The 72,089-nt window shown below is 36.4% G+C and overlaps 2 long non-coding RNA genes across 2 annotated transcripts; both read left to right on the top strand.

Annotated features, from left to right (window-relative positions):
- Nucleotides 1-23,225: 23,225 nt before the first annotated feature.
- LOC140005317 (uncharacterized) lies at nucleotides 23,226-29,570 on the top strand. The gene is made up of 2 exons (XR_011813129.1): nucleotides 23,226-25,221; nucleotides 27,208-29,570. It is a non-coding gene; the product is annotated as an uncharacterized lncRNA (long non-coding RNA).
- Nucleotides 29,571-43,687: 14,117 nt separating this feature from the next.
- On the top strand, nucleotides 43,688-49,124 carry LOC140005318 (uncharacterized). Its single transcript, XR_011813130.1, has 2 exons — nucleotides 43,688-44,775; nucleotides 46,762-49,124. It is a non-coding gene; the product is annotated as an uncharacterized lncRNA (long non-coding RNA).
- The last annotated feature ends 22,965 nt before the right edge of the window (nucleotides 49,125-72,089 follow it).

Consider the following 72,089-nt stretch of genomic DNA (forward strand, 5'->3'; position numbering starts at 1 on the left):
GACCCAAACTATCGCATTTTCTAAATCTCATTTTATATCATTTTTCTTTATTTACCAAAAAACTCATTTTTTAAAATCACCTTCAACTCCCATTTTTCTAAACGCCACATTTTCACTAATCTTTTAATAAAAATTTGTTTTTGACATATTATTTTATTTTCTAAAATGAGGCGCGACAGTTGGCAACTCCACTAGAGATTTTTAGAGAGTCCAAGTACTTGGTTTAGTCAATCATTTTTTTCTAACCTTTTTTACATATCACATTGGGATGTTTAGATTGCATTTTTCTTTTTCTTTTTTCTTATTTTTAGGATTTTTTGCATTTCACACGCGTAATCGTCTCTTGCTCTCCATGTACGTGATGAATGATTTATTTACTTTTATTTATGTTATAGCGCTTTTGTATTTGGGGTGGGGGGAATATCACCCTAGATCCTTCATGCGTTCTTAATGCCGTTAATCCCTCTCCTCAAAGGATTATTTCATACGTGCATACGCTTTTTTTTTAACCCTTCATTTTATTTTCTTTTAGTGGTTGTCACACCACTCCTCCCTATTAGAATTAGGATTGATCCACTTGGACATGTGATTGTGGCATGGCGTGCGCATAACAATATTTGAGGGATCACTCGAACCATCGACTAAGGGATTTGGGATTGATGACCCTTGACCCTTTGATCTGAAGGTTTGGGAGTCTGAAACCTTATCGAGTTTAGATGTATTAGTGAGGTCAACGTCATGCATCCATAGTAGAAATTATCTAGGATAGAATCAACATTACCCAATTAGGAACACTAGCCACGAGAGGAGGGATTCTATCCCTCTTTCATTACTTTACATTTTTATATCATTTTATTGATCCAACGTGTTATGTGTTATTTATTGAACTAACCTCTCTTTGTTTCTCTTATTTTGCATTCACAAACTTTAGAAAATAAGAGTTTTGGTATGGTACTCTTTTAAGAGCCCACTTTTGTAGATAGATTCTTATACATTTGAATTACAAGTTATTGCATTTTAGTACCTTAATGTTGCACTTTAGTTTTAGATCTACCCTAGCATATAAAAAGGGTCCCTTTAGATCATATTTAAATCCTATTATCGTATATTTATTCTCTTTAATAAACTGACATCATACATCAACTTTAGAGGGAATGCTATTTAAAGAATTCCACTTCAGGAATATGCCAACCTTTTCTCCCCTAGGTATTTAACCCGTTATGAAATTTGCATATTTAAATTTTTGTTAAAATTGGAGGAATGGGTTCGTAAGTAAGATATTTGACCTAAATTTTATACTCCAGATGGATAGTCCCCGACAAATCAAACAGTTGCTGGTAGTTCCGATTGAGGTTTATAGATGGTCCACAATCCTTTCACCTAATGAAATATATCAAGTAGCATTTCATTTCGGACCAATTGGAGATCTCAAAGACATTCTCTCACATGGTTACTTGGTAGAGGCCTGGGTACAATTATGGGACTATAATTGCTCGGCATTTAAGATAGGAAATCGGGAAATGATAGTAACAATTGAAGAGGTAGTCAGTCTTCTTAGCCTGTCGGTGTATGGCACCGTAGTGATATTTCCGTTTGTGTTTGGCAAAGTTGAGTTTTGTTATTTCACTGGATTAAAGGAATCTGTAGTACAAGGGTCTGATCAAAGTATAGATGTGAAATTCCTATTTGACCAGTTTGCACTAAGAAATGGGTTTGAAAGACATTTCGAAAATTTTTCATTTATGTCTAAGACAATATGGGAGCAAAAGAGACCGTGGGTATATGGACTTGTCATGATGGAAATTTACCTTTTTTCACGAAGGGACAAGAAGATCGCTTTCAAGATCACTAAACTTATATTTGATCTTTTCCTTGAGATTGAGAACCGATCATGCTCTATAGTATCGACCATTTAAGCTGACATATTTTTCTCTTGTACCAGTTGTCAGAGGGGAGTGAAATTCTTCCATGGTCCAAATTTGATTTTGCATATGTGGGCTATGGAGCATGTTAGAAGAAAACTATCTATTTCGGATAGCTTGTCATTGATTGGGTACAATTGGATAACAACCTATCATAAGAGGATTGATAGGAATAATTTGCCGAGAAGTGCGTCAGAATACATGAATTTCTTGAAAATGTTGTCGGATCAAGAGATTAGATGGGTTTTGGATTGGACCGATTATTTTAATACATGCCAAGTCATCAGAATTTATCCCATTTCTAGGAACTCAAAACATCATGGCTTACACGTCAAAAAAGATTTCTTAGGTAATTAGGATGAATTCAAGGGTTGCCACCTACACCGGATCTGGCCAAATTCACTATTAGCTTCGACAAGGGAATCTATCCTAGTGAAATTCCAATGAAGGTATTGATTATTAAAACTTGGGATTATTGTTTGACGATGAGCATATTGCCTACATTCCAGAATTCAAGGAAAAAGCTTTGGTCACCCCCTAATACGAGGATTGGTTTAGAAACTCTGGTACAAAAGAACTACAAGAAAGGCAATCCATTGAGGTCAAGAGGTTGATAGCTATTATCGAGGCAAAAGATAAAGAGAATCTACAACTGAAAAAGTCCATCAAAACTAATAAGGAGTTGGCAGAAAAAAGTAGAAGGTCATACGAAGAAATGCGAGAAAATCATCAAGAGCTGAAGAGAAAATGTGGAGAATTGTATGATCAAGCGGAATGCATGAGCAATCCTTATTCTAGAGAATCCAAAGACGCTGTAATAGATAGGTTCAATAGAACTAATGAATTTGAACAAAATCGCTTTCAAAAAATGATATAAATATTCTGAAAATTCGGCAATAAAATGACTTTTCTCTTTGATGCAATATCGTTACTAAAAAACAGGTTTGACGAACAGACCTCACTTCAAAGGGGTTACATCATATTACGCTAACCCTTGGCGTAAAAAGGGCACCCCCATAAGACATGTATCCAAAATTTACTCAAATATCTACTAACTCATGTCTTTTTTTTTCTTTTGAATAAATTACAGCAATTTGATAGAAAACGCACTCCTAAATAAATTTCTTTTTCTCATTCTCAGGTACTTTCAAACATAACTAGCCATAGAAATCCCATCATTACGCGATCCCGCAGCCGAGTCTTGAGAAACCATGAAAACATGAGTTTCCATTCGGAACCATAGGAGAGATTTGCAATAATTTCATCATCAGACGCTATAAATCTGGGGGTCCAATTGAGTAAGAAGCTGAATAGATTCAATGAGTTTAGTGCAGAAATGGTGGCACAAAGGCGCATGATCAACCAATTGGTCTCAAACAATACCGGCGGTATCCAAAACGACCAAGTACCTATTGACGATAACCAATATGAGTTAGAAAACCCGCCACCTTGTATGTCACATAATTAAATCGCTTTTATCCCGTCTTTTACAAGTCTACCCAGAGGCGCTTTTACTTATTCCATCCATAGTTTACCACATATATATCCTAACAATATTTTTGTCAATCCAACTAGCAATCAAATTCTCCAAAATTACCCACAAATCAACTTAAACATTCCATCTAACCCCCAAGGACCCCATCACCCCACCACAGAATCATTCATGTTAGACACTGTCTTTCAAGTAAAGGGAGAAATAGACTAGCCCTCTTCTCCAATTGACAAGAACCTGCTAAAGAGGTTAGACCAATTTGATGAGTTCATGAAGAAAAGTCAGAGATTAAACAAGTAGGGAGGATTAGATTATGATGAGTTGTGTCTTTTTTTGAATATGCAGTTGCCTTTGAGTTTCAAAACTCCTAAATTAAGCAAGTATGATAAAATCGAAAATCCCAAAACACATCTCTGAATGTTCTCAAACAAGTTAGGGAAGCCAGTGGATGACGAGAATCTACCAGTGCGATTATTCTCTGAAAGTTTGGAGGATGACACTCTTGACTGATATTCTAATCTGAAACTGAAAGAGGTGATAATTTGGTTGGATCTATCTTCGACTTTTGTAAGGCAATATGAATACAACTGCGAGTTTGCACGAACATGAACTACACTTGAAAGGACTAAGAGGAAACTATCAGAAGATCATAAGACATATGCCAAACGTTGGAAGAATTTGGCCATTAAGGTGGAATCCCCTATGACCGAGGAAGAAATTATCCGCACGTTCATCAAAACTCATAACCCACCATACTTTGAGAAGATTTTTCGTATGATTGGGTGTTCATTCACGGCTATTGTTAATAAGTTAAAAGAATTTGATGAGTTTGTAAAGGCAGGAAAAATAGTTAATGTATCAATGTTGAAAATGCAATTAAAAACCCTGCAAAGTCAAAATAATAGTGGAAAGAAACTCCAATTCAAAAAGAAGGAAGGAGAAGCTGCCTTTGTAAGGGATCAAGACCCCTCAACTAGATCCAAATTTCAAAACCGCCCTACCTACTCATCTCCCTACCTATACTATCTAAACTCTCGGCCTATTTATCACACTACTGTCAACCATTCTCGCCCCATATCCAACTATACAAGTATACCCACACCACCTTTTCAGATTTTTCAACCAAACTTACGAACTCAACCCCAAACCCCTTATAACACATGACCTGTTTCACCAAGTAACCAAACTTACAACCATACTCAAACCAATGAAATCCAAAATCAAAACCAATATCGAACTTTCACCAATTTGTGTCGACCTCTCAACTAATTATATAAGCAACTTAAGACTGCTAGTAAGATTGGCGTTGTGCCTCCCAAGACCTCCCTAGGAGTGTTCCTACTTGTTATGATCCCCAAACCACTTGCGTCTAACATTCTAGGAGCCCTGATCACTCTACTGTCAATTGTTGGGTATTAAAACATAATATTCAAAATATGATTGACACCGAAGATATAGTTTTAAGAAAAAAAGGTGAGCTAGGATCAAATATCAGCAAGAACCCTTTTTCCGAGTACAAGAACACTGTAGGGATTATTACTACTGATGAGGAGTTTGAAGAGCCTGCCCAATACATTGTGGATGAGAATGAAGTGATTGGAATAGTCGAGAAATCATTTATACTGGAAGAAGAACTCTTGAAAACTAATGAAAATCCTTTCGTCTTGGATTTACTTGAACCCGTGGTGCTCGAATTTCCTAATCAATAACCTATGCACAACTTGTAAGAAGTACCATGAAATTATGGTGAAATCGCCCTACTGATTGGGGATGTGGAGATGCTGAAGAAGGAGATGGCTGCTATTACCAGATTTGGAAAGGTTGTGGGTGAGTATGAAGTTTTTGCCCGACTAAAGGCAAAGGAGAATACTCTGCCATTTAAACCATCGGTAACTGAAAAGGAGGCGCTAAATTTTCTCAAATTGCTGAAAAGGAGCGAGTTCAAGGTCATGAAATAGTTGGACAAAATGCCTGCCCAAATCTCTATTCTATACTTACTTTTAACCTCCGAATTTCATAGAGAGGCACTGTTCAGGGTTTTAAACGAGACTCGAATACCAAGGAATATTCTAATTGAAAAATTCACTCATGTTGTGGAAAATGTTCTGGCTTCCAATCACATAACCTTTTCTGACGAGAATTTGATTTCTGAAAGAATCGAACATAATAAGGTATTGTACATCTCAGTAAGGTATAACGAAAAGTTGCTGCCAAGAGTTTTGATAGATAATGAATCTGATCTAAACATCTGTCCATGAAATACTTCTACGAAATTTGGACTTCCTGATGCCAAACTGCGACTATCTGCAACGATAATAAGAGAATTTTGACAGTGCAAGATGAAAATCAATAGGTGAAGTTGATTTGGTACTGGAAATAGAACCCGCCCAATTTCAAGTGGTTTGCCAAGTTATGAATTTTTCAAGTGTTTACAACATTCTACTTGGATAACCTTGGATCCATACTTCTAATGCCGTTCCATCGTCTCTCCATCAAAAGGTGAAATTCATTGTGAATAACCAACTTATCACTACGTTCATCGAGATTGACTGTACCATGATTGTCTGGAGAAAGTAGTAGAAAATGTTTCAATTCTCCTCACTGTGTGGCCGATATCGTGTCAATTGGATGAATTTCCAAAGAAATAATAGATGCACCTAAATCCAGTGTCATGATAGTCAAGAAATTGATTCGAGGAGGGTATGAAATAGACAAGAATTTGGGATGAAATCTGCAAGGCATTTTGGAGCCTATAGAGCTTTTGAGGAAGAAAGAAACATTTGGATTGGGATTTCAATCGACCGCTAAGGACAAAAAGGATATGCAAGCACATAAGAAAGTGAAAAAGAAAGGAAAGTAAATTGTCATGAGTATTCCACCATTGCGCTACACCTTTCTCCATCCATCTAAGATAATCTTGTCTGAATTAGATGAGGAGAACACTGATGTGATTCCACGATCTAGACAACCGATTCACCAATGGTTTAGGCAGCGGAAAACTTGACCCTAATTAACCCTAGAAGTTACGAACAATATTGATACTATCTCAACCCATAACCATTCGAATTAATGAACCAAATTGTAAGGTAGAAGAACGCCACAATCAAGGTGGGCACTTGATTGATAAGTTCAATTGAATGACTTAAGAAAACTCTCAAGTATTCAAGGAGGACTCTCTTGGAGAGAGGAAGTGAATAAACTCTCAAGTTTATGAATGTAAAAATCTCCCCTCAAACGTATAAGGCATAGGCTTATTTATAGCCTTACAATGACTCCAAAACCTAATCTAACTTGGACTAAACTAACTTCCCTAATTAATTAGTAATAATTCGGCCATTACAAGACAACTCTCGGCCGACCTTTGGACTGAAATAAATGACTTAAACCACTAATCAACTATACTTTCGGTCCAATTAGAAAGTAAGCTGACCAAAATAAGGACACTAACAAACGACCAACAAACAGCAAGGAACTTTCTAATTTATAGCCTAGCCATCAATACTAATTAAACGACAAAACTTGGGACTTGAATCTTGTATATTGGCATGCCTTGATTCACATCATTCCCCTCCTCTTGGAAGCGATTTGTCCCCAAATCAATGGCTTGCTTGGACAGCATCAACATTGGACGCCGCTTTATGATGACTAGCCGTTCTACATGTCATTTATGCAACTGTAAGATGCATGTGAACTTGACACACAATGCGGTATGATTCAGCATGTGAGGAACATCTCTTGGATTATGCGTGACACAGGCGTTGATGTCGCTCAACTTATAAGAATGTAAATGCTTGAAATCCACTTCATTTGATGCAATACGAACTAGGAAGATATGAAGTAGACAAAAGGAACAATGTGGAACCAGATTCCAGAGGCTGAAACAAGCATGAAAATTCGTGGTCAACTGCTGGTAAATAGCCTTCAAAATCGGCAGCAACTAGCACTACAAAGTGCACGAAATCTGATTGGATCTTGCTAGGCAATTCTGGAAAATTCGGGACAGCTTCATTACCTGCATGCAAAGGATAAAATTCAGTTCTTAAAAGACTAGAGTTTTGCTCAAGGATGAAGGATTTCATGTAGGAGTGGATAGGGAAATGTAGAGGAAGATTCAAGTGGAACCACTCCCTTTGAGTCGTGAGTAAGCTTTGTGGCAAGCAAGATAGATCTAGGAGAATAAGGGGGTATAGTGTATTGAAGAGCAGATTTGATGAGCGAACTACGAATTCCGTAGAAGCACATGAGCTCTCCAAAGGATTTAGGAACTGAACAAAGTAAGGTAAGTGTAATTGCACCATGCTCCAGCTGCACCAAAGATACGGTGTTAAACAAAATAAAGGTTAGTGTGCTAGGAAGGGAACAATCTCCCTCACAAATGGCTCGGGCAATCATGCTTAATTTCCCCCCATTGCGACCTACTATGGCCAACTGATTTTTGCCCCTTTCCTTTATATCTTGCTCGACACTTTGTTCACTTCGTATGCTCCTTTGTTTGCTTTCATCTTTATCCAACTCCCACTCTCTTTGAAGCATTGCTTGATCTTCTTGCACTTGCTTAGGGGGAAGCGGAGCAAGAGTAACCTTCCTATCCCTGTGAAGAAAGGAATATTTGTTAGTACGACCGTCATAAGTAACCTTCTTATCGTATTGCCATGGCCGTCCCAAGATGATGTGAGTGGCTTGCATCGGCACTACGTCACACAATAGCTCATCTTCATATCTACCAATGCTAAATTTCACAGGTGCTTGTTTGGAGACACGTACTTCACCACAATCACTAAACCATTGCAATTTGTAAGGTCTAGGGTGATCTCGTGTAGGTAGTTGTAGCTTCTTCACCATTAGAGAACTTACTACATTAGTACAACTCTCACCATCGACAATCAAACTACACACTTTGCCATTAACAAGACAACGTGTATAGAAGATGTTCTCTCGTTGCACTTCCTCCTCAATGCGCTGTGCATTCAACGCCATCCTTGTAACCAATCCTAACCCAATAGGTTGATCGATAGGAACCTCCTCACTTGATTCGTCACCATTATCCTCCTGTAATGGTGGCATCCCTTCATACTCCCTTTCATCATCGGTGGTGACATCTCCATTAGGAAGCATGATCATTATTCGCTGATTTGGGCATTGGTTCGCAATGTGACCAAAGCCTTGACATTTCCAGCACTTAATTTCTCAGTTTCTAGGCCTTGAGGTCTTATTTACTAGTTTGGAAGCTCCTCTAGAATCAAATTTAGAAACATTTGGTCGAGGGTTGCTGGATACCTCTTGCTTTGGCCATGCCAGCGGCTGTATCATCTCCCCTAGGCTGGAAATTTCGCTGATTTGAAGTGTAAATAGAGGCATAATTTCTGGTTGTACCCCTCCTCTTGAGCCGTCGCTCAATGTTGATTGCCTTCTCCACCATGTCCTCTAGTTCAATATAGTATTGTAGCTCGAGTTGGTCAGCAATTTCTGGTCTCAAACCACTAAGAAAACGCGCCATTGTCGCTTCCCTATCCTCATGAATGTCGGCTCTGAGCATGGAAATTTCCATGTCCTTGTAGTAGTCCTCAACCGAACGATTTCCTTGGGACAAGGTTTGAAGCTTTTGGTACAAGTCTCTATGGTAGTGACTTGGTACAAATCGCTTCTTCATGAGGCGTTTAACCTTAGTCCAAGTGGTTACAGATGGGTCACCACACCTTCTTCGGCTTGTAACCACTTGATCCCACCACACTATAGCATAGTCGGTGAATTCTACCACGGCCAATCTCAACTTTTGCTCATCCGTGTAATTGTTGCAATCAAAGACTAACTCCACTCGCCTCTCCCATTCAAGGTATGTATCTGGATCTGATTTACCTTGGATTGGTGGAATTCTCATTTTAATTCCCTTGATTACATCACCAACTTGTTTGGTGTTCCTCCTCAGTCGCCTTTGCCCACGGTCAAAGTCGTCATCTGGGTTAGAGTTACTAAACTCGGGCATAGGCCTTTCGCGACTTCTCCCACTGTGTTGACACCCTTTTGAGCCGTTTTGGGACTCTTCCAACCTGTCAAGGCGTATATTCATGGGTTCAAGCTTTTGATCCAAAAGGCGTCCCATCTCCTCCTTCAAACTTTTTGTCAAACGGGAAAAATCGAAAGCTGGTGTGCTTTCTCCTTCGTTAGGCATGGCCTTTGATTTTAAACTTGCAAGAAAGGGTTAGTATAAAATATAAAATTTTATCTCACGACTTCCTCACGTGTATCACTCACTCTCGTGTATCCTCAAGTGTTTAGAACACTCTAATGATCTCACCATTCACTTCCAAAACCCTTGATTGCCCCCTTTGAAGAAATCAGAAATTTTCTCAAAGTGGTTCAATCAACTTTAATCAAGTTTTTCCCCAAAAGTGGAGTTTGAGTAGCTGGAACTTAAGACTGAATGAAGTCTCTAAAGGCAGCAATTACACAGGCAAGAATACGCTGGAAGTTTAGTGACGTAGTCCGCAAAAGAATGATTCAAGGGTGTAAGAGTTTAATTTGGACAAGGACTCAATGGAACCTAACGGCTAAGCAACCTCTAATCTGTTTAGAATTCTGATTGTGTGTATCTAGCCACGAAGTAATCTAAAAGGACTCCAAAAACACCATTGCACCGGTTGGACAGAATGCTAATTCAGAGAGCAAGATGGCAGAACTTGTTTGGATCTTAGAATGATTTTACCCGACTTTGCACGCGGCTGATTTCCTTCGGAAGCTATAGACAATGTTTCTCGGGTAATTTTGGATTATGTGGAGGATTGTTTTGGCGGCTGGCTTCCCAAGTCAAGCAACAAGTCTGAAGTGGACAGATTGGTGGGGCTAGGGGTTGTCCTAGCAAGCCAAGTCGGTTGGGGTTTCCCTCGTCAAGGAGGTTTCTTATTTCAAGAGGGTTTCTTATTTCTTGTGATCCGATTCTGGTTTCCTCTTTCTTTTCTTTCTTTCTTTGCCTTTTTTTTTTGTTCAACCAGAATTCTTTTCTTTCTCTTGAATTTCGGATCAAGGTTTCAAGAATAAGAATGATTGGGCAGCCTTGTGATCAGCGGTGGTCAGCCTTGTCAATTCGGATCAAGGTTTCAAGCGGTGGTCAGCCTTGGTTTCAAGATTCCAAGAGCAAGAGCCGATTGGTACTTGTGCCAATCAAGACCTCCACTAAGTGTACCAAGATTCCGTGACACAATCCAACAATTTGTATGAAGACTTCCGAGATTCACCAAGAGAATAGATCAAGAAATCAAGATTTTCAAGAAATAAAGGTAAGCCTTTCAAGGTTTCCAAGGAAGATAATTGCAAAACAGTTTCAGCCTTTTTGTGTAGAATAACAATTTTCCCAGCCCTCTTGTTCAAAGAAAACACTTCGGTTTCGAGAATTAACCAACGACCAGAATTTTGGTTGCCTCTTGCATGTGTTTTCCTCTTTTTCTCTTTTTTTTCCTTTTTTTTTTGGTGGTTGCTTTGCACGACCAGAACGACTCAACAACATAATGAAAGGACTATGATCTGATCTAAACAGTAGCAAGAGACGGCAAACAGATTGCTTGCGAGAAACAAGACACAAGAACACAACGACGGCACAAAATCTTAGCGCCTGTTTCGTTTCGCTTTTTTTTTTTGACTCGATGACTTCAAGACTCAAACACACAACACTGAGATGCAATTAAGGACAAGAAAACACAGCAGCAATAGACGACACAAAGTGGACAGCAAAGGGATAATTTGCGGACAGTCAGGACAAACGGAAAAAAAAAACAAGGAAACTAGCGACTGATGATTTTTTTTTTGACACACGAAATCAGATTTGATAACAAACGAATATGACTCGAAACAAAGCAAAAAGGAAGGATATAACCTGGTGGTTGTCGACTAGCTCTGATTACCAACTGATGTGATTCCACGATCTAGACAACCGATTCACCAATGGTTTAGGCAGCGGAAAACTTGACCCTAATTAACCCTAGAAGTTACGAACAATATTGATACTATCTCAACCCGTAACCAATCAAATTAATGAACCAAATTGTAAGGTAGAGGAACGCCACAATCAAGGTGGGCACTTGATTGATAAGTTCAATTGAATGACTTAAGAAAACTCTCAAGTATTCAAGGAGGACTCTCTTGGAGAGAGGAAGTGAATAAACTCTCAAGTTTACGAATGTAAAAATCTCCCCTCAAACGTATAAGGCATAGGCTTATTTATAGCCTTACAATGACTCCAAAACCTAATCTAACTTGGACTAAACTAACTTCCCTAATTAATTAGTAATAATTCAGCCATTACAAGACAACTCTCGGCCGACCTTTGGACTGAAATAAATGACTTAAACCACTAATCAACTATACTTTCGGTCCAATTAGAAAGTAAGCTGACCAAAATAAGGACACTAACAAACGACCAACAAACAGCAAGGAACTTTCTAATTTATAGCCTAGCCATCAATACTAATTAAACGACAAAACTTGGGACTTGAATCTTGTATATTGGCATGCCTTGATTCACATCAAACACGATTGAGGAGATTAAGGTGGGACTGTCTCAATTGTTTGTTGGAGACACTTGCGAGGAAAAGCCACTAGAAGATGTGGAGTTCTCAACAATCCCTGAAGGAGCCATGCAGAATTAGACCATTGACTATGTTCCCTCTCAAAGGAAATTTCGGTAAATTTAGGGGATTGTTCTTGGTCAAAATCCATGACAAAGGCTACTTTGTTTCTAGTTATTTGTTTCTTTTTAGTATTATGTTAATATGCGTTTTGTTTAAAAGACGTCCCGTTCCCACTACACAGTTTTGGTAGGGTTGCATTTTTTTTAAACTAACGTTGTTTTGTTAAGTACCTGTCCTTGTTTCAATATTTATCTGCTCTCTTAAATTCAATGAAATTGAAAATCATTGTTCATCTTTTATTATTTTCTACTTATTTTTTGTGCACATTTACTTTATTTTCAGATGACAAAAAAATCATTTGACCTTTTGGAATTCAATTAGTACAAAGTCGATATCTCTTACGAATTTGAAATTATGGAATTCGAAATTTAAATTGAGAGCAATAACGAAGAGGAACTTGAGTCTATTTCAAAGATTTTTGAACAATATGAAGAGAAATCTAAATCGAACTTAGAAAAAAAAAGAAATCATTAACATTGACATTAATACGGAGGTTAAAAAAAGTAAAATCAATGTACACTTGAATAAGGAGTAGAAAAAAGAGATAATTGAATTCTTAATCATATTCCAAGATGTATTTGCATGGTCATATGATGATATGCCTAAAATTTTAACAGATATAGTGGTTTACAGACTGCCAACTGATCTAAATTTTCTACCAGTAAAGCAAAAATCACGTAAATTTAAGTCAGATACAAGTCTCAAAATCAAGGAGCAAATCGAGAAGCAGCTCAATGCCAGAATTATCATGGCGTCTCATTAGCCTATTTGGTTTTCAAATCCTATACCTGTTCCAAAAAAGAGTGGGAAAGTACGAGTCTGTGTTGACTATAGGGATTTCAATAAAGTCAGTCTAAAGGACGATTTTCCTCTGCCAAATATTTACATTCTTCTGGACAACACGGCTGGACATGAAATCGAATCTTTTGGTGATTATTTCGCTGGGAATTATCAGATTCTGATACGGAAGAAGACAGGGAAAAAATCGCTTTCATCACTCCGTGGGAAATATTCTACTACCAGGTAATGTCTTTTGGATTGAAAAATGCCAAAATTATCTATCAACAGACTATGACCACCCTATTCCACGACATGATTTACAAGGAAATGGAGGTTTCTGTGGACAACAATATCATTAAATCCAAAAAAGTTGAAAACTATCTATTTGACTTAAACAAATTGTTTGAAAGGTTGAGAAGGTATAATTTAAAGTTAATAAAGTTAAACGCTGCAAAATATGCTTTTGGGGTTCCCGTTGATAAATTGTTGGGATTTATCATCAGTAAAAAGAAAATAGAGATTGATCCAACAAAAATCAAAACGATTTGAGAAATGCCCGTACGGAAGATTCAGAAGGACGTGAAAAGTTTTTTGAAAAAAATTAATTTTATCAGCAAATTTATTGCTCAGTTGACGTCTACATGTGAACCTTTATTCAAATTGCTAAAGAAGAATGCATCGATGCACTAAAATGAAGAATGTCAGTAGGCCTTCGATAAGATTAAGAAATATGTGACAGCCTCACCTCACCCTAAGGCGAACCAAATGGTTCGGCGGACCACCTGCCCAACTTTCACCAGGACTACGGAGTTGAATCACACAAACCCGATATCGCACACAACGAATCCCCAAGAGAACAATCAATCGAAGACTACTAAGTTGAGAAACAGGAGTTCTACACTGTAAGGTACCATGGTACTTCGATAAAACACCCCAACGGAAAAGAAAATGAAGACGAAAGTGCAAATGAAAATCAGACACATCACAATCCGGCCAAGGAATGGCCGGATTTCTGGCCGGATCGCTGGCCGGATATGAGGCAGTGAGTAACCTAAAAAATTTTTCAAAAACCCCTGCTAATCCAGCCAGATATCCAGCCAAGAACTGGCCGGATACACGGCCGAATTTGGTAAATGGTTCCCGCCCGAATGTCTTTCCTTACTCAAATGCCGCGCTCATTAAATTGTCCAATAGTTACAAGTAGCATCTCAACAAATGCAAAGGTACTATCGCAAATGAATACACTTACTGTACGTGATAAAACACTTACATAGATACATTGAAAACTTTACAATTAAAAGCGTGATACTTAATTAAAAGCCAATTAGGGTTTTGATTACACAAGAGCCAACAAAAAAAACATTTACACTAGCTCAACCCTTTTCTCAAAATCACGTTTCAAAGTGTGGTTCCCTGTAAGGAAAATAAAGATAACGGAAACGGGGTAAGCTTACGCTCAATGAGGTACCAAAATAATAGCAAGTAAGAATCATGGAACTTCATATTCAATTAGTCACATATGCCAATCAAATAAAGAAATGAACGAACACCATAGATAAAAAGGATACGGGTGGCTCTCAAGAGCCAAATTCCCATTTGCTTCACCGAAACTTGATCAAATAATAGTTGGCACTCCGTCAACTTTTCAAATAAAGTAACCAATCCAGTCCAGTAGAGCACCACTTTACACCAAATCCCGTTCACCAAACATACCTCTTACCGGACCCGAACACCTCAACAGAAACAAAAGTGGTAATACTCGAGTATATCGGAATCAAGGTTCTCAATACCCAAAGATTCCTAGAACAGACTACTGTGGTTCGTTATCTAATCGACCAGGCCCTTGCCGGCTCGACTCGAGTAACTTAACCACAGGATTTGAGCTCAGAGGTCACAGAAAGGTCGTTGGATATAAGCTTCCAAATGATGTTAGAACAGATACAGATACAGATAACAGATTCAAATTTGCATAGTAAATAGGCATATAGACAAACAAAAGAACGAGTGTGATGAAGTACACCCTCGTCTCAAATAGAATAAACAGATAATACAGTCATTCATATCACAGATTGCATGTACAGAAACCATGTTAAGCAACAATAAAGGGAGTGGTACACTCACCAGTTCAAGTAAAACAATTTAAAAGGTTCCTCCCCGAAGTACTTCCTGGATCACCAGTACGTCCTAACATGATCAAAATAAAACAATTATGGTTCCTATGGAAACGACATTCACAAATGAAACTCAACTATGAGCCGTATGCCTAACCAAACGAACTACGAATGCAAGGGTGCAAAAGCGTGATTTTGGAACGAAAAGGTAACGAGAGGACCTAGGGCTTGAACTACCCAAAAGCCCTTCATTTCTACCAAAAGGCAACTCAAACTTAAAGGAACCAAACGGCCTAGTTGGACAGCATCTCCCCTAAATTTGCTTATTTTTCCAGCCATCATGGCTTCATTTTTTCTCAAATCAGCCCCAATGTCACACACAAGATAATCTCATTTCAATAGCCGTTCAATAGACTCAATATCGTACAAGTACAAAATCAAGCTAGGAAAGTGTCCGGAAATGAAGTTTAAGCCATAAAACAAAAGACAGATTTGACGTCGCTTAGTGTATCGAACACAACCGAAGCTACGCTTATCGAATTGGTGTGAAATTTATACCTTTTTGAAGCTAAATAAAGGGCTACAACTTTGATGAAGACCACTCAGTCCAGTTCGTAGTGTAACCAGATCAAAATTTCAAATTACAGAACCATAGTCTCACAATCAGGCTAGTTAACTGCACGATGCTTGAACGACAATAACTCAGGTTACCGAAGTCCAATTGTGGAGTTTTTAGGGCCGTTGGAAAGTAAGATATAGCACTACAGCTTCCATGTTTTGGCCAAATGCTATTTCAGTACGGATCAGGGTGAACAGATGCGGTCGATTGGTGAAATGTCAACACTGTCCATAGAGTTCTACCTATGGCAGTCAGGGATATTTTTATTTTTTTACATGTCACAATGCTCGGATTGAGCTGAAATTTTATAGGCAGCTATAAAACATCATTTCCTACAATTTTCATGTTTTAACCTAAGGCTGATTCGGCCTCCATTATGGCCGAACAGAACCAGGCAGAACAGGGTAAGATGAAACCCTAAACTGGAATTTCAGCACCAAACCAGAAATTTTCCTCAACCAATCATATCCAACATATACAAGCTCCATTTTACACTATAACAAGCCATCAATCCATGATTAAACAATAATTATCATATACTAATCAGAAAAATCACCAATAAATAAAAAATCTATCAAAACTCCACTTTCAACAATAAAACCTACCACAAATCAACATATTTAGCCACTAAAGCCACTAATTTAACATTATCAAGAACAAAGGAAGAATTTCTGAGCAACTCACCTCGTAAACTCAAGAAAACTAGCAACTTAGGTCTTCGCTTTCCAAAACAACTCCACCAACCTCTTTAATCCTTCCTAGCAATGAGTTTTTATGGGGTGATTTGAGATGTTAATGGTTGGAACTCAAGATTTGGGTTTGGATTTGAAGAAACAAGATGAAGTTTTCCTCTCTTTTCTCTCCTCAAAGGTTCGGCCAAGCTTCATGAAGAATGAAGATGATTTTGGTCAAAATTGAAGGTTTAGTAAAGGTAAGAAAGTTAGGCAAGTCCAACTTCCAATAGTTTTGTGACAAGTGGTCCTTTAGGATTTCAATCCTATCCTTTTGTCTACCAATGGTAATATATCTAAATAACCTCTAATTGTATCCTAGCATCTTGTAAACTAATATCACTTGATACAAAACTCCAACAAGTTGTCAAAAATATATCACATTTACCGCACTAGCGGGTCCCACGTCAATAACACATTTCAAACTTATCATGAACTAATTTAAACTAGGAAAATGATTTTAAAAAGCTACTCACTTAAAAAATCTCTGAAAAAATCGAAATAGTAGAGTATAATGAAGAAAAATACAGGCAAGGAAATAAAATAAATAATATAAAATTAGAGAAATTTACGGGTTCTCACACTCTCTTCCCCTTAAAGAAATTTTGTCCTTGAAATTTCCTTCTCACGGAATCAATCAAAATTTGTGTTAGATGGCGGATCATACCCTCTACGTTCTCAGACAAGTTAGAGACCTGAAGTTGCCCTAGGAAATTCACCCGAGCCGATACTTTCGATCCAGTCCCTTTCCCCTTTGTCTGTCCAGGGTTAGTCTTGATTGGTTGCTGGGTTCTTTTCCCTTCGCATAGTACAACTGGGCAATTAGCAACCCGATGATTGGCGCCCCCACAGTGCAGGCATTTTTCCCTTCTTTTCCAACAATTCACCTCAGTATGATTGATTTTTCCATAATACCCACAAGATAGGTGTGGAATTGAAATTTGATCTCCTGGTGAGGCCCCTCTCGAAGTATCTTCTTTAGGTGACTCCAAAATTCTCACACCACTAGTTTCTCTACCTACCTTAGCGAGTGGCCTACCTGGATCACCTTGTTCTTGCCTTTGAATTTCACTAAATGCACTCCTTTTCTTTGCATGGAGGGCCTTCACCTGTGCACCTGAAATTTCTATCCTTTGGATTTTCTCTGGAACTTTCGTAAAAGTATTAATTTGTGCCCTTGCTAAAGTCCCTGCTGAAATCCTTTCGCATTGCCTTTTCAGTGCCATGTTCTCATGTAATAGCTCAATTTTCTCCAAGTATTCATGTTTCCATCGCTCTTCCCAATACTCGACTAATCTCTTTTGAACCTCTACTTCGTTTCAAAAAATTTCGATTTCCATATACATGCCAACCAAGTGTACTATTTTACGGATTCGGTAGAACTCAAGTGATAGTCTGCCAGGCAAGTTAATGAATCATAATAAGTAACTAGGTATAAGTGACATTCTAACCATATAACTGTTAAGTTTCTTTACTCCTAATTCAACCACGAAAGATTAAACTTAGATACGCTCAAATGAAATAGGCGGGAAAGTAGAACATAGTTAGGACAATATCTTATGATACTATACCACGTATCACGTATATCCATATTGAAACCTTAAAGCATATTTCGTATATCAAGAGTTTCACACCTTATGCCACATCTTTGTTTTCAAAATCTCTCTACCTACTTCCAAAACTCTTAATCTTGGTACGCTAATAATCAAGCCAAGTTCATACAGGAACATTAGTGGATAGGTATCAAGGAAATATAGACAAGGATAGTTCGTCGAGGACCAAGTTACGGTATCAGATATCCAAAGTGAGGTAGAGACCTAGATCATTGTAGTCAGGCCATCTTAAATCACATAAACACTTATCAAGTCCTCACAATCATAGCAAAAGAAAACAGGTCTTAGGTGTGAATTCCTCAATGTACCCTATAATCTAGTCACCCTCTAGAAAATCCTAGCCAGACTAGTATGAGATGAGTCTATGATAACACTTTTAGATCCAACCCCCTCGATCAATCTCATTACTAGGTCCAATGTAAAGATCTTCCGTGCCTTGTTCTTGGCCATCAAGACTTACCTTAAATTCAATCAAGATACAGACCCTTATTCTAGCACTCTCCACCTTTTGGTACTCAGGTCCAAGAATCTAAAATAAGATAATTCACAAGTCGAGTTGGTCGGTCCCAAGAGTAAATCATCCATATTAAAGATTCCTTCCCACCATACATATCTATCTTCCTCAAGTACCATGATAAAGATTTTTACACTTATAACGTGCACGGTTCATAGCTTATGCTCGAAAGAGTACTTATACCTTTAGACACATTCACGAAATCAGGACCATAACACCATTTGGCCCAAGCTCACTCCGCGCAGAGACCACGTGAAGCAGCTCTGATACCACCTATGACAGCCCTACTTCACCCAAAGGCGAACCAAAGGGTTTGGCGGACTGCCTGCCCAACTTTCACCAGGACTACGGAGTTGAATCACACAAACCCGATATAACGCATAACGAATCCCCAAGAGAACAAGCAATCGAAGACTACTAAGTTGAGAAACAGGAGTTCTACACCGTAAGGTACCATGGTACTTTGATTAAACGCCCCAACGGAAACGAAAATGAAAACGAAAATGCAAATGAAAAGCGGGCACATCACAATCCGGCCAAGGTATGGCCGGATTTCCGGCTGGATCGCTGGCCGGATATGAGGCAGTGAGTAACCCAAAAATTTTTTCAAAAACCCCTGCTAATCCAACCAGATATCCAGCCAAGAACTAGCCGAATACACGGCCGAATTTGGTGAATAGTTCCCACCCGAATTTCTTTCCTTGCTCAAATGCCGCGCTCGTCTGATCGTCTAATAGTTACAAGTAGCATCTCAACAAATGCAAAGGTACCATCGCAAATGAATATACTTAGTGTACGTGATAAAACACTTACATACATACATTGAAAATTTTACAATTGAAAACGTGATACTTAATTAAAAGCCAATTAGGGTTTTGATTACACAAGAGCTAACAAAAAAAACGTTTACACTAGCTTAACCTTTTTCTTAAAATCACGGTTCAAAGTGTGGTTTCCTATAAGGAAAACAAAGATAACGGAAAAGGGGGTGAGTTTACGCTCAATGAAGTACCAAAATAATAGCAAGTAAGAATCATGGAACTTCATATTCAATTAGTCACATATGCCAATCAAATAAAGAAATGAACAAACACCATAGATAGAAAGGATACGGGTGGCTCTCAGAAGCCAAATTCCTATTTGCTTCACCGAAACTTGATCAAATAATAGTTGGCACTCCGTCAACTTTTCAAATAAAGTAACCAATCCAGTCCAGTAGAGCACCACTTTACACCAAATCCCGTTCACCAAACATACCTCTTACCGGACCCGAACACCTCAACAGAAACAAAAGTGGTAATACTCGAGTATATCGGAATCAAGGGTCTCAATACCCAAAGATTCCTGGAACAGACTACTGTGGTTCGTTATCTAATCGACCAGGCCCTTGCCGGCTCGATTCAAGTAACTTAGCCATAGGATTTGAGGTCAGAGGTCACAGAAAGGTCATTGGATACAAGCTTCCAAATGATGTCAGAACAGATACAGATACAGATAACAGATTCAAATTCGCACAGTAAATAGGCATATAGACAAACAAAAGAATGAGTGTGATGAAGTACACCCTCGTCTCAAACAGAATAAACAGATAATACAGTCATTCATATCACAGATTGCATGTACAGAAACCATGTTAATCAACAATGAAGGGAATGGTACACTCACCAGTTCAAGTAAAACAATTTCAAACGTTTCCCCCCGAAGTACTTCTTGGATCACCAGCACGTCCTAACTTGATCAAAGTAAAACAATTATGGTTCCTATGGAAACGACATTCACAAATGAAACTCAACTATGAGTCGTATGCCTAACCAAACGAACTACGAATGCAAGCGTACAAAAGCGTGATTTTGGAATGAAAAGGTAACAAGAGGACCTAGGGCTTGAATGACCCAAAAGCCCTTCATTTCTACCAAAAGGCAACTCAAACTTAAAGGAACCAAACGGTCTAGAAAATTGGACAGCATCTCCCTTAAATTTGCTTACTTTTCCAGCCATCATGGCTTCATTTTTTCTCAAATCAGCCCCAATGTCACACACAAAATAATCTCGTTTCAATAGCCATTCAATAGGCTCAATATCGTACAAGTATAAAATCAAGCTTGCAAAGTGTGCGGAAATGAAGTTTAAGTCATAAAACAAAAGACAGATTTGATGTCGCTTAGCATATTGAACACAACTGAAGCTATGCTTATCGAATTAGTGTGAAATTTATACCCTTTCGAAGCTAAGATAAAGGGCTACAACTTTGATGAAGACCACTCAAGCCAATTCGTAGTGTAACTAGATCAAAATTTCAAATTATAGAACCAGAGTCTTACAATCAGGCTAGTTAACTGCACAATGCTTAAATGACAATAACTCAGGCTACTGAAATCTAATTGTGGCGTTTTTAGGGCTGTTGGAAAGCTAAGACATAGCACTACAACTTCCATATTTTGGCCCAATGTTAATTCAGTACGGATCAGTGTGAACAGACGCGGTCAGATTGGTAAAATGTCAACACTGTCCACAGAGCTCTACCTATGGCAGTCAGAGGTATTTTTATCTTTTTACATGCTACAGTGCTCAGATTCAGTTGAAATTTTACAGGCAACTATAAAACATTATTTCCTACAACTTTCATGTTTTAACCTAAGGCTGATTCAGCCTCCATCATGGCCGAACAGAACTGGGCAGAACAAGGTAAGATGAAACCCTAAACAGGAATTTCAGCACCAAACCAGAAATTTTCTGCAACCAATCATATCCAACATATACAAGCTCTATTTTACACTATAACAAGCCATCAATCCATGACTAAACAATAATTATCATATAATAATCAGAAAAATCACCAATAAATAAAAAATCTATCAAAACTCCACTTTCAACCATAAACCTACCACAAATCAACATATTTAGCCACTAAAGCCACTAATTTAACATTATCATGAACAAAGGAAGAATTTCTGAGCAACTCACCTTGTAAACTCAAGAAAGCTGGCAACTTAGGCCTTCCCTTTCCAAAACAACTCCACCAACCTCTTTAATTCTTCATAGAAAGAAGTTTTTATGGAGTGATTAGAGATGTTAATGGTTGGAACTTAAAATTTGGGTTTGGATTTGAAGAAACAAGATGAAGTTTTCCTCTCTTTTCTCTCCTCAAAGGTTCGGCTAAGCTTCATGAAGAATGAAGATGATTTTGGTCAAAATTGAAGGTTTAGTAAAGGTAAGAAAGTTAGGCAAGTCCAACTTCCAATAGTTTTGTGACAAGTGGTCCTTTAGGATTTCAATCTTATTCTTTTGTCTACCAATGGTAATTTATCTAGCTAACCTCTAATTGTTAGTACATTGTAAAATAATATCACTTGATACGAAACTCCAACAAATTGTCAAAAATATATCGCATTTACTGCACTAGCAGGTCCCACGTCAATAATACACTTCAAACTTATCGTGAACTAACTTAAACTAGGAAAATGATTTTAAAACGCTATTCACTTATAAAATCTCTGGAAAAATAGAAATAGTAGGGTATAATGAAGAAAAATGCAGGCGAGGAAATAAAATAAATAATATAAAACTAGAGAAATTTACGAGTTCTCACAAAATGCTTGTTGAACCCTCCGATTTTAGTACCACTCAAGCTAGGTCGATATCTAATTATGTATTTGTCTGTGCTAGATAAGGCTGTGGGATGTGTTTTGGGACAACATGATGATCCAGGGAAGAAAGAGCAAGCCATCTATTACCTTAGTAAAATGTTCACTGCATACAAAGCCAATTATTTCTTTCTTGAGAGGAGTTGTTGTGCTTTAACCTGAGCATCTCAGAAATATTTATTGAAAAAGTCGATGCCGATAGGATGTAGGGCGAAATGATAGATGATACTTTCTGAGTTCGATATTATTTTTACTATGCAAAAAGCAATTAAGGGGCAGGCCATAATAGATCATTTGGCTGAGAATCCGAGGGAAGATGATTACCAACCATTGCATACCTATTTTTCTGATGAAGAGATTTTATTCATTAGCGCATCGGAAGATATGAATGAACAATACCCTAGGTGGAGGCTGTTTTTTGATGGTGCTTTAAACTCTTTCGGAGCTAGAATCGGGGCTGTTCTAGTGTCACTTGAAAGAAAGCACTACCCTAGTACTACTAAATTGCGATTTTCCTGCACCAATAACATGGTTGAGTATGAAACTTGTATTTTTGGATTGAAAATGGAGATAAAAGATTTGATAGTGTTCAGTGATTCTGATTTATTGGTGCATCAAACGCTCAAGCAGTACATGACCCAAGTGTAGACACCAAATTTTAGCTCAAGTTCATTTACTCTTTGTTTCTTAGTTTTTTGTTTTTGTCATGTTTGTTTTATTCATTTTTAGTTTTTTTTAGTTTTCATGTCATTATTTTATTTTTAAACTTTTAGGATGCAATTTCTCAAAAGAAAAAGAAAACAATGGAAAAATCATGAAAAAAGAGAAAAAGGGAAAATTGGTCACAAAAATACGTTCAAATTCAATCTTTTGGCACTTTAGTTATTTTTATTAAGTTATTTTGAGAAAAGAAAAGGAAAAAGGAAAAAAAGGGGAAAAATGGAGAAAATTTGAAAAATGGACATTTTTGTTGTTTTTATTTATTTATTTATTTGTTTTCATTCTTATTATTGTTACATGATTTTGTCATTTTGTTATTATTATTATTATTATTTATATTCTGTATTTATTAAGTTAAAAAAAAAAAACTAAAACTAACGCTCAGCATGCAAGCTGCGTTTTTGCAGCAGCTTGCAAGTGAACTTTGGGGAGATCCTTAGTTGCAAATATAGCAGAAGATCCTGGAGTTTTAGGGTTGGAGGCTGCCCATATAAAAGCCAAAGGGACAGCCGCAAGAGGGGAAGAGGGGGATAGGATCGAAAAAAAAAAGGAAAACAGAGAAGAAAATAGAGTGGCGGCTGAGGGGTTTGCGGGAGTCAACAACGAAAGAAAAAGAAAAGAAAAGAACGGCAGAGGGGATCGGCTAAAGAACAGAGGAAAAATCTGAAGTTGGGGGAGTTTTTCGGGAAGAGAAAGACGAGCGAGAGAGAGTGAAAACAACAAAAAGAAACAAAAGAAAACAGAGAAAGAACGGGCGGCGGACGGTGGTATAGCCGAAAAAGGAAAACAGAGGAGGAAGAAAGGAATTGCAGCTTTGTCATCAGCTCCAGGATTTCCCATCACTGTCTGTGAATTTTCACCAAAGAGAAGCACCGTGAGCTTACTTTCTCCCTTTAAACTCCAATTTTTTTTTTAAATCATGGGTTTTTGAAGCTCTTAAGAGCATGACTGCCGTGGCTTCATTTAGCATAATTTCCCTGCTAATTGGCCTCAAATTTTTGAAAATGCCTGCTGTATACATTGATTGGGCTGAACTTGTTTGTTTTTTTAATAAATCTTGGGGCTGTTCATGACATCAATTGAACGGAGATTTGCTGAAATTTTCATGCCCGTTCACCTGCTTGATAAAATACCCAAACGAAATCCCAACCCCAAAATTTGCCTATGGTGAATCTGTCTCTTGTAATTTTCGGTGGTTGTTCATAATGGTATGAGTTGATTGGATTGATTTTTCTTGTTTCTGATAAAATTTGGGTGCTGATTTATGTCAATTGAGCGAGAAATTGGTGAAATTTGTAATGTCCGTTTGGTGTTCGACGAAATGCCCAACCGAAAATGCTACTAGAAAGCTGACTTCATTTCTCTGCCGTGGCATGTTCGTCCATTTGGTTTGATTTGCAATGACTGGCTTCCTACAGTGGGGTTGTGTAGATGTTGAAATTTTAGGGGGGTTTTGGGAACGAATTTGCTGGATTTGGTTTGGAATTGTGAGTGTTGCTTGAATAAGCTATGAAAATGGCGTCTGAAAAATGGTAAAAACCCAACGAAGAAGATGAAGTTCCGTAGCTTGAAGCTTCGTAGCTTGTCTGAAAATAATTCTGAAAACCCCCTTTAATTGTTACCTAATTTCCCTGTCGCCCCAAAACCTTCATAAGTCCTTCAATTGGGTCCTTATTTGCATTGCATTGAAACCCCTCAAGTCTCCCCTTATTCTGATATGGCCCGAAATCTGGAAAATTGAACTAATTTTACCCTTTTAAGTTTAATCCTTTGTTTGCATATTTTTATGTGATTTGTTTGGATAGATTAATTCTTGTTTGTAGGTTATAATTGAGGTTTAATAATTTTATTTGGATTTTATCATGATTGGGTTCAATAAAACAAGTGGTGTGGGCTAAGAGTTTTTTTTTGTTTGGGTTTAAGAAAGTGGATTTTGGTTTGGGCCAAGGGATAGAAGCCCACCGATTTTGTTGGGCTTTCGGTTGGGCTTTGAAGGTTTTGGCCCAAGCAAATAAGAAAATGGCCCAATGGTTTGGACCATTAAGAAATCAGAAAATGATTTTGCAAATCGGTCCTTGAAGTTCTCCTTAACTGTACTGTGCCCCTGGATATTTTCAACTACTTTCAATTCAGTCCCTGGTTTAATTGCAAATGAGTCCCTGAACTTTATTTTTCTTTAATTTTGGCCCCAAAATTTTGCCAATCTTTGCAATCAAGTCCTTTCTTCTCTTGACTTCTTAAATGTGGGTTGTTGACATGATTTAATTGATTCAAATTCATGTTTATTTTTATCCTTTGTGATTATTTGTCAAATAAATTGGCACCTTGACTCCTTTATTATTTTGGAGGGTAAATAAGTTGACTTCACTCCATTAGAGCTTCATTTCAAGGGAGGTATAATTTCTTTTATCCCTTTTGTCTCTCCTATGTGATCCAATGTGCTAAGTGTGAATCGCATGCCTAATTTGCTTTCATTACCATTCTTTAGTTCCATTATATCATTCATTCTTGCTTTTATTAAATTATTCTTTTAAATGGGGTATGTGTACACCTCTTGGCTTGTAATAGATAGGGCTTGGTGAGCTTTCTTGTCCATTTTCCCTTTCCCCCCCTTTGTTTTAGTTAGCAAATGTAATAAGTTCATTGCTTGCTTTCGTTGCTACGTGTTTAATCGCTTTATTAGGTCCTTGCATCTAGTCAAGCATGCTAAGTGTTATGTGCTACGTGTTTATAAGTGATTCGCATGTCTACTCGCTTTTTATAGTCATGAATGAATGTGATGGATGAATGGACGTCACCACACTAGTCCAATGCTAGTTGTGGCCCCCTTTCCCGTCACCACACTAGTCCAATGCTAGTTGTGGCCCCCTTTCTCGTCACCACACTAGTCCAACGCTAGTTGTGGTTCATTGTTCCGTTTCCACTAGTCCAATGCTAGTAGAAATCCATAGAAAGGGCTAGTCCAACGCTAGACCCAATAGGCTTTTTCCTTTCTTTTCATTAGTGCATCATTTGCTTGTTCACCACATATCATACAACTTTCTTTAGTTTTATCATTGGGCATGTTCCTCGAATCCCTTTCCCCTCACTTTAGGTTTTGCATCTCATGCTAGCTATAGGGTTCATTTTGCTTGAGTGTCCCCTTCCGATAAGGAAAACGAGCGAGTGTGGCTACTCAATAGGCTTAGCACGCTAGTTTTGCCTTCTAATCAAAGGAAAAATAGAAGTCGAAAAGTTAGGAGTCAACCCCCGTACCCGACTTGTTGCATTCCTCTAGGGTCATACTTTCATTTTTATCACCCACATACTCTTTTAACCACATTTTTTCACATTTCTCAAACCATACTTTCTCACTACATTTTTCCTATCACGCGCTCATTTTCACCTCACAAATGGAATTCCACTTTACCTTATATATCTATTATTCTATTTTCACACAAACACTTGGATTTTTCATACAATTTCACACATGCACCTTTTCATACACTTGCACACAAACACTTGGATTTTTCATACAATTTCACACGTTCACCTTTTTATACACTTGCACACTTGCACTTTAGCCATCATTTGCATTAATCGACCTCTATAAGGTTTTCCTTTATTGGCCGCCACAATTCATGTGGTTGGGACCAAAAACCTTGCAAGAGACATTTTAGAATTTAGGTTTGCATTTTTTCTTCATTTTGCATTCATGTAGTGCATCCAAATGTAATAAATTCTTTGGTTAAAACAAGAAAATCTTTGATTAAATCATGCAACTAGCCTTGGCTAGGTCAAAGGGGTGCCTTGGATTTTATCCTTGCCTTCCCCTTTGTCAAATGTGACTCCCGAACCTTTTTCTTTGGTTTACGTGGATTAGGAGTCGGTTAAAAGGGGTTTCTTACTACTTTTTCCTATTTTTCCTTTAAAAATTCATTTTTTGGTGACTTGGTACACCTTAACTCATTACCAAGTGGCGACTCCAATTTTTATTTCAAAAAACCCTTTTTAAACTATAATTTTGGGTCAAATCGTCGCATTCTCAAACCCCCATTTAGACCAACTTTTCTTTTAAATCAAAATTCATTTTTCAAATCACAAAAATACATTTTTTTAAAAACCATTTATTTATATATCAAAAAGTGGGGCGCGACACCAAGATTAAAAAATTATGCTATACCATTGCTGTCTGCTCAGTTTGGTCAATAAGTTCCAAAGTTTGGAGTTTAAGCATATCCCTTGTACTCGCAATGCTTTCGCTGATACTTTGGCCATCTTATCTTCTATGATTTAACATCTAGATGAGTTGGTAATTGAACCTATTTAGATTCAACTTTAGAATAAATCGGTACATTGTCTAGTTGTGGAAGAGACTTCTGATGATCGTTTCTGGTGTAGCGGTATCAAGGAATTTATAACGACAAGATCTTATCCTTCAGGCACCGATTCAGCCGCTAAGAGTTTTTTATGCAGAATGTCGCCAAAATTCTTCTTGAACGGAGAGGGTTATATAAGAAGACATCAGATTTAGGCCTTTTAAGGTGCATCAATAGAAAGGAAGCTGATTATATGATAAAAAAGTGCACAACGATGTATGTAGACCCTACATGAATGGACACTTATTGGCTAAGAAAATCATAAGAACTAGATATTTCCGTCTCACCATGGAGCATGTCTGTGTAGATTTTGTTAGAAAATGCATAAAATGTCAAATGCATGTTGATATTATACGTGCTCCTCATACAGAACTACATAGTATGACTGCTCCTTGGCCATGGTCAATATGGGAAATGGATGTGATTGGAGCCATTGATCACCCTGCCTCGAATGGTCATCGATTCATCCTCATGACAATCAAGTATTTTATCAAATGGGTCAAAGCAACGTCTTATAAGAATGTGACCAAGAAAGTAATAGCCGATTTTATGAGGGATCATATTATCGATCATTTTGGAGTGCCGGAAATATTGATTACTAACAATGCAAGAAATCTCAATAATGACATGGTAGATGTATTATGTGAACAGTTCAAGATCAAACACCAAAATTCTGCTATTTACAGGCTTCAAATTAACGGAGCTGTAGTAGTCGCAAACAAAAAGGTGAAGAAGATCATTTGCAAGATGACGGAAAGACATCGAGATTGGCATGAATAACTACCTTATGCATTACTGGCTTATCGGACTGCAATCAGAACTTCTACTGCGGCAACCTCTTATGCTCTCATGTATGAAATGGAAGCAATACTACCCACAGAGGTTGAGATCCCCTCCATTCACATTTTAATGAAAACTCAATTAGAGGAAACTGAATAGATTAAGCAGCGATATAGGCAGCTATCTCTAATCAATGAAAGCGACTAAATGCTGTCTGCCATGGACAATGTTATCAAAGGCGAATAACCTGTGTTTACAATAAGAAAGTCAAACCTCACTTATTGAAAGAAGGAGATAAGGTCCTAAAACGAACTCTTCCTATTTAAGATGAAACCAAAGGAAAATTTGTCCCAAATTGATAGGGACCTTTTGTTGTTAAGAAGGTATTGTTTGTAGGAGCACTCATTCTCATGAAAATGGATGGACAAGTTTTTCCTTAACCAATCAATTCAAATATATGTAAGAAATTTTTTATCTGATTATATGATTTTTCTTTTTTAAACACTATCTAGGGTGGACTAAAAGGCGGGTCTTCTTCGTTTTTCCTTTTGAACATTTTACCCCTAGTTTTTCCCTATAAACTTTTAGAATAATCTACTCTTTCGTTTGATAACCCCTAAGGATCACAAACCCTACAATGAGGCAGATTTTATTTTTCGTTTGTTAAAAAAAATCAGTCAAAAGCTAAATTGAGGCAATTTTTAGTTTCAATAACCTTATATTGAGACAAATTTTGATAGGATGCGATCCTAAGATTTTTAAAATCCCTTGAACGATCTGCTTTTAAGCTTTAACATTTTTAACACTCCACCTGACTCAATGCCAACAAATTAAATGGTTGGATCAAGAATTTGGTTATTCAAAGTTGGACCCTGATTTACTATTGAGATTAAGTGGATTGGTGGCTGTTACCAATTGAAAATTTTAATGAGTGATATCATTGTTTTAAGAGTTTGGTAAGAAGCACTGAACATGAAAGATGAAAAGTTGAAAAACATGGAGATACTTGATGGTAAACCTAGGCAAGAGATTCAAGAATCAAGGAAAAGATGGAATCCAATGTTGATTTTGGACGTGAATCGATGGATTCTTTCTCACAACTCCATCAGTTGATACTTCATGTCGAATGGTTATTAAATTCGGATTATGTTCTTGGGGTGGTGTGGCACATGTCCTAAAGAAACAAAGAGTCTAATTTCCATGCGCCAGATGACTCTTACAATTACGAGTTTTTCGTTTTAAGTGGAGTCTTGAAAATCACATGTGGTGAGACAGTCCTGAGGATAGAAAGAAGTATGGTAATTTTACCACTTGATTGTCTCAATAATTAGGGTTAGAACTCATAGAAGAGGATCTCAAGTTACAAGTGGTGGTGAAAAGAAATCCTGTAAAGGAAGATAGTGAATTGAGGCACCTTCTCGCGAGTCAACTAAAGGTTGAACTCGAGGTAACTACACATGTTCATTTACCGATTGAATCAATTTGGTGTCAGAATTGTATTGATTCGAGTGTGTATTTCGATACAATATTATTTGGTAGTTGAACGCAAATGATTGCTGTAGACACAAAAAAAAATTTTATATTATTTATTTATTTTTATTCTTATTTCATTTTTATTTCTTATCTTTTCTTTTCTAACGAAAATCATTTCACTTCATTTTTGTTTGATTGTTTTTGCAGAAAAAATTAGAAAGAAAAGAAAAAGAAAGACGAAAAAGGAAAAGTAAAGAAAAGATGAAAAAAATGAAAAATCAAATTTTTGTAAAAAAAAAAAGATAAAAATGAAGAAGACGCATAAGCTGGTACAGAAACCAGCATGGAGTACACAATTGCAACTGGCATTTAGAGTATTTTTGGTTGGCATTTTTCCTTTGTTTTCCCCCCAATACATTAGTAGTACAAGAGCCACCTCACCCCAACCAGAATCATCAAGAAAATTCTGGAAGAGGAAGGATCAAATGGCCCAAAATGAGCCAAATAAGTCAGCTTTCTTCCTCACCTTTAAGGTGAGGGTTTAGGAGCTTTGTTTCATATAAAAGCAAGAGAAAGGCTTGAAAACACGGCCATTAGAAGGCAAGAGGGGAGAGCAGCAGAAAAACAAAAAAAAAAAAGGAGGAAAGAGGGGAACGGAACAGAAAAAGGCGAGGGCAGCAAAAACTTTTTTTTTTTTGGAAAACCCATACCAGGCTAAGCGACCAGCCGGATTCCTCATCAAATTTCGACTTCAATTTGAGCCTTTAGAATAATGTCTTCATTTCTGTACTATCCTTGAATGCAATAGAGCAACTTTCGTTTAAAATTTTTTTTATAAAAACGTTTCCAAACCAGTCATATCGAAGCTCCAAGTATCGGGTTCATCAGAGCTGCACCCCACTGTGACGAAGTTTTCTTGACTTCATTTCATAAACTAACACACATCTTCGAGGAATATCTCATGTGCGTTTGACCGCACGACCATTCTCAGTTGGGTAATGGCCATTTAGAGGTCTGATGAAATCTCATAAAATCAAGAAGAGGCTAATGCTCATTTAAAGCCACGAATCAGGTTGTGTTCCACTTTCTTGCAACCTAGCAGTTAAACACAAATTGCATGGTCTTGTTCTAAATTTTTCGTGTGTAGATGTCGAAATCTTGTGTTTGGTTTTGTCCAACTTTGTTTTTTATGGAAGAGAACTTAAAAGATTCATCTTAGTACGTCATTCGGAAGTTTGTTTGGATTTAAGGTATAACAGTTTCCTTGCTTCGTCAGCATATGCGATGCTTGCTGAAGGTGATGGCAAGAAATTGCACTTTTGCCCCCTGACTTTTGCATAATTACACTAAGACCCAAAAGTTTGTGAAAATGAATCAAATCTACCCCCTTTTCAAGTTTTGATCCTCTTTTATATATTTTATACATGTTTTTGAGCAAATTATTTTGGGATTTTAGGGCATAATTAAGGCTTAATAATTTTGTTAGATTTATCTTCCTATATAAACTTGTTTTGCTTTTGTTGGGTTTAGAAAAATAAATTTAGATTTGCATTTAAAATTATTTAGTTGGGTTTGGCAAATGGATTATTGGTTTATTTTCTTTGGATTATGGCATGGATTTGGAGGTTAAAACCCAAACATTTTTTGTTGGGTTTGCTTGGTCAAAAGACAGGGTTGGCCTGTGTTTTTTCTTTGGATTTCTTGCTGGGCCAAGAGATCTTTGGCCCACAAAAATAAATAAAAAGACCTAGAGCCCTTGGCTACAAAATTTGATACAAAAATATAATTTAGCCCCTGACCTTTTAAGTAATTTACTATGGCTCTAAAAATTTTAGATTTTTTAATTAGGTCCCTAATTTAATTGTAATTTGACCCCTAAACTTTATTTTTCTTTGATTTTGACCCCTAATCTTTATAATAATTATAATGTAACCCCAAAAACTTTTTATTTTGTAATTAGGTCCCTGACAGCTTTGATTCGAAAATATAAGTTGTTTATCTTCTTTAATTATTAATCATGCCTCATTTAAATGCATTTAATTAGTAAATTTTAGGAATTTCATGATTATCTATATTTTTTATAATAATGAAGTGAATTTGCTATATGTTTGGATTTTCTTTTTAATTGTTAATTAAATTAGTGTCTTGACTATTTTGTTGATTTTGGAGCATAAATAGGGCAAAATTGCACCCCATTTAACCACAACTTCAAGAGAGATACTTTCTATTATTATTTTAAATTCTTTTATGTGCTCTTATGTGTTTTTTATGTGTGATTGTATGTTTTGAGTGGTTTTTTTTTAACTCATTTTATTCATTTTAAGTTTCATTTATTTAATTTTGATGATTATTTAGGAGACAGTTAAATGTCAAATTGTAATAGATAGATGCCCAAAAAATGTATTTAACTAGGCTATGTAATGATAGGTTTTATTTTTGTCAAAATGTAATTAGTTAGATAAATGTAAGAGTTAGATTATTATTTTTCAAATTTCCCCCCTTAGATTGTAGTTAGGATTCTAAATGTAATAGTTAGATCTTTATGTGCGTTTATTTGCTTGTGTGCTTATATGTTTATTCGCTTTCTTTAGAGTCTTTGCATCTAAATATTATATTTATGTGTTACGTGCTCTATGTGTTTTATGTGTTTATTTATTTTAATTATATTTATATGATTTATTTATTTACAATGAATGAATGACATCACCACACTAGTCCAATGCTAGTTGTGGCCTTTTTTCTATTTGCTCACTAATCTAACGCTAGTGAGAACTTATAGACATTGATTAGTTCAATACTAGACTCTTAGAGCTGCCTAAGTACTAGAATTGCATGTTTGTATGACATTTATTGCATTATATATATATTTTTATTTTGAGAGTTTTTTCTCACATTGCATGATTTTTCTTCTATATATCATCTCCTTTATCCCTATGTATGCAAAACATAACATTTAGACTTGCATTCCATTTAGAAAATTAAAAGTAGGTTAGTTCATTTGCTTGACTAGGTTAGGGGAGTCACCCTTCAAATATGGGAAATGAACGAGTATGAATTCTTAATCTTAGTACACTTGTATCCCCTCTACAAAAAGAAAAACCGAGTCAGGACTCTTAGCATCCTGTACCCATTATGTTGCATTAGCCTTTTGTAGATCATGTATATTTATCTATATATATTATAATTTCTTTTTTGAATCCTATCTTTTGTATATTTGTGACCTCTTCTAAGAATCATTACAATTAATGTGATTTGCACCAATTAAATTTTGAAAAAATATTTCAACCCTCCTGATACTTTTAGTTCTAGATTTGCATCCATATAAAAACATCCAAAATGTGATAAGTTTTATAAGTTAGACTAAGAAAATTTTTAACTAAATCTCGCAACTGATTTTGATTATGTTGAAAGGGTGTCTTAGATCAAATCTTTGTCTTTCCTTTCTTCAAACGTGACTCCTGAGCTCTTTTATCTTATTTTCAAATATTTGGAATCATCTAAAAAGGGTTTTATTTATCATTTATTTCAAAATATATTTTTTGGGTGATTTGATACACCTAAAATCAATACCAAGTTATCACTCCTATTTTTTTTAAAAACCCTTTTTAGACTATTATTTTGGGTCAAAACCGTCGCATTTTCTAAATTCCATTTTAGGCTAGTTTTCTTTATTTACCAAAAACTCATCTTTTTAGAACCACCTTCAACTCCCATTTTTCTAAACACCACTTTTTCACTCATCTTTTAATAAAAATTCATTTTTTAACATACTATTTTATTTTAAAAAATGAGACACGATAATTGCTAAAAGAAATTTTTGTCAAGGTGGAGATTTGTTAGGAAATTAACTTAATTTTTTTAGGCAGGTTTCTTATTTTGTATGAAAATAATTAGTTTCCTAATTGATTTTAGTTACTTGAAATAGTAATCAAGAAATTTCCTATTTGTATGAGTTTAGGAATAGGAGTTATTTTTTATTCTGAGCTAGTTTAAGAAGTAGCACTGGTTTCATGTTATTATTTGGATTTTGGCCAAATAATATTTTCTATAAATAGGTGAGTTGACATACTATACAATGGACACACAAGAGGCGACATGTAGTCTTATATATGAGTAGTAAGAGAGAGTTCTTAAGAGATGAGAGGTGGCATATAATAATTGGATTTTAGTTCAAGTTGAATTTTTGTATAAAATTTTGCCTCTCATAATAAAGAACAGGTTTTTCTCCATGGATGTAGGTTCAATGATTGGTGGGGGAATAAATCTAGGTCCCTTCAAAGTCTGGGAATGGATGCAGTTAGTACATGAGTACAATTTGAAAATACATGATGAATACCTTATTACGTGATCGTGATTGGGGTTAGTGATGTTGAGTTGCAAAGTCAAACGATGGTTCGCTTTTCGCTTTAGTACATGAGACGACTAGATGCTAGCAATGATGACTTGGTACTTTACCTACGCTTGATCATAATGGTGTGTGAATATAGATAATCAGAATTTAAGGATTATAAACTTTTACTCATGTGGTGGTGAAAGATTTCAGTTCTATGATTAGTAGTTAAGGCTTAACGATCCAGGGTCAAGGGGATGTAAGCCATGTCTTTGAGTTTCAGGTATAAGCGAGATAGCTTGTGGGAAGAATTTTAATCTATCTTTTGCTAATGAAACTTGTTTTACTTGACTTTGGGAAAATACTCTGTCCTTCTTGTTTAAGCCTCATACTCAAGTTTTTCCTGATACGTGTTGTAAAGTTTGACGCAAAGAATTGATTTAAAAGTTTTCAGTCCAATATTTTATTTTCTCGCCTTTCTAGATATACTTTCAAGATATTGATAGGAAAAGTTGATACAAATGGGCCACTTGGAGCAGCTTGGAATTTTGCGAACTTGTTTTCTTGTTTTAATTAATTGGATGACTTTCTTTTAAGATACTTTCTTGAAACTTGAGTTATTTGGATGATTTTCTTTACTGATATTTTTTTTCTGAAATTTCTTTAATCCTATATTTCATATCCCCACTATTCTACCTATTACATAAAGTTGACTAACAGTTTTAAAAAAAAAATCGAGAATGTAAGCATTTATTCTTGAGAAAGTTATTTTCATGATCATCCATCTTGTAAGATTTCCAATATTTTACTCTTGTTCTATAGATTTATGCTTCACCTTTGGTAAAGGGGAATGAATCCAAGAGCCCCTAGTGAATTTGATGCAAGGGTTGAATCGATAGGAGGACTGCTAACTTTGAGCAGTAAGATATATTATTGTAGAGTTGTAAGAATTAAGTTTTGATTTTTGTTCAATTGAAGATGAAACAAAGGTACAATATGGAGTCTATTATGATTTTTAGGGTATTGGATTATCGATAGTTTATAGGTTTTGGATATGCTTATTATTATATGCTATACAGGAAATCGATGCCATAATGATAGACAGTGACGAGCAAAGGTTAGAATTTCGAGAACAAAATTCTTTTAAGGGGGAGAGAGTGTGAGGACCCGAAAATTCCTTTAGAATTTCCTCCCATTTTTGACACATTAATTTATATTTCCTTCTATATTTCTTTACTTGACTATTTAATTATTTACTAGCCCTAAATTTCATGATAATTTTATTAGTTGAGTTGAGAGTTTTACTTTTACTTTTAAAGTTAGAGTAAGTTAGGGTTTTTGTACATTTTGGTGGTGTGATCGATTGGTGAGGTGTGTGCATTAAATTTGGTAGATAACAGCAGGTATTAAGTAAGAGGAGGTATGTGGTTAAAAAGTGCTAAAAGTAAGTTAATGAATTATAAGTTAAAACAAAAGTACAAGAAAATTAAGAAAGTAGGCTTGAACCGACTCGTGCCATTGGTACCGGTCGAAGGCACCACTTGACCAATATTTTCTTATCCTCATCTTCTTATTTTTCTTTCATTTATCCTTTCCTAATAATTATCCTAGTGTGGCTGTGTGACGACTGGAAAAATTTTCTTATATTTTTCTAAAAATTTCCTTTTACTTGGAATTTATTACTTTAGAATAGCCTTACTACTCATTTACCCCACAATAAGTGCAAATGAACATAGAATTAAGGGTTTTTCCTTTCGTTTTCAAGTTATCGCAAATTAGGGTTTTTACACCTTTTCGTGGTGTAATTATTCGATACGGAGTGTGTATCAAATTTAGTGATTAAGAGTGAATTTTAGATGATATTAAGTGTGTGATTAGAAGTAATAATAATAAGTTAGTGAATTATATGTGAAAACCCTAGTACGTGCGAAATAAGGAAAACGGGTTGAACCGATGTGTACCGTTCGTTACCAATTGAGTGCATCATTTGAATACTACTTTATTACCTTAATCTCCTTGTTTTAATTAAGCTAATTAGCTCTTAATTAACCCTTAAGTTAGCCACCATTATTGACTAAGGAAAAGAGAGATATTTTGGTGGAAATATTTGTGATTAAGCCATTTGTCAAAAATCCAACCAAGGTCTTGATCAAAACCTTTGACCAAGACTATCTTTAGTCTTTATCTTGTAAAATAGAACCAAAAACACCTCATTTTCTTCTTGCTTGGTCGTGACTTAGGAGAGGAAAAATAGAAGAGAGAAAATTTTCCATTTTTCCAACTTGAGAGCTTGCTTGATTCTTGAGAAAATTACCGTAAAACTTGATTCTACTCCGATCAATCTTTGGGAAAGCTTGGATGTGAGCTTGGTGGAACTTTTGGGAGGAAGAAAGTTCTTGTATCACAAGTTATTTTGGAGATTTTGAGGTATTATACTAGAAACCTCCCTTGTTTCTTTCTTATTTTGCAATTTAAGCAAAGCATGGCTTGATTGTGGTGGATTGTATGGAAGATTTCATGGTTTTACTTATTAACTTATAATTTTCAGCTAGGGTTTGTAATTTTCTGTTTTTATTAGTGTTATTTATCTAGAATATGATGTGAATAAGCTCAGATAAGGAGGCGAAGTAGTGTTTCAAGCTAGAATTGTAAAGATTAGCACTTGAATGCATGAATTCCAGTTTTTCAGCTTTGTATTCCCCTGTTCTGCCCAGTTTCATTCGGCCATGATGGAGGCTGAATCAGCCTTAGGTTAAAACATAAAAGTTTTAGGAAATGATGTTTTATAGCTTCCTATAAAATTTCAACTCAATCCGAGTACTGTACCATGTGAAATGACAAAAGTATCCTTGCTGCCATTGGTATAGTTTTGTGGACAGTTTTGACATTTCCTCATTCTGGCTGCATTTTTTCACCTTGATCAGTATCAAATTAGCCTTTGGCCAAAACACAAAACTTTTAGCCCTATATTTCAGCTTTCTAACGCAATTGAAAACATCTCAAACAGAATTGTGTAGCCTGAGTTATTGTCATTTGAATACAGTGCTATTAACCAGCTTGATGGTAAAATTCTGGTTATGTAACTTGTAAATTTAACCTAGATACACTATGAACTGTGTGAGACCCCGGTTGTCCTAAAATATGATTTTATGTGAAAATAATGAATTTTAGGGTAATTTTTATTCCAAATAATTCGAAAATCCCTAATTGGGAATTTGTGAAACCCTAATTGTGCAAAAATTGAAAATTTTTAAGCGAAGCCCTAGTTAGCTATTTCTAATGCAATTGCATGTTCGGATGTGTATTAGATATGTGTATGTATGTTTTCGTATAGTATTATATAGGGTTAAGTGGGTTTAAAAAAGTTAAAAAGCCCTAATCGAGGAAAAACCCTAGTTAAGTAGTGAATTAGAATGAGTAAGTTGGAATTATACCCTAATTTTAGATGTGACATGGAAGTGTTTACTTGTTGGATTTTAAGTGTGATAAGGATTGGTATAGACTAGGTAAGTAAGGTTTAAGGGTGATTAGTGCAATTGCTAAGTGTGATTAGGAATTGTAGACTAGATTAATTATATGCTCTATGGAGTAATTTGAAAGAAATGGAAAGTGAGTTGGGCAAGCGTTGAGGAAGTAAGAAATCATGGAAGCAAGGACTTAAAGGCAATTGGCATACTTTCTTGTGATTGGCCAAGATTTCAAAATATCTATAGTTGTTAGGAGTTGTTGTGTCTTATAATCTTAAGACATAAGAAACCATAGAAGCATAAGTCTTAGAGTTAAAAACAACAAAGGAAAGAGAAGAGGAAAGGAACCGTGAGAGAGAGAGAGAAAAGAGAAGAGAACCGTGAAGAGAAGAATGAGAAGAAGAAGAGCTGTGACTTGTTTCTTGCTTCCCCCTTGCATTTGAAGCTTCCATCTTGAAGTTTGAGGCTTGCTAGCCCTACTCGAGGCTTGGTAGAGGTTGTCTTGACCTTATCCTTCTTCCTTGTTCAAGGTAAGAACCTCTCATGAAACCCTCTTGGATGATCAAGGCTTGTAGCCTTTGAATTTGTTGTGGCTTGATGTTATTGTCTTGGTTAATGTATTGGAGATGATTCTTGGTGGCTGTATATGAAGTTTCATGGTTTAATTTGAAGGAAATGTGTACCTCTAAGTTTTGGCCATGGCTATGGAAATTAGGGTTCCTTGTGGCTTTGATTATCTTGTTGGTTGTGCTTGGTTATTGGCTTGATTATGGAGTAATTTTATGGTTTAAATTTGCTTAAATTTGATTGCATGATAACCGGCCAAGAGGAAGAGAAATTAGGGTTGTTGGGGTTTGGTGTTGGTTCATGTTTGATTGATATTATTGGCTTACAAATGGGGTGTGTGAGATGTTAATTTGGTTGGTTAGGTTGAGAAGGTAAGGTACGAGATTTTGGGTGAGAAACCCTAGTGTGAGGGTGTAGACACCAAATTTAAAATAATTTTATCCTAATTTTATTTTTATTAATAATTCTCTCAATTCCATGATTTTAAGTTCTTAGACTTTTAGCATTTGTATAAGCATTTTAGTGTTTTTTTTTACTATTATTATCTATCATTTTTATTTTAGTTTTATTTTTGCGTTCATTTTTACTCCTTTAGCTATTTATTTTGTAAGACTTTTTAGCATAAAATTTGCAAAAAAAAAAGGAAAATCTTAGTTTTATTTTTTATCTTTTGGTTATTAATTTTGTACATTTACTTAATTAAGTGTTAAAAAAAAGGAAAAAAAGGGAAACCCGATAACGGGTTTTGGGCTGTTTAAGAAGTTCTGAAAAAAAAGAAGAAAAGGCCGCACATGCATGCGGCAAGAAATCACTCTCACGGGAGCTTGTTTCTGGTGGGCTTGGCACCCAACGGATCTGATGGCCCTAGGATGCCCAGCAAACCTCCACTCTCATCCTCACCTTTGAGGTGAGGGTTTGAGAGTGGTGTCTTTGGTATAAATAGAACAGAAAACACAGCCGAAGGGGGGGTGACGGCTGAAAATCTGAAAAGGGAGGAGGTTGGATGACGGCTGGGTTTGAGCAAGAAACAAAACGAGAGCTGGGGGTTTTAGGGGCTGGGAAAAAGCTAGAAACCTGAGGGAGAGAAAATCAGTGACGGCAGAGGAGAATTTGGGAGAGCAGAGAGGGAAGTGTGTTACGCCTAAAGAGAAACCAGAAAAAGAGAGGGAGTGACGGCTAGGTTGTGAGATAGAGAGAGAGTTGGGGGATAACAGATGACGGCAGAGGTGAGCGACTGAGAAACAAAAAGGAGAACGGCTGAGTGAGGAAATCAGAAAAGGAACCAGAAAAGGAGAAAACCAAGAAAGCTAGGGACGACTAAAAATTTTCTGGGGGTAAAGGAAAGCTGTGGGCAACTGAAGGAAAAGAAAGGAACCAAGAGCTGGGTTTGGAGCTGAGAATTAGAGAGTCCGAAAGAAAGGAGAGAACTTCGTGAGGGCTGAACAAGGAGAAGAACCAGATTGGAGCTCCAAGTTGCGATTTTTCCAGCACTGGGCATCTCTGTGGCAGAATCATCTTCATCAGTTTGCGTTTGGACGTCTCGCCTAAGAGCCTTCATGATTGTTCAACCTTATAAGCGTTAAAGGTAATCTCTTTTGCCTTCTACTTCTCATACAAGACTAGATATTCTCTGAACATGCCAAAGATCTTGCTGCTGTTTGTTATGAACGTGCTTTGCTGTTTTGATTCTTATGGCAGCCGAATGGGTTGAGTTTTGTTGAAAATCTATTGTTTAATCTTGTCCTGAGGAAATAAAATCTGATGGTTAATGTTTTTGGAGAAATTGTTGCTCCAAGTTGCTTGTTTGATCTGATATGCCGCAGATTTGGAAAAACCAGAAAATTGTAAGGCTTCATAAACAAATCTGGTTTTGCTAGCTTTTCCTCTCACTTAGATTTTCCTCTTGTTTGCGCGCTTTGTATTGAATCTTGATGAGGTAATTGGGAGTCTTTCTATAGTTTTTTTTCTCTGATGAATCTATGAGGTTTGCTAGAGTCATAGATGGGTACATGTGTGCATGAAAGTCTGCTACAACAGGTTTGAAGTTCTGACTTGTTGCGGCAAATTTTTGAACAAATAACTCGAATTTTTGGGCTGCTGAAGTTTTCAAAATGGCTTAAGCTACCTCTTGGGTTTCGTTTGTTGTGTCATGGTATCCCATGTGTGTGTTTGCTGCCATTTCAAGTAGTAAGATGAGATATACCGTTGGACTGCAACAAGTAGTTAATATTGGACTGCAACAAGTAGTTAAAAATTACGGTAGCCGTGACTTCCCTTTTGTTTGTTCATGTTTTGGGCTATTAGTGTTCGATTCCTATGATAGTGGGCTGTAGGCATGTTGGCTGTGAGTATCTTCATGCCCTTGCTGCGTTCCCTTGCGTTCTGGAGATACGCATGCTTGTAGTGTTTCTTGATGCATGAAATCTCAGGTCTCTTTTGTTGCTCTGTGTGTGTTTGGGTCACCTTTATTGCTTTAATCTATCCAATGAAGTGCTTTAACATTGGATTTCTGTTAAGATGATAGTTGGAATTCTGGTTTGAACGATGAAAAGCTGCACTTCATCCTCACACTTTGCTGCTTTCTTTTTCTTCCCGTAACAGCTCACAAAACTGGTTTTAATCTTCTTTTGCTAGCTTAATTTGGTGTTGAAGGAATGAAATGGAAGGTTTGGTGTTAATGTTTGTGTGTTTGGGTTCAAGGAAAGCTTGAAACATGTCTAAACATTGCTGGAAAATGCACAGAGCAGGATTGCCGAACCATTTTGCATTGAATTCTCCAGTATTTGCATGATTTTTCCTTCTATGTTCTGGTTTGTTTGAATGTCAAAATTGTGTTACATGTTGCTTAGATAGGGTCTTGGATGTTTCTGTTAATCAACTGGCAGGTGATGTCCGTAATGTCTTCGCCTAATTTTACAAGGGAAGTACATTTTACTGATGCCAAAAATCTTTAATTCATGTTTCTGAGTCGATCATGGTCGAGATATTTCAGTCTTCTTTAGGTGAAAACCCGAAAGGGCACCTCGAAAGAAAAAGAAAAGTGAAAGAAAAAAAAAAGAAAAAAAAAGAGAAAGAAAAGAAAAAGGAAAAGAGAAAAGAAAAACAACAAAAGCAAAAATAAAAGGGTGGGGGCAACCTTGGTGAAAACCCGAAAGGGCGCCAAGGTAGGTTTTCACAACAGTCAAGCTCGAGAAGGAACAGCTGGTGACCTGGTTCATTGAGGGTTTTCCTCATATTTGTGAAACTTCTGCCAGTATCGGATTCCGAAGCGAAATATCCGAAGTCTTGAATATGATATTCATTGGCTAAATTTGTATTTTCTGTATAAACACCTTTTTACAAAATGTAAATCTCCTGGTTTCTTTAATTCATTTGCATTCTACTATCTATGGTTGTCTGCATTCTTTTGCATGTTCATCTTTGCCTGACATAGGAAATAATCTTGCATATACATTGATTGTTATGTGATAAATTTTCACGCATCATTCTTTCACCATTGAATTCAAATGAATGATAAACCCTAAGGTTTGGGCAAAGATAAGGGATTCAATCATCAGCTACAGTGAGTAACATGCAACAAAGCTACCACTTGGATTGGGTGACGTGGTAAATCCGTATTTTATCTGTCTCAGAATTTGAAAGGTTTCAAGTTCGACTAAGGCAAACGTCGCAAAGCAGAAGTAAAAGCATCACAAGACTCATGTTTACACGATTCTCAAGGCAAACCGGATCAAATAATGGTGGCAAGTCCATTATTTCTTCTTTTCTTGCAGGAATGTTGCATTTACAAACAAAAGCAGCCGCTCTCTTTTTCGCGCATAAATCAATGACAGACAAAGCTTCCCAGTAAGCAAGGATCGATGTTATTTGCAAAATTCGATCACAAGAAACAACATCAGTTCTCGCTTCAATCACAATGATCCAAATTTCCTTCTTGGTGTAAAAGTTGAACTATTCTCAAAAAAAAAAAAAAAAAAACTCAATTCATTGTTTAAACTTTCCCAGTGAAGTCCTTTTAAATTCTGTTCGGGTCAGTCCCGTTTAAATTCCTGGTCGGGTCAGTCCCGTTTAAATTCTGTTCGGGTCAGTCCCGTTTAAATTCTGTTCGGGTCAGTCCCGTTTAAATTCTGTTCGGGTCAAGTCCGTTTAAATTCCTGTTCGGGTCAGTCCCGTTTAAATTCTGTTCGGGTCAGTCCCGTTTAAATTCTGTTCGGGTCAGTCCCGTTTAAATTCTTGTTCGGGTCAGTCCCGTTTAAATTCTGTTCGGGTTAGTCCCGTTTAAATTCTGTTCGGGTCAGTCCCGTGTTATAATTCCTGTTCGTTGGAATCTTTTGCAGCCCAATAACACAGGTAAGTATTTGGTGTCTACTTCTTTGTCTCAAGTTTTTTCAAAACTTAGACAAAGAGGGGCAAACTGTAGACACCAAATTTTGAATAATTTTATGTAGCATCTATTTCATGATTTTCATTTTAGATTGCTTGCATTTTGGTTCGTTATTGTGTGTTTTGCACTATTAGTTGTTATGATATTTTAGTTTTATTCATTTTCGCCCTTTTAGTTGACCTATTTCATTTGCTATTTATTTTTATTTACTTTTAGTTTTTTAGTTTTAGCTTTTAAGTCTAAGATTAGCATAGAGTTTTTTAGAAAAAAAAAGAAAAAAGAAAAAAAAAGGAAAGGGAAGAAAATTGTTCACAAAATATGTTTATTTCTTTAAATTCAATCTTTGGGCACTTTAGTTATTTTTATTAAGTTATTTTGAGAAAAAGAAAATAATGAAAAATTGAAAAATTAATTAAAAAATGGCCATTTTTGTTTAGTTTTTTGTTTAAAATTATTTTTTTTGTTTTGTTTTATTTTGTTATTATTATTATTACCTGGTTTGTGTAATTTTGTTATTATTATTATTTATATTTTATTTTATCATTTCTGTAATTATCATTTTAGTCTTATTCAAAAAAAAAAAAAAATGGTCGCGCATGCAAGCTGCATATTTTGCAGCTTGCAAGGACAGTCTCGCATGTCCCATTTGATGGCTGGATTTTAATGTGGATTAAGCCATTCATCCTCACCTTTGAGGTGAGGGTTTGGGTCTGATATAAAGAGAAAAAGAAACCACAGCCGCGGGGGGAGTTTTTGGGTTTAACGGAAAAAGCATACGGCAAAAGGAAGTGGACGGCTAGAGGGGTTTTGAGAGAGTCATCGGTAGAGGAGAGACAAGGGGGTAACGACGGGGTTTTAGAGAAAAGAAAGCAGCTTTGAGGGAGATTAAAACAGAAAGGAAGGCTCACCGGCGGTTAGGATTAGAGAGTGAAAGAGAGGGAACTGAGCAAACGAACGAAACTGAGGAAGAAGAAGCCCACGGCTCTCTTCAGTTTTCCATCATCATCGAAAGGCCAAGTTGCCCGCTGAAGATCTTTCCAAGCTGCCTCCTTTTGCTGCTCAGGTATATGAACGTTTACTTCCTCTTTTAAAATCTGTTTGATATTAACGTTGTATCCTTGCCATGTTTGGGTTCGGAATTTTTGATTTGGCAGAGTGCAATGGGTAGAACATCGTGGGCTTGTGGTTTGTAGCTTAAAGCTGTTGTTTTTTTTTGATGTTTTTTTTGGCATGTTGGGCATGGTAGGGTCTGATTTTGGTTGGGCGTTAGATTATATTTCGTCCCTAGACTGCATTTTAGTAGCAAGATCATACCTTTGAAAAGAAAAGGCATTTATATGGCACGGCCCATTTCCATTTTGAATCTGTTTTGTTTCGTTGGATGTGGGAGTCTTGTTCTGGTTTTATTGCTGCAAGTGTCATCCCTTCTTTTGCTGCATTTCTACCTAATCATTTTGGTTTAGAGTGTTTGTTAATTACCTGGGTTAAGAGCAATGTCCGTTTGGTGTTCGACGAAATGCCCAACCGAAAATGCTACTAGAAAGCTGACTTCATTTCTCTGCCGTGGCATGTTCGTCCATTTGGTTTGATTTGCAATGACTGGCTTCCTACAGTGGGGTTGTGTAGATGTTGAAATTTTAGGGGGGTTTTGGGAACGAATTTGCTGGATTTGGTTTGGAATTGTGAGTGTTGCTTGAATAAGCTATGAAAATGGCGTCTGAAAAATGGTAAAAACCCAACGAAGAAGATGAAGTTCCGTAGCTTGAAGCTTCGTAGCTTGTCTGAAAATAATTCTGAAAACCCCCTTTAATTGTTACCTAATTTCCCTGTCGCCCCAAAACCTTCATAAGTCCTTCAATTGGGTCCTTATTTGCATTGCATTGAAACCCCTCAAGTCTCCCCTTATTCTGATATGGCCCGAAATCTGGAAAATTGAACTAATTTTACCCTTTTAAGTTTAATCCTTTGTTTGCATATTTTTATGTGATTTGTTTGGATAGATTAATTCTTGTTTGTAGGTTATAATTGAGGTTTAATAATTTTATTTGGATTTTATCATGATTGGGTTCAATAAAACAAGTGGTGTGGGCTAAGAGTTTTTTTTTGTTTGGGTTTAAGAAAGTGGATTTTGGTTTGGGCCAAGGGATAGAAGCCCACCGATTTTGTTGGGCTTTCGGTTGGGCTTTGAAGGTTTTGGCCCAAGCAAATAAGAAAATGGCCCAATGGTTTGGACCATTAAGAAATCAGAAAATGATTTTGCAAATCGGTCCTTGAAGTTCTCCTTAACTGTACTGTGCCCCTGGATATTTTCAACTACTTTCAATTCAGTCCCTGGTTTAATTGCAAATGAGTCCCTGAACTTTATTTTTCTTTAATTTTGGCCCCAAAATTTTGCCAATCTTTGCAATCAAGTCCTTTCTTCTCTTGACTTCTTAAATGTGGGTTGTTGACATGATTTAATTGATTCAAATTCATGTTTATTTTTATCCTTTGTGATTATTTGTCAAATAAATTGGCACCTTGACTCCTTTATTATTTTGGAGGGTAAATAAGTTGACTTCACTCCATTAGAGCTTCATTTCAAGGGAGGTATAATTTCTTTTATCCCTTTTGTCTCTCCTATGTGATCCAATGTGCTAAGTGTGAATCGCATGCCTAATTTGCTTTCATTACCATTCTTTAGTTCCATTATATCATTCATTCTTGCTTTTATTAAATTATTCTTTTAAATGGGGTATGTGTACACCTCTTGGCTTGTAATAGATAGGGCTTGGTGAGCTTTCTTGTCCATTTTCCCTTTCCCCCCCTTTGTTTTAGTTAGCAAATGTAATAAGTTCATTGCTTGCTTTCGTTGCTACGTGTTTAATCGCTTTATTAGGTCCTTGCATCTAGTCAAGCATGCTAAGTGTTATGTGCTACGTGTTTATAAGTGATTCGCATGTCTACTCGCTTTTTATAGTCATGAATGAATGTGATGGATGAATGGACGTCACCACACTAGTCCAATGCTAGTTGTGGCCCCCTTTCCCGTCACCACACTAGTCCAATGCTAGTTGTGGCCCCCTTTCTCGTCACCACACTAGTCCAACGCTAGTTGTGGTTCATTGTTCCGTTTCCACTAGTCCAATGCTAGTAGAAATCCATAGAAAGGGCTAGTCCAACGCTAGACCCAATAGGCTTTTTCCTTTCTTTTCATTAGTGCATCATTTGCTTGTTCACCACATATCATACAACTTTCTTTAGTTTTATCATTGGGCATGTTCCTCGAATCCCTTTCCCCTCACTTTAGGTTTTGCATCTCATGCTAGCTATAGGGTTCATTTTGCTTGAGTGTCCCCTTCCGATAAGGAAAACGAGCGAGTGTGGCTACTCAATAGGCTTAGCACGCTAGTTTTGCCTTCTAATCAAAGGAAAAATAGAAGTCGAAAAGTTAGGAGTCAACCCCCGTACCCGACTTGTTGCATTCCTCTAGGGTCATACTTTCATTTTTATCACCCACATACTCTTTTAACCACATTTTTTCACATTTCTCAAACCATACTTTCTCACTACATTTTTCCTATCACGCGCTCATTTTCACCTCACAAATGGAATTCCACTTTACCTTATATATCTATTATTCTATTTTCACACAAACACTTGGATTTTTCATACAATTTCACACATGCACCTTTTCATACACTTGCACACAAACACTTGGATTTTTCATACAATTTCACACGTTCACCTTTTTATACACTTGCACACTTGCACTTTAGCCATCATTTGCATTAATCGACCTCTATAAGGTTTTCCTTTATTGGCCGCCACAATTCATGTGGTTGGGACCAAAAACCTTGCAAGAGACATTTTAGAATTTAGGTTTGCATTTTTTCTTCATTTTGCATTCATGTAGTGCATCCAAATGTAATAAATTCTTTGGTTAAAACAAGAAAATCTTTGATTAAATCATGCAACTAGCCTTGGCTAGGTCAAAGGGGTGCCTTGGATTTTATCCTTGCCTTCCCCTTTGTCAAATGTGACTCCCGAACCTTTTTCTTTGGTTTACGTGGATTAGGAGTCGGTTAAAAGGGGTTTCTTACTACTTTTTCCTATTTTTCCTTTAAAAATTCATTTTTTGGTGACTTGGTACACCTTAACTCATTACCAAGTGGCGACTCCAATTTTTATTTCAAAAAACCCTTTTTAAACTATAATTTTGGGTCAAATCGTCGCATTCTCAAACCCCCATTTAGACCAACTTTTCTTTTAAATCAAAATTCATTTTTCAAATCACAAAAATACATTTTTTTAAAAACCATTTATTTATATATCAAAAAGTGGGGCGCGACACCAAGATTAAAAAATTATGCTATACCATTGCTGTCTGCTCAGTTTGGTCAATAAGTTCCAAAGTTTGGAGTTTAAGCATATCCCTTGTACTCGCAATGCTTTCGCTGATACTTTGGCCATCTTATCTTCTATGATTTAACATCTAGATGAGTTGGTAATTGAACCTATTTAGATTCAACTTTAGAATAAATCGGTACATTGTCTAGTTGTGGAAGAGACTTCTGATGATCGTTTCTGGTGTAGCGGTATCAAGGAATTTATAACGACAAGATCTTATCCTTCAGGCACCGATTCAGCCGCTAAGAGTTTTTTATGCAGAATGTCGCCAAAATTCTTCTTGAACGGAGAGGGTTATATAAGAAGACATCAGATTTAGGCCTTTTAAGGTGCATCAATAGAAAGGAAGCTGATTATATGATAAAAAAGTGCACAACGATGTATGTAGACCCTACATGAATGGACACTTATTGGCTAAGAAAATCATAAGAACTAGATATTTCCGTCTCACCATGGAGCATGTCTGTGTAGATTTTGTTAGAAAATGCATAAAATGTCAAATGCATGTTGATATTATACGTGCTCCTCATACAGAACTACATAGTATGACTGCTCCTTGGCCATGGTCAATATGGGAAATGGATGTGATTGGAGCCATTGATCACCCTGCCTCGAATGGTCATCGATTCATCCTCATGACAATCAAGTATTTTATCAAATGGGTCAAAGCAACGTCTTATAAGAATGTGACCAAGAAAGTAATAGCCGATTTTATGAGGGATCATATTATCGATCATTTTGGAGTGCCGGAAATATTGATTACTAACAATGCAAGAAATCTCAATAATGACATGGTAGATGTATTATGTGAACAGTTCAAGATCAAACACCAAAATTCTGCTATTTACAGGCTTCAAATTAACGGAGCTGTAGTAGTCGCAAACAAAAAGGTGAAGAAGATCATTTGCAAGATGACGGAAAGACATCGAGATTGGCATGAATAACTACCTTATGCATTACTGGCTTATCGGACTGCAATCAGAACTTCTACTGCGGCAACCTCTTATGCTCTCATGTATGAAATGGAAGCAATACTACCCACAGAGGTTGAGATCCCCTCCATTCACATTTTAATGAAAACTCAATTAGAGGAAACTGAATAGATTAAGCAGCGATATAGGCAGCTATCTCTAATCAATGAAAGCGACTAAATGCTGTCTGCCATGGACAATGTTATCAAAGGCGAATAACCTGTGTTTACAATAAGAAAGTCAAACCTCACTTATTGAAAGAAGGAGATAAGGTCCTAAAACGAACTCTTCCTATTTAAGATGAAACCAAAGGAAAATTTGTCCCAAATTGATAGGGACCTTTTGTTGTTAAGAAGGTATTGTTTGTAGGAGCACTCATTCTCATGAAAATGGATGGACAAGTTTTTCCTTAACCAATCAATTCAAATATATGTAAGAAATTTTTTATCTGATTATATGATTTTTCTTTTTTAAACACTATCTAGGGTGGACTAAAAGGCGGGTCTTCTTCGTTTTTCCTTTTGAACATTTTACCCCTAGTTTTTCCCTATAAACTTTTAGAATAATCTACTCTTTCGTTTGATAACCCCTAAGGATCACAAACCCTACAATGAGGCAGATTTTATTTTTCGTTTGTTAAAAAAAATCAGTCAAAAGCTAAATTGAGGCAATTTTTAGTTTCAATAACCTTATATTGAGACAAATTTTGATAGGATGCGATCCTAAGATTTTTAAAATCCCTTGAACGATCTGCTTTTAAGCTTTAACATTTTTAACACTCCACCTGACTCAATGCCAACAAATTAAATGGTTGGATCAAGAATTTGGTTATTCAAAGTTGGACCCTGATTTACTATTGAGATTAAGTGGATTGGTGGCTGTTACCAATTGAAAATTTTAATGAGTGATATCATTGTTTTAAGAGTTTGGTAAGAAGCACTGAACATGAAAGATGAAAAGTTGAAAAACATGGAGATACTTGATGGTAAACCTAGGCAAGAGATTCAAGAATCAAGGAAAAGATGGAATCCAATGTTGATTTTGGACGTGAATCGATGGATTCTTTCTCACAACTCCATCAGTTGATACTTCATGTCGAATGGTTATTAAATTCGGATTATGTTCTTGGGGTGGTGTGGCACATGTCCTAAAGAAACAAAGAGTCTAATTTCCATGCGCCAGATGACTCTTACAATTACGAGTTTTTCGTTTTAAGTGGAGTCTTGAAAATCACATGTGGTGAGACAGTCCTGAGGATAGAAAGAAGTATGGTAATTTTACCACTTGATTGTCTCAATAATTAGGGTTAGAACTCATAGAAGAGGATCTCAAGTTACAAGTGGTGGTGAAAAGAAATCCTGTAAAGGAAGATAGTGAATTGAGGCACCTTCTCGCGAGTCAACTAAAGGTTGAACTCGAGGTAACTACACATGTTCATTTACCGATTGAATCAATTTGGTGTCAGAATTGTATTGATTCGAGTGTGTATTTCGATACAATATTATTTGGTAGTTGAACGCAAATGATTGCTGTAGACACAAAAAAAAATTTTATATTATTTATTTATTTTTATTCTTATTTCATTTTTATTTCTTATCTTTTCTTTTCTAACGAAAATCATTTCACTTCATTTTTGTTTGATTGTTTTTGCAGAAAAAATTAGAAAGAAAAGAAAAAGAAAGACGAAAAAGGAAAAGTAAAGAAAAGATGAAAAAAATGAAAAATCAAATTTTTGTAAAAAAAAAAAGATAAAAATGAAGAAGACGCATAAGCTGGTACAGAAACCAGCATGGAGTACACAATTGCAACTGGCATTTAGAGTATTTTTGGTTGGCATTTTTCCTTTGTTTTCCCCCCAATACATTAGTAGTACAAGAGCCACCTCACCCCAACCAGAATCATCAAGAAAATTCTGGAAGAGGAAGGATCAAATGGCCCAAAATGAGCCAAATAAGTCAGCTTTCTTCCTCACCTTTAAGGTGAGGGTTTAGGAGCTTTGTTTCATATAAAAGCAAGAGAAAGGCTTGAAAACACGGCCATTAGAAGGCAAGAGGGGAGAGCAGCAGAAAAACAAAAAAAAAAAAGGAGGAAAGAGGGGAACGGAACAGAAAAAGGCGAGGGCAGCAAAAACTTTTTTTTTTTTGGAAAACCCATACCAGGCTAAGCGACCAGCCGGATTCCTCATCAAATTTCGACTTCAATTTGAGCCTTTAGAATAATGTCTTCATTTCTGTACTATCCTTGAATGCAATAGAGCAACTTTCGTTTAAAATTTTTTTTATAAAAACGTTTCCAAACCAGTCATATCGAAGCTCCAAGTATCGGGTTCATCAGAGCTGCACCCCACTGTGACGAAGTTTTCTTGACTTCATTTCATAAACTAACACACATCTTCGAGGAATATCTCATGTGCGTTTGACCGCACGACCATTCTCAGTTGGGTAATGGCCATTTAGAGGTCTGATGAAATCTCATAAAATCAAGAAGAGGCTAATGCTCATTTAAAGCCACGAATCAGGTTGTGTTCCACTTTCTTGCAACCTAGCAGTTAAACACAAATTGCATGGTCTTGTTCTAAATTTTTCGTGTGTAGATGTCGAAATCTTGTGTTTGGTTTTGTCCAACTTTGTTTTTTATGGAAGAGAACTTAAAAGATTCATCTTAGTACGTCATTCGGAAGTTTGTTTGGATTTAAGGTATAACAGTTTCCTTGCTTCGTCAGCATATGCGATGCTTGCTGAAGGTGATGGCAAGAAATTGCACTTTTGCCCCCTGACTTTTGCATAATTACACTAAGACCCAAAAGTTTGTGAAAATGAATCAAATCTACCCCCTTTTCAAGTTTTGATCCTCTTTTATATATTTTATACATGTTTTTGAGCAAATTATTTTGGGATTTTAGGGCATAATTAAGGCTTAATAATTTTGTTAGATTTATCTTCCTATATAAACTTGTTTTGCTTTTGTTGGGTTTAGAAAAATAAATTTAGATTTGCATTTAAAATTATTTAGTTGGGTTTGGCAAATGGATTATTGGTTTATTTTCTTTGGATTATGGCATGGATTTGGAGGTTAAAACCCAAACATTTTTTGTTGGGTTTGCTTGGTCAAAAGACAGGGTTGGCCTGTGTTTTTTCTTTGGATTTCTTGCTGGGCCAAGAGATCTTTGGCCCACAAAAATAAATAAAAAGACCTAGAGCCCTTGGCTACAAAATTTGATACAAAAATATAATTTAGCCCCTGACCTTTTAAGTAATTTACTATGGCTCTAAAAATTTTAGATTTTTTAATTAGGTCCCTAATTTAATTGTAATTTGACCCCTAAACTTTATTTTTCTTTGATTTTGACCCCTAATCTTTATAATAATTATAATGTAACCCCAAAAACTTTTTATTTTGTAATTAGGTCCCTGACAGCTTTGATTCGAAAATATAAGTTGTTTATCTTCTTTAATTATTAATCATGCCTCATTTAAATGCATTTAATTAGTAAATTTTAGGAATTTCATGATTATCTATATTTTTTATAATAATGAAGTGAATTTGCTATATGTTTGGATTTTCTTTTTAATTGTTAATTAAATTAGTGTCTTGACTATTTTGTTGATTTTGGAGCATAAATAGGGCAAAATTGCACCCCATTTAACCACAACTTCAAGAGAGATACTTTCTATTATTATTTTAAATTCTTTTATGTGCTCTTATGTGTTTTTTATGTGTGATTGTATGTTTTGAGTGGTTTTTTTTTAACTCATTTTATTCATTTTAAGTTTCATTTATTTAATTTTGATGATTATTTAGGAGACAGTTAAATGTCAAATTGTAATAGATAGATGCCCAAAAAATGTATTTAACTAGGCTATGTAATGATAGGTTTTATTTTTGTCAAAATGTAATTAGTTAGATAAATGTAAGAGTTAGATTATTATTTTTCAAATTTCCCCCCTTAGATTGTAGTTAGGATTCTAAATGTAATAGTTAGATCTTTATGTGCGTTTATTTGCTTGTGTGCTTATATGTTTATTCGCTTTCTTTAGAGTCTTTGCATCTAAATATTATATTTATGTGTTACGTGCTCTATGTGTTTTATGTGTTTATTTATTTTAATTATATTTATATGATTTATTTATTTACAATGAATGAATGACATCACCACACTAGTCCAATGCTAGTTGTGGCCTTTTTTCTATTTGCTCACTAATCTAACGCTAGTGAGAACTTATAGACATTGATTAGTTCAATACTAGACTCTTAGAGCTGCCTAAGTACTAGAATTGCATGTTTGTATGACATTTATTGCATTATATATATATTTTTATTTTGAGAGTTTTTTCTCACATTGCATGATTTTTCTTCTATATATCATCTCCTTTATCCCTATGTATGCAAAACATAACATTTAGACTTGCATTCCATTTAGAAAATTAAAAGTAGGTTAGTTCATTTGCTTGACTAGGTTAGGGGAGTCACCCTTCAAATATGGGAAATGAACGAGTATGAATTCTTAATCTTAGTACACTTGTATCCCCTCTACAAAAAGAAAAACCGAGTCAGGACTCTTAGCATCCTGTACCCATTATGTTGCATTAGCCTTTTGTAGATCATGTATATTTATCTATATATATTATAATTTCTTTTTTGAATCCTATCTTTTGTATATTTGTGACCTCTTCTAAGAATCATTACAATTAATGTGATTTGCACCAATTAAATTTTGAAAAAATATTTCAACCCTCCTGATACTTTTAGTTCTAGATTTGCATCCATATAAAAACATCCAAAATGTGATAAGTTTTATAAGTTAGACTAAGAAAATTTTTAACTAAATCTCGCAACTGATTTTGATTATGTTGAAAGGGTGTCTTAGATCAAATCTTTGTCTTTCCTTTCTTCAAACGTGACTCCTGAGCTCTTTTATCTTATTTTCAAATATTTGGAATCATCTAAAAAGGGTTTTATTTATCATTTATTTCAAAATATATTTTTTGGGTGATTTGATACACCTAAAATCAATACCAAGTTATCACTCCTATTTTTTTTAAAAACCCTTTTTAGACTATTATTTTGGGTCAAAACCGTCGCATTTTCTAAATTCCATTTTAGGCTAGTTTTCTTTATTTACCAAAAACTCATCTTTTTAGAACCACCTTCAACTCCCATTTTTCTAAACACCACTTTTTCACTCATCTTTTAATAAAAATTCATTTTTTAACATACTATTTTATTTTAAAAAATGAGACACGATAATTGCTAAAAGAAATTTTTGTCAAGGTGGAGATTTGTTAGGAAATTAACTTAATTTTTTTAGGCAGGTTTCTTATTTTGTATGAAAATAATTAGTTTCCTAATTGATTTTAGTTACTTGAAATAGTAATCAAGAAATTTCCTATTTGTATGAGTTTAGGAATAGGAGTTATTTTTTATTCTGAGCTAGTTTAAGAAGTAGCACTGGTTTCATGTTATTATTTGGATTTTGGCCAAATAATATTTTCTATAAATAGGTGAGTTGACATACTATACAATGGACACACAAGAGGCGACATGTAGTCTTATATATGAGTAGTAAGAGAGAGTTCTTAAGAGATGAGAGGTGGCATATAATAATTGGATTTTAGTTCAAGTTGAATTTTTGTATAAAATTTTGCCTCTCATAATAAAGAACAGGTTTTTCTCCATGGATGTAGGTTCAATGATTGGTGGGGGAATAAATCTAGGTCCCTTCAAAGTCTGGGAATGGATGCAGTTAGTACATGAGTACAATTTGAAAATACATGATGAATACCTTATTACGTGATCGTGATTGGGGTTAGTGATGTTGAGTTGCAAAGTCAAACGATGGTTCGCTTTTCGCTTTAGTACATGAGACGACTAGATGCTAGCAATGATGACTTGGTACTTTACCTACGCTTGATCATAATGGTGTGTGAATATAGATAATCAGAATTTAAGGATTATAAACTTTTACTCATGTGGTGGTGAAAGATTTCAGTTCTATGATTAGTAGTTAAGGCTTAACGATCCAGGGTCAAGGGGATGTAAGCCATGTCTTTGAGTTTCAGGTATAAGCGAGATAGCTTGTGGGAAGAATTTTAATCTATCTTTTGCTAATGAAACTTGTTTTACTTGACTTTGGGAAAATACTCTGTCCTTCTTGTTTAAGCCTCATACTCAAGTTTTTCCTGATACGTGTTGTAAAGTTTGACGCAAAGAATTGATTTAAAAGTTTTCAGTCCAATATTTTATTTTCTCGCCTTTCTAGATATACTTTCAAGATATTGATAGGAAAAGTTGATACAAATGGGCCACTTGGAGCAGCTTGGAATTTTGCGAACTTGTTTTCTTGTTTTAATTAATTGGATGACTTTCTTTTAAGATACTTTCTTGAAACTTGAGTTATTTGGATGATTTTCTTTACTGATATTTTTTTTCTGAAATTTCTTTAATCCTATATTTCATATCCCCACTATTCTACCTATTACATAAAGTTGACTAACAGTTTTAAAAAAAAAATCGAGAATGTAAGCATTTATTCTTGAGAAAGTTATTTTCATGATCATCCATCTTGTAAGATTTCCAATATTTTACTCTTGTTCTATAGATTTATGCTTCACCTTTGGTAAAGGGGAATGAATCCAAGAGCCCCTAGTGAATTTGATGCAAGGGTTGAATCGATAGGAGGACTGCTAACTTTGAGCAGTAAGATATATTATTGTAGAGTTGTAAGAATTAAGTTTTGATTTTTGTTCAATTGAAGATGAAACAAAGGTACAATATGGAGTCTATTATGATTTTTAGGGTATTGGATTATCGATAGTTTATAGGTTTTGGATATGCTTATTATTATATGCTATACAGGAAATCGATGCCATAATGATAGACAGTGACGAGCAAAGGTTAGAATTTCGAGAACAAAATTCTTTTAAGGGGGAGAGAGTGTGAGGACCCGAAAATTCCTTTAGAATTTCCTCCCATTTTTGACACATTAATTTATATTTCCTTCTATATTTCTTTACTTGACTATTTAATTATTTACTAGCCCTAAATTTCATGATAATTTTATTAGTTGAGTTGAGAGTTTTACTTTTACTTTTAAAGTTAGAGTAAGTTAGGGTTTTTGTACATTTTGGTGGTGTGATCGATTGGTGAGGTGTGTGCATTAAATTTGGTAGATAACAGCAGGTATTAAGTAAGAGGAGGTATGTGGTTAAAAAGTGCTAAAAGTAAGTTAATGAATTATAAGTTAAAACAAAAGTACAAGAAAATTAAGAAAGTAGGCTTGAACCGACTCGTGCCATTGGTACCGGTCGAAGGCACCACTTGACCAATATTTTCTTATCCTCATCTTCTTATTTTTCTTTCATTTATCCTTTCCTAATAATTATCCTAGTGTGGCTGTGTGACGACTGGAAAAATTTTCTTATATTTTTCTAAAAATTTCCTTTTACTTGGAATTTATTACTTTAGAATAGCCTTACTACTCATTTACCCCACAATAAGTGCAAATGAACATAGAATTAAGGGTTTTTCCTTTCGTTTTCAAGTTATCGCAAATTAGGGTTTTTACACCTTTTCGTGGTGTAATTATTCGATACGGAGTGTGTATCAAATTTAGTGATTAAGAGTGAATTTTAGATGATATTAAGTGTGTGATTAGAAGTAATAATAATAAGTTAGTGAATTATATGTGAAAACCCTAGTACGTGCGAAATAAGGAAAACGGGTTGAACCGATGTGTACCGTTCGTTACCAATTGAGTGCATCATTTGAATACTACTTTATTACCTTAATCTCCTTGTTTTAATTAAGCTAATTAGCTCTTAATTAACCCTTAAGTTAGCCACCATTATTGACTAAGGAAAAGAGAGATATTTTGGTGGAAATATTTGTGATTAAGCCATTTGTCAAAAATCCAACCAAGGTCTTGATCAAAACCTTTGACCAAGACTATCTTTAGTCTTTATCTTGTAAAATAGAACCAAAAACACCTCATTTTCTTCTTGCTTGGTCGTGACTTAGGAGAGGAAAAATAGAAGAGAGAAAATTTTCCATTTTTCCAACTTGAGAGCTTGCTTGATTCTTGAGAAAATTACCGTAAAACTTGATTCTACTCCGATCAATCTTTGGGAAAGCTTGGATGTGAGCTTGGTGGAACTTTTGGGAGGAAGAAAGTTCTTGTATCACAAGTTATTTTGGAGATTTTGAGGTATTATACTAGAAACCTCCCTTGTTTCTTTCTTATTTTGCAATTTAAGCAAAGCATGGCTTGATTGTGGTGGATTGTATGGAAGATTTCATGGTTTTACTTATTAACTTATAATTTTCAGCTAGGGTTTGTAATTTTCTGTTTTTATTAGTGTTATTTATCTAGAATATGATGTGAATAAGCTCAGATAAGGAGGCGAAGTAGTGTTTCAAGCTAGAATTGTAAAGATTAGCACTTGAATGCATGAATTCCAGTTTTTCAGCTTTGTATTCCCCTGTTCTGCCCAGTTTCATTCGGCCATGATGGAGGCTGAATCAGCCTTAGGTTAAAACATAAAAGTTTTAGGAAATGATGTTTTATAGCTTCCTATAAAATTTCAACTCAATCCGAGTACTGTACCATGTGAAATGACAAAAGTATCCTTGCTGCCATTGGTATAGTTTTGTGGACAGTTTTGACATTTCCTCATTCTGGCTGCATTTTTTCACCTTGATCAGTATCAAATTAGCCTTTGGCCAAAACACAAAACTTTTAGCCCTATATTTCAGCTTTCTAACGCAATTGAAAACATCTCAAACAGAATTGTGTAGCCTGAGTTATTGTCATTTGAATACAGTGCTATTAACCAGCTTGATGGTAAAATTCTGGTTATGTAACTTGTAAATTTAACCTAGATACACTATGAACTGTGTGAGACCCCGGTTGTCCTAAAATATGATTTTATGTGAAAATAATGAATTTTAGGGTAATTTTTATTCCAAATAATTCGAAAATCCCTAATTGGGAATTTGTGAAACCCTAATTGTGCAAAAATTGAAAATTTTTAAGCGAAGCCCTAGTTAGCTATTTCTAATGCAATTGCATGTTCGGATGTGTATTAGATATGTGTATGTATGTTTTCGTATAGTATTATATAGGGTTAAGTGGGTTTAAAAAAGTTAAAAAGCCCTAATCGAGGAAAAACCCTAGTTAAGTAGTGAATTAGAATGAGTAAGTTGGAATTATACCCTAATTTTAGATGTGACATGGAAGTGTTTACTTGTTGGATTTTAAGTGTGATAAGGATTGGTATAGACTAGGTAAGTAAGGTTTAAGGGTGATTAGTGCAATTGCTAAGTGTGATTAGGAATTGTAGACTAGATTAATTATATGCTCTATGGAGTAATTTGAAAGAAATGGAAAGTGAGTTGGGCAAGCGTTGAGGAAGTAAGAAATCATGGAAGCAAGGACTTAAAGGCAATTGGCATACTTTCTTGTGATTGGCCAAGATTTCAAAATATCTATAGTTGTTAGGAGTTGTTGTGTCTTATAATCTTAAGACATAAGAAACCATAGAAGCATAAGTCTTAGAGTTAAAAACAACAAAGGAAAGAGAAGAGGAAAGGAACCGTGAGAGAGAGAGAGAAAAGAGAAGAGAACCGTGAAGAGAAGAATGAGAAGAAGAAGAGCTGTGACTTGTTTCTTGCTTCCCCCTTGCATTTGAAGCTTCCATCTTGAAGTTTGAGGCTTGCTAGCCCTACTCGAGGCTTGGTAGAGGTTGTCTTGACCTTATCCTTCTTCCTTGTTCAAGGTAAGAACCTCTCATGAAACCCTCTTGGATGATCAAGGCTTGTAGCCTTTGAATTTGTTGTGGCTTGATGTTATTGTCTTGGTTAATGTATTGGAGATGATTCTTGGTGGCTGTATATGAAGTTTCATGGTTTAATTTGAAGGAAATGTGTACCTCTAAGTTTTGGCCATGGCTATGGAAATTAGGGTTCCTTGTGGCTTTGATTATCTTGTTGGTTGTGCTTGGTTATTGGCTTGATTATGGAGTAATTTTATGGTTTAAATTTGCTTAAATTTGATTGCATGATAACCGGCCAAGAGGAAGAGAAATTAGGGTTGTTGGGGTTTGGTGTTGGTTCATGTTTGATTGATATTATTGGCTTACAAATGGGGTGTGTGAGATGTTAATTTGGTTGGTTAGGTTGAGAAGGTAAGGTACGAGATTTTGGGTGAGAAACCCTAGTGTGAGGGTGTAGACACCAAATTTAAAATAATTTTATCCTAATTTTATTTTTATTAATAATTCTCTCAATTCCATGATTTTAAGTTCTTAGACTTTTAGCATTTGTATAAGCATTTTAGTGTTTTTTTTTACTATTATTATCTATCATTTTTATTTTAGTTTTATTTTTGCGTTCATTTTTACTCCTTTAGCTATTTATTTTGTAAGACTTTTTAGCATAAAATTTGCAAAAAAAAAAGGAAAATCTTAGTTTTATTTTTTATCTTTTGGTTATTAATTTTGTACATTTACTTAATTAAGTGTTAAAAAAAAGGAAAAAAAGGGAAACCCGATAACGGGTTTTGGGCTGTTTAAGAAGTTCTGAAAAAAAAGAAGAAAAGGCCGCACATGCATGCGGCAAGAAATCACTCTCACGGGAGCTTGTTTCTGGTGGGCTTGGCACCCAACGGATCTGATGGCCCTAGGATGCCCAGCAAACCTCCACTCTCATCCTCACCTTTGAGGTGAGGGTTTGAGAGTGGTGTCTTTGGTATAAATAGAACAGAAAACACAGCCGAAGGGGGGGTGACGGCTGAAAATCTGAAAAGGGAGGAGGTTGGATGACGGCTGGGTTTGAGCAAGAAACAAAACGAGAGCTGGGGGTTTTAGGGGCTGGGAAAAAGCTAGAAACCTGAGGGAGAGAAAATCAGTGACGGCAGAGGAGAATTTGGGAGAGCAGAGAGGGAAGTGTGTTACGCCTAAAGAGAAACCAGAAAAAGAGAGGGAGTGACGGCTAGGTTGTGAGATAGAGAGAGAGTTGGGGGATAACAGATGACGGCAGAGGTGAGCGACTGAGAAACAAAAAGGAGAACGGCTGAGTGAGGAAATCAGAAAAGGAACCAGAAAAGGAGAAAACCAAGAAAGCTAGGGACGACTAAAAATTTTCTGGGGGTAAAGGAAAGCTGTGGGCAACTGAAGGAAAAGAAAGGAACCAAGAGCTGGGTTTGGAGCTGAGAATTAGAGAGTCCGAAAGAAAGGAGAGAACTTCGTGAGGGCTGAACAAGGAGAAGAACCAGATTGGAGCTCCAAGTTGCGATTTTTCCAGCACTGGGCATCTCTGTGGCAGAATCATCTTCATCAGTTTGCGTTTGGACGTCTCGCCTAAGAGCCTTCATGATTGTTCAACCTTATAAGCGTTAAAGGTAATCTCTTTTGCCTTCTACTTCTCATACAAGACTAGATATTCTCTGAACATGCCAAAGATCTTGCTGCTGTTTGTTATGAACGTGCTTTGCTGTTTTGATTCTTATGGCAGCCGAATGGGTTGAGTTTTGTTGAAAATCTATTGTTTAATCTTGTCCTGAGGAAATAAAATCTGATGGTTAATGTTTTTGGAGAAATTGTTGCTCCAAGTTGCTTGTTTGATCTGATATGCCGCAGATTTGGAAAAACCAGAAAATTGTAAGGCTTCATAAACAAATCTGGTTTTGCTAGCTTTTCCTCTCACTTAGATTTTCCTCTTGTTTGCGCGCTTTGTATTGAATCTTGATGAGGTAATTGGGAGTCTTTCTATAGTTTTTTTTCTCTGATGAATCTATGAGGTTTGCTAGAGTCATAGATGGGTACATGTGTGCATGAAAGTCTGCTACAACAGGTTTGAAGTTCTGACTTGTTGCGGCAAATTTTTGAACAAATAACTCGAATTTTTGGGCTGCTGAAGTTTTCAAAATGGCTTAAGCTACCTCTTGGGTTTCGTTTGTTGTGTCATGGTATCCCATGTGTGTGTTTGCTGCCATTTCAAGTAGTAAGATGAGATATACCGTTGGACTGCAACAAGTAGTTAATATTGGACTGCAACAAGTAGTTAAAAATTACGGTAGCCGTGACTTCCCTTTTGTTTGTTCATGTTTTGGGCTATTAGTGTTCGATTCCTATGATAGTGGGCTGTAGGCATGTTGGCTGTGAGTATCTTCATGCCCTTGCTGCGTTCCCTTGCGTTCTGGAGATACGCATGCTTGTAGTGTTTCTTGATGCATGAAATCTCAGGTCTCTTTTGTTGCTCTGTGTGTGTTTGGGTCACCTTTATTGCTTTAATCTATCCAATGAAGTGCTTTAACATTGGATTTCTGTTAAGATGATAGTTGGAATTCTGGTTTGAACGATGAAAAGCTGCACTTCATCCTCACACTTTGCTGCTTTCTTTTTCTTCCCGTAACAGCTCACAAAACTGGTTTTAATCTTCTTTTGCTAGCTTAATTTGGTGTTGAAGGAATGAAATGGAAGGTTTGGTGTTAATGTTTGTGTGTTTGGGTTCAAGGAAAGCTTGAAACATGTCTAAACATTGCTGGAAAATGCACAGAGCAGGATTGCCGAACCATTTTGCATTGAATTCTCCAGTATTTGCATGATTTTTCCTTCTATGTTCTGGTTTGTTTGAATGTCAAAATTGTGTTACATGTTGCTTAGATAGGGTCTTGGATGTTTCGTTGAAAAGTTTTTGATCAAAAGATTGCTTGAGGTGGAAATCAGTGTGTGTAAATGCAAGTTCCGGTGATGTTTCTTGGCTGCAGAAAGCTTGTATCAGAAATATTTCTTGTTGCAAACCATATCTCGTAGCTTTGCATGTATACTGCATGGAAAATGTTCCAAAAAACTACACTTTGACCCCTCAAGTCTCCTCTTGTTCCACTAGGACCCAATCAATTGAATAATTTCATCAATTTGGTCCTTGGTAGTTTTAATTTTTGCAACTTTATTGTTTGTTTGATTCAATTAGCCACCTTGCTTTGTTTAAATTTATTTTAATTCATAATTTTAAGGGCTTTATGACCAAGCGAGCTTGTGTTTGCATACTTTCTTTAATTTTCTCAATTAAAATGATGCATTGACCTTTTCTTTTGTTTTGGAGGGTAAATAAGTAACTCACCCCATTAGGGCTCTATTTCGAGGGAGGTATAGCTTCTTTTATCTTTTTTGTCTCTCCCCTATGTGATCCAACGTGCTAAGTGAGAATTGCATGTCTACTTGGCTTTCCTTGCTTTTCCTTAATTCCTTTCATTTATTTCATTTACTTTTGCTTTTATTAAGTTATTCTTTTATGGGGTATGTGTACACCTCTTGGCTTGTAATAGATAGGGTTTGGAGAGCATTTTTATTCATTTTCCCTCTTCCCCATTTGTTTTAGTTAGCAAATATAATAGTTAGGGCTTTAATTGCCTTATGTGTCTTGCATGCTTAGGTGCTACGTGTTAATTTGCTTTATTAGGTTTTTGCATTTAGTCGAGCATGCTAAGTATTATGTGCTACGTGTTTATAGGTGATTGGCATGTCTACTTGCTTTCTATAGTCGTAGATGAATATGATGGATGAGTGCACGTCACCACACTAGTCCAACGCTAGTTGTGGCTCATTGTCCCGTTTTCCACTAGTCCAACGCTAGTAGGAATTCATAGATATGGGCTAGTCCAATGGGCACACATGCACTTTTCTTACATTGGCACACATGCATTCTTCTTACATTTTCACACTTGCACACATATTTGGGTCTTCATTTGCATTACCTGTGACCTCTATGAGAGTTTTCCTTACTGGCCGTCACAACTCATGTGATTGAGACCAAAAAGCCTCATAAGAGACATTTTAGATTTAGAATTGCATTTTTCTTTTTTTTGAATTCATTAGTCATATCCAACAAGCAACACATACTTTGGGTAGAAGAATTAGAAAAAGAAGGGCTAAGTCACGCAACTAGCTTTGGCTAGGGTAAGGGAGTGCCTTAGGCTTTGCCTTTGCCTTCTCCCTTATCAAATGTGATCCCCGATCCCTTTCTTTGGTTACGTAAACCTAAAAATTCTTTAAAAAGGTTTTGTTTACTTTTCTTTTCCAAAAAATCACTTTTTGGGTGATTTGGTACACCCTAACTCTATACCAAGTGGCGACTCCTTTTCTACCTAAAACCCTTTGTTTGGCCAAACCGTCGCATTTCACAATCCCACGGCCTTTTTATTTTCACTTTCACACACGTTCACATACATATCCCACACACTACTTTCACACTATCAAAAAGTGGGGCGCGACAGCTTGGCGACTCCACTTGGGACCTCCTAAGTGGGTCCAAGCATTTGATTTACCCATTCTTTTTCGTTTTCTACCCTTGTTATGCGTAGCATTTGGATATTAGGGTTGTATTTTCCATTTTTAGGACCTTTTGCCTCGCGCGCGTATCAAACTACTCCCTCACTCACGTATGTATGATTGATTGCTTGGATGTATGTTTTACTTGTTTTATCTCAAGCTTTGCATTGCATTTGGGGGGGGGTGTGTCACCTTTAGAGTCTCGCGTTGGGTCTCAACCCTTTCCCTCAAAATAGGGAACACTTCATACGTGCACGTTTATTTACTGTTATCCCATTTTATTTTATTTTCGTGGGCTCTTTCCCACACCGCCTTGTAGGACTAGGAATGGTTTCTCTAGGTATGTGGATGGTGTGCTCTGTGCCCATAGCAGTACCTAGGGGATCGCTCAAGCCACCGACTGAGGGTCTTGGGATTGATGACCCATTCCCTTAGGTCTGAAGGCTTGGGGACCTTTTTAAACCTTATAGAGTCAAGTTGCATTAGTGAGTCCAGCCTCATGCATCCATGTTAGAGTTTTCCTAGGTTAGAGTCAACCTCACCCTTTTTAAGCACATTAGGCACGAGGGAAGCGGTTCCACCCCTTTTACATGCTTTTATTGTATTTCTTTTCTTAATTGCTCCCAATATGTTATGTGTACTATCAATTGCACTAACCATTTCATTGTTTTCTTGGCTCGCATTCATGTGCCGTAGCAATAAGAGGCCTCTTTGGCACTCTTTTAGTGACTTACCCACTAGATAACTCACATGTTTAAATTTCAGTCATTACACTTAATTTTCAATAAGTACATTTCATTTTAGACCTTTTCCCCCGATGCATTATTTATGTCCTTTAGGCCATATTTGTCACATATTTACATCGCTTTAATAAATGGCATCATGCATAAACCCTAGAAAGGGAATGCTATTTAGGGGATCCCGTGTTAGGAATAAACCACCTTATGTCTCGGATACTTAATCCAAGGAGACTTGCACGTTTACATTTTGTACCATCCAAAGGGGTAGTGCACAAGGTAAGGTAGGATTCGATCATTTTCATAGAGCAATTTTTGGAATATGAGCGTTTAATAATCACTTTTTGGCCATTTTATCAAATTGGTAAAAATCCCTTGCAAAAAGGACATTAATTTGAAAAAAATTCACAAATCATTCATCACTATTGAGACGATAAATAAACTGAGGCCAAAATTTGATTTTAGAAGGCTCATAGACTAATGCATCGCAATAAGCCGTCAATTCCATTCAGTCCATTGGATCATTTTATTCGTCAATTTCATCCAGTCCATTTTATCAATTTGTTCATTTTTAGGGCAACCTAGTCGATTTTGAATTCATTTGACTAGTTTATCCATTTTAGGGCAATCTAGTCGATTTTGAATAAACCATCAATTTCAATTCATTTGACCAATTTACCTATTTTTAGGGCAACTCGGTCGTTTTTGAATAATTCATCCTTTCACTCGATCGGTTTGATCAATGGATTTCATTCAATTCATTTAATTAGTTTAATTCATTTTTAGGGTTATCCATTCAATTTTCAATAAATAATCAAATTTCATTCAATGAATTTGACCATTTTACCCCCTTTGGCACATCATGCGTCGAACAAAGCAAGCAATCCATTCCGACTTTGCCCTCATTTTTAGGACAAATGTCTCTTCTCACTCCAAATTGGCCAAATTTTTCAAATCATTTTTCACTCAATCAATTGATCGGATTCGTCAGGTATGGTATAGTGCCTACCCTAGAGGATTGCATTTTCATGCTAGGCCTACCCTTGGCATAAAAGGGCTCCCCCATAGGACATGCATGCCGATTTTATAATCTTGATTACTAACTCAGGGTATTTTTCTTTTGTTTTTCCCCCTTCCTCCTGCATTCATAAAAATAGTTCAATAAGGTGAAAAATATCTGATAACAATTTTAATTTGATAAGGTTTGAAAATTACAAGTATTACTTGATTCTTAGGCAGACCCTACAATGTGAATTCGAAAATTCATCTGAAAACGCTCGTGCAAAACATCTAAGGGATTTCATTGCTCAAAAAAAAAGGGGATATTAAGAGAGAAAATGTGTATACATGTGCAAAGGAATTTTGTAGAATTTTTCTCATATGTATTGCTTTTAAAATTTTCAAACATTGGCATTGATGAAGCTTTTATTTAGACAATTATTGTTTTGTATGTATATTCATGTACATTTCATTGTTTATTTTGGCTCATTGGAGATTTCATGATGAATTTTAAGAAATAAGACTAAATTGGGATTTGTTTTCAACCTCCAGCCTGAAAATTCGCAAGTGTATGCTTTCTAAAATCCTTGTGTACACTAGATTGGTGATCTGAGTTACACAATAAGAGTGCTCAAGATTGAAAGAGGTCGCTCAAAAGGCCCCATGAGATACCTTTTCTCTTTCACTGTACAATTCATATTTTTGCCCACTTCACTTAACCCCAAAATAAAATCAGTCACATTGATTGATAAATTGGGGCAACTTTTGTTTGAAAATGTTCAAGGTGTCTAATCCGGTTCAATCACATGTAAGTGAAAGCAAAAATGTGCATTATTCTTGTTTGTTTTGAAAATTTGGAATGATACTTCGAGCATTCTTTTCTCTACCTATACACATTTTATCATTTGCTCTCCCATTTGAGCCTTTGAAAGAGTAATTTCGTTTCAAATAAGAGTCCTAATGATCACTACCCTAGATTGGAAAATTTTCAAATATCAAAAAGGGAATGGATTTTCAATGACCATTTCGTTACTTTGGTTGTCATGAGGTGTAAGAATGATACTTTGGCCATCGTTTCTACAACCTAAATACTATTTATCCCTTGCATCCTCATTTGAGCCAAAATTGGAGGTTCTTTTCAAAGCATCTATGATCGCACCCCACATTGGGGAGGGAGATTGGAAAATTTTTCAAAAAAAGAGAAAAGCAAAAATGCTAAAAGAAAAGAAAAGAGGGAATCACAAATTGGAGAAATTTGAATCTATCTCGGCTTCAATTTTAGAAAAAGGGAAAAAGGAAGGGTTTTGTTCGAAGAACCACTTATGGAGAGTCTTCCTCAGTCAATTAATTCAGATACATGCAAGAAATTTTCCATTAATGGAAGTTTCCTTTCAGAGTTATTGTAAGGAGCGGAATGAAAGTCAGGCCCTCTTCTTTTCCAATCAAACATTCTATCCCTCATTATCCCTTTTGAGCCTTCAGAATAAATTATTTCGTTTGGCAACTCCTGAGAATCGCAAACCCCTCACTGGGGCAAGTTTGAGTTGAAAAAGAAAAGGTTTCAAGAAGTGAAAAGTGATAAAGCAACAAAATCCAAAAGAAAAGAGAAAAGAGAACCTCAGTTCAAAAATAAATTGGGGCAAATTTTGTCAAATTTCAAAAGAATGGCAGAAGGCCGAAGAATCAAAAGAAGAAAGAAAATGAAAGAGAAAAAGCCTCAATTGAGCAAAAACTGGGGCAAATTCTGATTTAACCCTAAAATAGGGTTGACGCAACAATGCGATCTCAGATTTTTCAAACCGCTTTTGAAATCCGCTTTCAAACCTTAACTTTTCTAAGCACCCCACCAGACCCCATTACAAAAGACGAAAATCCTGACTTCTGTTCTTTGCAATGGCACTGTCAAGAAAATTTCTGATGCCGAAAAATTTTAGCTGTATTTCTAAATTGCTTGGGTATGGGATTGACGCTACTCACCATGCGAAAACCCATCAAATTGAGGGAAAGGAAAAAGAGGTAAAAAGCAAAGCAAGAAAAGTAAATGCAAGAAAATGCAGAAAAATTCGACGCTGAAGTCCCTGGTGAATGATGAGAAGAATACAAACAAATGCTGAGATCTTTGAGTTCAGAATAGGGGCAATTTTGGAAAAATGCGATCTTCGGTGCAATGTCCTTGAAAGACTTATCCTTCAACTATCGTTTCAAGCCACATTACAAGCTAATAAAATCCATCGTTGACTTATTCCTTCATGACAATCCAAAGTGAGGATTATGCTCGTAAGAAATCCATCAATCATTTGTGATCATGGGGGTATAACCAGTTTTCACAGGTTTAGCTATCGCTTCTACCCATTTGTTGCAAGCCTATAAAGCTTATACGTTGACTAAGTTTTCTTAAGAAATAAGGGTGACAAACTCTTTGCTTTCACTAAGATGTGGTATTGAAGGGATTACATACAATTTGGGCACAAAAATAAGACAAATCCTGACCTCTCATTTTCCTTAACCACCTCAAAATCAGAAATAAAGTCACTTGATTGGTCCTGAAGATGAGCCAACTGGAAATGGTGACCCATTACTCAAAACACAGATGCTAAAAGTGAGGAAGAAATCTTCTGTAATTTGGTATTATTTCAAGAAATTCATCATGAAATTTTCTTTTAGGAAACATAGTTCTTATAGTGTTCAAATAAATGGAAAGTCATCCAAACAATTTTTTGCAATTAAATGGCCCATACTGGGGCAAATTTTGGTTATGAGAATTTGTGAGAATAAGCCCACACATGGGCAAATATTTTTGTAGTCCAATTGAGGATTTCGTTCAAGAATCAAAATAATGCATTTTTCAAATCAATCACGTTGTTTCTTTTCACAAAAATTTGAGTGCATGTCATATTTTGGTAAGCCCCTGTGCAGGTATTCATAGTTGAAATCGACGAAAGAGCATCTGGTGATGTGGAAGGCCGATGCCGAAGAAAAAGAAGAAAGAAGGGAAAAGGGCCCTACACTGGGGGCAAATTATTTTTGAAAAAAATTCTCTCGAAAAATCAGAAAAATTCAAAAGTCAAAAATCAAGTTCAAATTCTTGTTTTTTGGAAAATCAAATTTAATTGCTTGTTTCTTGACAAATCAAATTCAATTTCTTGACCAATTAGATGGCAGGACTGGGTCTTATCCCACTGACCATTCACAAAGTTCACGTTGGGCCTGGATTTCATGCCGCCAACTTCACAAAAAGCACGTTGGGCCTGGATTTGGTGCCGCCAACATCACAAAGTTCACGTTGGGTTTGGACTTGGTGCCGCCAACATCGCAAAGTTCACGTTGGCCTGGATTTCGTGCTGCCAACTTCACAAAAATCACGTTGGGCCTGGACTTGGTGCCGCCAACATCGCAAAGTTCTCGTTGGGCCTGGATTTCGTGCCGCCAACTTCACAAAAATCACTTTGGATCTGGACTTGGTGCCGCCAACATCGCAAAGTTCACGTTGGGCCTGGATTTTGTACCACCAACTAAGGCAGCCTCGGGTTTAATCCCAATGACCAATTCATCACACCGGGGCAAATTTCGGATAATTATAAAAGCAAGTCTTACACAGTCTCTTCATACATACCAGCATTTCTTTTACTCTGCCACTAACCGTTGGGTCAGTCCCACTAGTATGCATTTCTTTTATTCTGCCGCTAGCCGTTGGGTCAGTCCCACTAGTGCGCATTTCTTTTATTCTGTCGCTAGCCGTTGGGTCAGTCCCACTAGTGCGCATTTCTTTTATTTCTGCCGCTAGCCGTTGGGTCAGTCCCACTGGTGCGCATTTCTTTTATTTCGCCACTAGCCGTTGGGTCAGTCCCACTAGTGAGCATTTTATCTTTATTGCCGCTAAACATGGGTCAGTCCCACTAGCGTGCATTTTGTTTCCACTACCACTAGCCGTGGGTCAGTCCCACTAATGTGCATTTCAGTTTCATCGCCACTAGCCGTGGGTCAGTCCCACTAGTGTGCATTTCATTTTCATTTTCACTAAACGTGGGTCTATCCCATTTACGTTTCTGTCCGGGTTTATCCCATGGGTCTATCCCATTTACATTTCTGTCCGGGTCTATCCCGTGTGTCTATCCCATTTACATTTCTGTCCGAGTTTATCCCGTGGGTCTATCCCATTTACATTTCTGTCCGGGTCTATCTCGTGTGTCTATCCCATTTACATTTCTGTCCACGTCTATCCGTGGGTCTATCCCATTTACATTTCTGTTTGGGTCTATCCCGTGGGTCTATCCCATTTACATTTCCGTCCCGGTCTATCCCGTGGGTCTATCCCATTTACATTTCCGTCCGGATCTACCCCGTGGGTCTATCCCATTTACATTTCTGTCCGGGTCTACCCCGTGGGTTTATCCCATTTACATTTCTGTCCGGATCTATCCCGTGGGTCATTTACATTTCTGTCCGGGTCTATCCCGTGGGTCTATCCCATTTACATTTCTGTCCGGGTCCACCCCGTGGGTCTATCCCATTTAAATTTCTGGTTCGGGTCAATCCCGTTTTAAATCTCTTGTTCGGGCCAGTCCCATGATTTTAAATTTTATTCGGATCAGTCCCGTGATTTTAATTTTGTTCGGGTCAGTCCCATGATTTCATTTTGTTCGGGTCAGTCCCATGATTTTATTTTGCTCGGGTTAGTCCCATGATTTTAATTTTATTCGAGTCAGTCCCATGATTTTAAACCTTATTCGGGTCAGTCCCGCTTTTAAATTTCTTGTTCGGGTCAGTCCCGATTTTAATTCCCTGTCTCGGGTCAGTCCCGATTTTAAATTTCTCGTCCGAGTCAGTCTCATCAAAGGGGGCCAGTCCTCATTTCAACAAATCAACAGTCGTCGACTAGTTTGCAGGTAAGTTTTTGGTGTCTATTTCTTTATCTCAAGTTTTTCCAAAACTCAGACAAAGAGGGGCAAACTGTAGACACCAAATTTTAAAATAATTTTATCCTAATTTTATTTTTATTAATAATTCTCTCAATTCCATGATTTTAAGTTCTTAGACTTTTAGCATTTGTATAAGCATTTTAGTGTTTTTTTTATTATCATTATCTATCATTTTATTTTAGTTTTATTTTTGCGTTCATTTTTACTCCTTTAGCTTTTTATTTTGTAAGACTTTTTAGCATAAAATTTGCAAAAAAAAAGGAAAATCTTAGTTTTATTTTTTATCTTTTGGTTATTAATTTTGTACATTTACTTAATTAAGTGTTAAAAAAAAAGGAAAAAAAGGGAAACCCGATAACGGGTTTTGGGCTGTTTAAGAAGTTCTGAAAAAAAAAAGAAAAGGCTGCACTTGCATGCGGCATGAAATCACTCTCACGGGAGCTTGTTTCTGGTGGGCTTGGCACCCAACGGATCTGATGGCCCTAGGATACCCAGCAAACCTCCACTCTCATCCTCACCTTTGAGGTGAGGGTTTGAGAGTGGTGTTTTTGGTATAAATAGAATAGAAAACACAGCCGAAGGGGGGGTGACGGTTGAAAATCTGAAAAGGGAGGAGGTTGGATGATGGCTGGGTTTGAGCAAGAAACAAAACGAGAGCTGAGGGTTTTAAGGCCTGGGAAAAAGCTAGAAACCTGAGGGAGAGAAAATCAGTGACGGCGGAGGAGAATCTGGGAGAGCAGAGAGGGAAGTGTGTTACGCCTAAAGAGAAACCAGAAAAAGAGAGGGAGTGACGGCTAGGTTTTGAGATAGAGAGAGAGTTGGGGGATAACAGAGGACGGCAGAGGTGAGCGACTGAGAAACAAAAAGGAGAACGGCTGAGTGAGGAAATCAGAAAAGGAACCAGAAAAGGAGAAAACCAAGAAAGCTAGGGACGACTAAAAATTTTCTGGGGGTAAAGGAAAGCTGTGGGCAACTGAAGGAAAAGAAAGGAACCAAGAGCTGGGTTTGGAGCTGAGAATTAGAGAGTCCAAAAGAAAGGAGAGAACTTCGTGAGGGCTGAACAAGGAGAAGAACCAGATTGGAGCTCCAAGTTACGATTTTTCCAGCACTGGGCATCTCTGTGGCAGAATCATCTTCATCAGTTTGTGTTTGGACGTCTCGCCTAAGAGCCTTCGTGATTGTTCAACCTTATAAGAGTTAAAGGTAATCTCTTTTGCCTTCTACTTCTCATACAAGACTAGATATTCTCTGAACATGCCAAAGATCTTGCTGCTGTTTGTTATGAACGTGCTTTGCTGTTTTGATTCTTATGGCAGCCGAATGGGTTGAGTTTTGTTGAAAATCTATTGTTTAATCTTGTCCTGAGGAAATAAAATTTGATGGTTAATGTTTTTGGAGAAATTGTTGCTCCAAGTTGCTTGTTTGATCTGATATGCTGCAGATTTGGAAAAACCAGAAAATTGTAAGGCTTCATGAACAAATCTGGTTTTGCTAGCTTTTCCTCTCACTTAGATTTTCCTCTTGTTTGCGCGCTTAGTATTGAATCTTGATGAGGTAATTGGGAGTCTTTCTATAGTTTTTTTTCTCTGATGAATCTATGAGGTTTGCTAGAGTCATAGTTGGGTACATGTGTGCATGAAAGTCTGCTACAACAGGTTTGAAGTTCTGACTTGTTGCGGCAAATTTTTGAACAAATAACTCGAATTTTTGGGCTGCTGAAGTTTTCAAAATGGCTTAAGCTACCTCTTGGGTTTCGTTTGTTGTGTCATGGTATCCCATGTGTGTGTTTGCTGCCATTTCAAGTAGTAAGATGAGATATACCGTTGGACTGCAACAAGTAGTTAATATTGGACTGCAACAAGTAGTTAAAAATTACGGTAGCCGTGACTTCCCTTTTGTTTGTTCATGTTTTGGGCTATTAGTGTTCGATTCCTATGATAGTGGGCTGTAGGCATGTTGGCTGTGAGTATCTTCATGCCCTTGCTGCGTTCCCTTGCGTTCTGGAGATACGCATGCTTGTAGTGTTTCTTGATGCATGAAATCTCAGGTCTCTTTTGTTGCTCTGTGTGTGTTTGGGTCACCTTTATTGCTTTAATCTATCCAATGAAGTGCTTTAACATTGGATTTCTGTTAAGATGATAGTTGGAATTCTGGTTTGAACGATGAAAAGCTGCACTTCATCCTCACACTTTGCTGCTTTCTTTTTCTTCCTGTAACAGCTCACAAAACTGGTTTTAATCTTCTTTTGCTAGCTTAATTTGGTGTTGAAGGAATGAAATGGAAGGTTTGGTGTTAATGTTTGTGTGTTTGGGTTCAAGGAAAGCTTGAAACATGTCTAAACATTGCTGGAAAATGCACAGAGCAGGATTGCCGAACCATTTTGCATTGAATTCTCCAGTATTTGCATGATTTTTCCTTCTATGTTCTGGTTTGTTTGAATGTCAAAATTGTGTTACATGTTGCTTAGATAGGGTCTTGGATGTTTCGTTGAAAAGTTTTTGATCAAAAGATTGCTTGAGGTGGAAATCAGTGTGTGTAAATGCAAGTTCCGGTGATGTTTCTTGGCTGCAGAAAGCTTGTATCAGAAATATTTCTTGTTGCAAACCATATCTCGTAGCTTTGCATGTATACTGCATGGAAAATGTTCCAAAAAACTACACTTTGACCCCTCAAGTCTCCTCTTGTTCCACTAGGACCCAATCAATTGAATAATTTCATCAATTTGGTCCTTGGTAGTTTTAATTTTTGCAACTTTATTGTTTGTTTGATTCAATTAGCCACCTTGCTTTGTTTAAATTTATTTTAATTCATAATTTTAAGGGCTTTTTGACCAAGCGAGCTTGTGTTTGCATACTTTCTTTAATTTTCTCAATTAAAATGATGCATTGACCTTTTCTTTTGTTTTGGAGGGTAAAGAAGTAACTCACCCCATTATGGCTCCATTTCGAGGGAGGTATAGCTTCTTTTATCTTTTTTGTCTCTCCCCTATGTGATCCAACGTGCTAAGTGAGAATTGCATGTCTACTTGGCTTTCCTTGCTTTTCCTTAATTCCTTTCATTTATTTCATTTACTTTTGCTTTTATTAAGTTATTCTTTTATGGGGTATGTGTACACCTCTTGGCTTGTAATAGTTAGGGCTTGGAGAGCATTTTTATTCATTTTCCCTCTTCCCCATTTGTTTTAGTTAGCAAATGTAATAGTTAGGACTTTAATTGCCTTATGTATCTTGCATGCTTAGTTGCTACGTGTTAATTTGCTTTATTAGGCTCTTGCATTTAGTCGAGCATACTAAGTGTTATGTGCTACGTGTTTATAGGTGATTGGCATGTCTACTTGCTTTCTATAGTCGTAGATGAATATGATGGATGAGTGCATGTCACCACTAGTCCAACGCTAGTTGTGGCTCATTGTCCCGTTTTCCATTAGTCCAACGCTAGTAGGAATTCATAGATATGGGCTAGTCCAACGCTAGACCCAATAGGCCGTCCCCTCTTGTTGGTACATACTTGCATGTTTCACTACATTTCATGCATTTTTCTTAGTTTTTTAGCATTTGTTAT

This window comes from Coffea arabica, chromosome 4c (genome assembly GCF_036785885.1).
Source record: "Coffea arabica cultivar ET-39 chromosome 4c, Coffea Arabica ET-39 HiFi, whole genome shotgun sequence".
NCBI lineage: Eukaryota > Viridiplantae > Streptophyta > Magnoliopsida > Gentianales > Rubiaceae > Coffea > Coffea arabica.